The 72,089-nt window shown below is 46.9% G+C and overlaps 2 protein-coding genes across 4 annotated transcripts; one reads left to right on the top strand and one right to left on the bottom strand.

The window, feature by feature from the left end:
* The first annotated feature begins 29,661 nt into the window (after positions 1-29,661).
* On the top strand, positions 29,662-31,534 carry LOC125537948 (protein PYRICULARIA ORYZAE RESISTANCE 21-like). Of its 3 annotated transcripts, none has more exons than XM_048701262.1 (3): positions 29,662-29,841; positions 30,144-30,225; positions 30,398-31,534. In XM_048701262.1, exons 2-3 carry the CDS (start codon positions 30,144-30,146, stop codon positions 31,222-31,224), a joined length of 909 nt encoding a protein of 302 aa, XP_048557219.1. In that variant the 5' UTR covers positions 29,662-29,841; the 3' UTR covers positions 31,225-31,534. The 3 variants fall into 3 exon arrangements, with proteins under 3 accessions (XP_048557219.1, XP_048557220.1, XP_048557218.1); XM_048701263.1 differs by having other exon boundaries at positions 29,756-29,928; XM_048701261.1 differs by having other exon boundaries at positions 29,761-29,920.
* A 23,380-nt stretch (positions 31,535-54,914) lies between these two features.
* Positions 54,915-56,142, bottom strand: LOC125541680 (ethylene-responsive transcription factor LEP-like). The gene has a single exon (XM_048705022.1). It carries the CDS (start codon positions 56,029-56,031, stop codon positions 55,243-55,245), a length of 789 nt encoding a protein of 262 aa, XP_048560979.1. The 5' UTR covers positions 56,032-56,142; the 3' UTR covers positions 54,915-55,242.
* Between the last annotated feature and the right edge of the window lie 15,947 nt (positions 56,143-72,089).

The following is a 72,089-nucleotide window of genomic DNA, read 5'->3' as shown; positions in this document are numbered from 1 at the left end:
TTATGTGCAGTTCTATCTCCAGCATGGTGTCCTCCATAAGCTTCGGAGTGACACTTGCGTACGATTTGTTCCTGTTCATGCTCAGGTACACAACGTCTAATAACACCATCTACTCCTTCTTTATAAAGATGTGGGTCATCCCAAAAGTAATGTCTCAAATCATAGAAAAACTTTTTCTTTTGCTGGTATGTGAAACTAGGTGTTATAAATTTAGCAACAATATAATTAGCATAATCGGCATACCATGGAGCAGTACGAGAAGCATTTATGACATTTAATTGTTCATCAGGAAAGCTATCATCAATAGGTAGTGGGTCATCAAGAACATTTTCTAGCCTAGACAAGTTGTCTGCAACGGGGTTCTCAGCTCCTTTTCTATCAATAATATGCAAATCAAATTCTTGTAGCAAGAGAACCCATCTAATAAGTCTAGGTTTAGCATCTTTCTTTTCCATAAGATATTTAATAGCATCATGATCCGTGTGAATAGTTACTTTAGAATCAACAATATAAGGTATGAACTTATCACAAGCGAATACAACTGCCAAAAATTCTTTTTCAGTAGTAGCATAATTTCTCTGGGCATTGTCTAGAGTTTTACTAGCATATTGAATAACATTTAATTTCTTATCAACTCTTTACCCTAGAACAGCACCTACAGCATAATCACTAGCATCACACATAATTTCAAAGGGTAAATTCCAATCAGGTGGCTGAACAATAGGTGCAGAGATTAATGCTTTCTTAAGTATTTCAAATGCTTCTACGCAATCATCATCAAAAACAAATGGTATATATTTTTGTAATAAATTAGTCAGAGGCCAAGAAATTTTTGAGAAGTCCTTAATGAACCTCCTATAAAAACCGGCGTGACCAAGGAAACTTCTTATACCTTTGATGTCCTTGGGACATGGCATCTTTTCAATAGCATCAACCTTAGCTTTATCAACTTCAATACCTCTTTCAGAAACTTTATGCCCCAAGACAATACCTTCATTAACCATAAAGTGGCACTTCTCCCAATTCAACACAAGGTTAGTTTCTTCACATCTCTGCAAAACTCGATCAAGGTTGCTTAAGCAATCATCAAAAGAGGTTCTATAGACGGAGAAATCGTCCATGAAAACCTCACAACTCTTTTCACAAAAGTCAGAGAATATAGCCATCATGCATCTTTGGAAGGTAGCAGGTGCATTACATAAACCAAAAGGCATACGTCTATAAGCAAAAGTACCGAACGGGCAAGTAAAAGTGGTCTTAGATTGATCATCAGCTCACACAGGTATTTGAGAGAAACCAAAATAACCATATAGAAAGCAAAAATGTGTATGTTTGGATAATCTTTCTAGCATTTGAGCAATAAAAGGTAAGGGGTAATGATATTTTTTAGTAGCCTTATTTAATTTGCGGAAATCAATTACCATCCTATAACCTGTAATAATTCTTTGCGGAATCAATTCATCTTTATCATTAGGAACGACAGTAATACCTCCCTTTTTAGGGACACAATGGACAGGACTTACCCACTGACTATCAGCAACGGGATAAATTATACCTACCTCAAGGAGCTTTAGTATTTCCTTTCTTACCACTTCTTTCATCTTAGGATTCAGCCGTCATTGGGGATCACGAACTGGTTTGGCATCTTTCTCCAAATTTATTATGTTCACATAGTGTGGGACTAATGCCCTTAAGATCATCGAGAGTATATCCAATAGCAGCATGGTGCTTCTTTGGAGTTTTCAATAATCTCTCTTCTTCATGCTCTGAAAGGTTAGCACTAATAATAATAGGATATATCTTTTTCTCATCAAGATAAGCATATTTAAGAGTATCAGGTAACGGCTTGAGCTCAAACACGGGATCACCCTTGGGTGGAGGAGGATCCCCTAGGATTTCGACAGGCAAATTGTGTTTCAGGATGGGTTCCTATTTAAAGAATACTTCATCTATTTCCCTTCTTTCATTCATAAACATATCATTTTCATGGTCTAGCAAATATTGTTCTAAAGGATCACTAGGAGGCACGGCAATAGAAGCAAGACCAATAATTTCATCTTTACTAGGCAATTCCTCTTCACGGTGTTGTCTATGAAATTTAGAGAAATTAAATTCATGAGACATATCACCTAAACCAATAGTAACAACATCCTTTTCGCAATCTATCTTAGCATTAACTGTGTTCAAGAAGGGTCTACAAAATATAATGGGACAAAAGCTATCTTGTGGGGAACCAAGAACGAGAAAATCAGCAGGATATTTAGTTTTCCCACACAAGACTTCAACATATCTAACAATTCCAATGGGTGATACGGTATCTCTATTGGCAAGCTTAATGGTAACATCAATATTTTCTATCTCAGCAGGTGCAATATCATGCATAACTTCTTTGTATAAGTCACGAGGTATAGCACTAGCACTGGCACCCATATCGCATAAGACATGATAACAATGATCTCCTATTTTAACAGAAATAACAGGCATGCCTACCACGGGTCTATGTTTATCTTTAGCACAAGGTTTAGCAATTCTAGCAGTCTCATCACAGAAATGAATAACATGCCCATCAATATTATCAGACAAGAGATCTTTAACAATAGCAATATTAGGTTCAACTTTAATTTGCTCAGGAGGTGTATAGGTTCTAATATTGCTTTTACGAACCATACTTGAAGCTTTAGCATGATCTTTTATCCTAACAGGAAAAGGTGGTTTCTCAACATAAGCAGTAGGAACAATAGGATCATTATAAGTGGCAGTCTTCTCTTCAAATTTAATAGGTGCAACTACTTTTACTTCTATGGGAGGATGATATTTAAACCACTTCTACCTAGGGAGATCAACATGAGTAGCAAAAGATTCACAGAAAGAAGCTACTATTTCAGAGTCAAGTCCATATTTAGTGCTAAATTTACGGAAAACATTGGTATCCATAAAAGATTTAACACAATCAAACTTAGGTGTCATACCTGACTTCTTACCTTCGTCGAGGTCCCAATCTTCAGAGTTGCATTTAATTCTTTCCAATAAATCCCATTTGAATTCAATAGCCTTCATCATAAAAGAGCCAGCACAAGAAGTATCGAGCATGGTACGATTGTTATCAGAAAGCCGAGCATATAAATTTTGAATAATTATTTCTCTTGGAAGCTCATGATTGGGGCATGAATATAACATTGATTTAAGCCTCCCCCAAGCTTGAGCGATGCTTTCTCCTTCGCAGGGCCAAAAATTATATATATAATTGCGATCACGATGAACAAGATGCATAGGATAAAACTTCTGATGAAATTCCAATTTCAATCATTTGTAGTTCCATGATCCCATATCATCACATAGCCTATACCATGTCAATGCATCTCCCTTAAAAGATAAAGGGAAGACCTTCTTCTTAATAACATCATCGGGCACACCTGCAAGCTTAAATAATCCACAAACTTCATCCACATATATTAGGTGCTCATCAGGATGCATTGTTCCGTCTCCTGCAAAAGGATTAGCTAGCAGTTTTTCTATCATACCCGAAGGATTCTCAAAGTAGACATTTTCATTTTCAATAGGTTCAATAGGTTGAGGAGCAACTCTTTGCTCTACTGGTCGGGGTGAAGATACCCCGAACAAGCCCCTCAGAGGATTACTTTCCATAGTAACAAGTGACAGTAAATTTCAGCACACTGTATAAATTTTTCCTTACCAAATTCCACCTACCAAAGGCGCCTCACTCCCTGGCAATGGCGCCAGAAAAGAGTCTTGATGGCCCACAAGTATAGGGGGTCTATCGTAGTCCTTTCGATAAGTAAGAGTGTCGAGCCCAACGAGGAGCAGAAGGAAATGATAAGCGGTTTTCAGCAAGGTATTCTCTGCAAGGACTGAAATTATAGGTGACAGATAGTTTTGTGATAAGATAATTTGTAACGAGCAACAAGTAACAAAAGTAAATAAAGTGCAGCAAGGTGTCCCAATCCTTTTTGTAGCAAAGGACAAGCCTGGACAAATTCTTATATAGAGAAAAGCGCTCCCGAGGACACATGGGAATTATCGTCAAGCTAGTTTTCATCACGTTCATATGATTCGCGTTCGATACTTTGATAATTTGGTATGTGGGTGGACCGGTGCTTGTGTACTGCCCTTACTTGGACAAGCATCCCACTTATGATTAACCTCTACTGCAAGCATCCGCAACTACAACAAAAGTATTAAGGTAAACCTAACCATAGAATGAAACATATGGATCCAAATCAGCCCCTTACGAAGCAATGCATAAACTAGGGTTTAAGCTTCTGCACTCTAGCAACCCATCATCTACTTATTACTTCCCAATGCCTTCCTCTAGGCCCAAATAATGGTGAAGTGTCATGTAGTCGACGTTCACATAACACCACTAGAGGAGAGACAACATACATCTCATCAAAATATCGAACGAATACCAAATTCACATGAGTACTAATAGCAAGACTTCTCCCATGTCCTCAGGAACAAACGTAACTACTCACAAAGCATATTCATGTTCATAATCAGAGGAGTATTAATATGCATATAGGATCAGAACATATGATCTTCCACCAAATAAACCAACTAGCATCAACTACAAGGAGTAATCAACACTACTAGCAACCTACAGGTACCAATCCCGGACTTAGAGACAAGAACTAGATACAAGAGATGAACTAGGGTTTGAGAGGAGATGGTGCTGGTGAAGATGTTGATGGAGATTGACCCCCTCCCAATGAGAGGATTGTTGGTGATGACAATGGCGATGATTTCCCCCTCCCGGAGGGAAGTTTCCCCCGCAGAACAGCTCCGCCGAAGCCCTAGATTGATTCCGCCAAGGTTCCGCCTCATGGCGGCGGAGTCTCGTCCCGAAAGCTGGCTTATGATTTTTTTCCTCATCGAAAGACTCCATATAGCAGAAGATGGGCATCGGAGGGCCACCAGGGGGGCCACGAGGCAGGGGACGCGCCCCCCACCCTCGTGGGCAGGGTGTGGCCCCCCTTTGGAACTTCTTGCGCTCAGTATTTTTTATATATTCTGAAAATGACTTCCGTGAAGTTTCAGGACTTTTGGAGCTGTGCAGAATAGGTCTCTAATATTTGCTCCTTTTCCAGCCCAGAATCCCAGCTGCCGGCATTCTCCCTCTTTATGTAAACCTTGTAAAATAAGAGAGAATAGGCATAAGTATTGTGACATAATGTGTAATAACAGCCCATAATGCAATAAATATCGATATAAAAGCATGATGCAAAATGGACGTATCAGAAGCTCATTTAGAGCTATGGAAGAGGCTATTCTGCCTCGTACCCCGTACACAGGAGGGGTCAATATATCAAGTGGGCGGAGCCGAGATATGGCGCATCGCCGGGACCGGATACCTGTCCGGTACTCCGAAGGAGACTTTCGAAGACTGGCCTTCGGAGTGGTTTTATATGGAGGGCGTCCCCCTTCCGGACCCTATTCGGATGGGCCTTCCTGAGTTCGATAACGCCCCTTTAAAGAAACGCCGCAGCTGGCGCCCTCGGAGCCCCCAGGAGGAAGATAACAGAGAGGTCATTTATCTGATGGGCCGGATAAAAACGCTGGCCAAATCAGGATTGACAATAATCGAGGTTATGTCAATATGTATAATGCGGGGGGTGCAGCCACTTCAATATCGGGGACAACCCATGTGGCACTTTAATGGAGAAAACGATGCCACCCGCTGCGGTCGTAAGGGACCGGACTCCGTCGCTGCTCTAGCGAAAATACTGTCCGATTTATATAAAGGAGAGGAAGAGGAGTTCATCCGCATTAAGCCACGGGATGGATTCTCCATGTACAACCCCCCAAACTGGGTGAGCTGCTACTTTCTACTCCAGACCTTCCCGCATTCTTCGTCATAAGTATTTACCTTGCTATTTCATAGCAGGAACTTCGAAAAGCTGTGAGGGAGGTCCACAGCCCGTCTCCACAACCAGAGGACCCTGACCGGGCCCTCGACCCCGGACTCGAAGAGGATCCAGACACATTTGTGGAGCTCATCGACAGGATGTTCTATCAGTTAAGCTGTGATGGTGCCTTGGTGGCCATCATAGCCGATTATCCTGGACTGCTCCCTGCATCGCATGTAAGTAAAACCGGAGTCCCAACTTCCGAGAAGGATCCCTATTTTTCACAGTTCACCTACCGCACACATATGGTGTCTTACAGGGAAGGCCCTCAGGACACCATGCCGAACCCGCAGTGACTCACCAAGAAGGGGCACCGAAGCCAGGTAGGCTTAAAAGGAAGGCGGTTAGGACTGAGACGCCGTCGCAGAGGTATGAAAAAGAACCCCGCTCCGTGGTTGTCGTCTTTCAAAATATAATAACGTCCATGGTTCCTGGCAGGAAAAACGCTCGCTGGACCATATCCGAAGAGCCTGCTGGCCAAGCCTCCACCAGCCAGGCTCCAGAGCCGGACTTAGAGGCAGATGCTAACGTGGGGCCAACACCGGATGTTCCTCCTACAGAGGATGCGGATAGGTTGTCCTCTACGAATTCCGAAGTGGAGAGTGCCATGAATCACAGGCTTCGCAGGGCCATACTCCGCGACGCTTGTTTCTCTCAAGAGGCGTTCGGTGCCTTCAACTCAGGAGACGCGTACATCCGGGCTGCTCAAAAAGGTCTTGCCCGATCCACGGACCAGTATGTGAAGGATATACTGGTAAGAAAATCTAATAATTATGTATATCAGTAGCCCCTGAGACATGAAACAGTTGGGACAACTGATTTAAGGATCATTGTTTGCGTAGGTTCTTACGGAGAAGAATACCCAGTTGTCTCAAGAGCTGGAGGAGTGCAAAGCCCAGCTACGGGCCGCAGTTGCCGCAATGAAGGAGTCCGAGAAGGCCCCATCTGGTAACACTTGTTTCTATCTAAAAGAATGACATGTACCAGTTAGTATTCGGCATGCATGCAAATCTAACAATAGATTCTGCAGATGATCCCGGAGTGAATCCGGAGGTCGTGCGAGGGGATGAGCAACATGCTCAACGACAGTTAAAGGCTGGCGAGCGCGTGCTTACGCAGGTTAGGCGGGAGAAAAACGATCTCCAAGATGCCAATACCCGGCTGGGCGTTGAACTGAAAGATGTTTGGGCCCAGCTTGCTGACTCCGTAAAGGAGAATAAGAGGCTTCGACACGGCATTTTTAGTAAGTGCTTCAACGAACTTTTATAGTGTTCGGCGAAGAAACCGGCTAACAGAGTTATATCTATAGGTATGCTGTCGGGTCGTCCCGCAGAGGAGATGCCCGGGTCTGCGGGTGATCTTCTGCCAGAGCTCTCACAACTGCACGAACAAGTTCGGGAGGTGATGCAGGGCATTGCCCAAGCCTTGTGGCCATCCGCCTCCCTGCCAGGAGGCATAGGGGAGCTTGTAGAGATGCTCAAGGGAGCGCGGAGGCGCTTCCGATTATGGAAGATATCAGCCTGCCGACAAGGTGCAAGGGAAGCCTGGGCCATGGTGAAGACGCGATATACCAAGGCTGACCTGAACCACATGGTCAAGGTCGGACCTGTGGGGTCTGATGGGAAAGAGATCCCCGTCAGTTTGGTGTATGACCAGGTGAAATTAGCCGCAAAGTATTCCCAGCGGGATTGTAGGCTAGACAGCCTGTTGGATGGTATAGAAGAAGAATTTAGTCAGTCTAAGTGACCGTGTACTTCAAGTGACATATATTGTCCCTAGCCGGATTGTAAATCATTTGTCATGGCGGACCTTTTCGCTTCAACCTCCGGACCCAACAGTCCAGAGTGTATTCGAATACCTGCTCAGTTATGTAAAAACCGGGGTACGCGTGGAAACCAGGCGTAGGGGTCATAAGTGCTTGAACAGACAAGTACCCAACTAGCTATGTTATATTACATGGATAGTAAGAAACATCTTCCAGGGAGAATAGTTCCGTTAAGGGTTCCTTTCCTTGGGTACGCATGCATTAATGTGCATGTCCGAACTGCGAGAAGAGACGCGGGATATGAACATCTGGAGGCATGTACTACAATAAATAAAAGTCATTTTTTGTTCACCGACCGAATATTCCCTTAAGAACGCTAGCTTTCGGCTTCACCCAGTCTGAGGTACACATCCGGCTGACCCGGCGGTAACAATCGCAGAAGTTCTCCCCTTATGCCCTAGCCTAATTAACGGGAACGTAGGGCATAAAAACAAGAGCCAGGCAACCCAGCTTAGCCAAAACTTAAGTCATATAAATGCATATAATGGCGAAGAAAAGGTACATGTGGAAAAATAACACATGTGCGGGGGGCATAGAGCCCGGAACATAGTTATATTAAGCTTCTGTATAAGAAGCCCCCAGGTATAATGAGCACGCCAAGCGTGTCAAGATTGTGTAGTCAAGACACATTTTAACCTTTTAAGGCCATGAGGAAAAAGGGAAGAAAGAAAGAAAAGACAGATAATGGATATATAAAAAATTGACGGAGGTAAGGAGACGAACACAGAGTCCGGCACTAGGCGTAGAACCTTCGGAGTCTGGCTGTGTTCCACGGGTTTGGCTCGAGTCGATTGTCCGATGCATCCCGCAGACGGTACGCTCCATCGGTCAGTACTTTGTCAATAACGAAGGGACCTTCCCATTTGGGCTTGAGCTTGTCCTTTTTATTCTCCGATAGGGGTAGAACAAGTTCGCCAACGTTATAAGTTTTGGCCCATACTTCTCTGCTTTGATACCGCCGAGCCTGTTGCTGATAGAATGTGGAGCGGGCTTTTGCCACGTCACGCTCCTCCTCCAGGGCGTCCAAACTGTCCTGTCGATCAAGCTCGGCTTCTTTCTCTTCGTACATGCGCACTCGAGGTGAGTCATGAATGATGTCACAGGGCAGTACCGCCTTTGCGGTACACCATAAAGAATGGTGTGTATCCGGTAGTGCGATTCGGCGTGGTCCGCAACCCCCATAGTACGGAGTCAAGCTCCTCCACCCAGTGTGTATCTGATTCCTTCAAGGATCGCACTAATTTGGGTTTAATGCCGCTCATGATAAGACCATTTGCTTGCTCGACTTGACTGTTAGTTTGCGGGTGATAGACAGAGGCATAATCGAGCTTAATGCCCATGTTGCTGCACCAAGTTTTTACATCGTCGGCTGTAAAGTTCGAGCCGTTATTGGTGATGATGCTGTGAGGGACGCCGTAACGGTGTACAACCCCGGATATGAAGTCTATCACTGGTCCGGACTCGGCCGTTTTAACTGGTTTGGCTTCTATCCATTTGGTGAATTTATCCACCATGACCAATAGGTATTTTTTTCTTATGGCTTCCCCCTTTAAGGGGTCCAACCATGTCAAGCCCCCAGACCGCAAAGGGCCAAGTAATGGGGATTGTTTGGAGAGCGGTAGGTGGCATATGGCTTTGGTTTGCAAAAAGCTGGCAACCGACGCAACGTTGAACGAGGTCCTGTGCGTCTGCTCGGGCCGTCGGCCAATAAAAACCTGTATGGAAGGCCTTGCTTACAAGGGCCCGAGCTGCGGCGTGGTGGCCGCCAAGTCCAACATGAATTTCTGCCAAAAGTTGTCGTCCTTCCTCTTCATAGATGCACCTTTGAAGTACTCCGGTAGCGATTTTCTTATAAAGCTCTCCCTCGTGGACCTTGTAGGCTTTAGACCGCCTCACAATGCAACGTGCCTCGTTTGGGTCATCAGGGAGTTCTTGCCTACTTAGGTAAGCCAAGAAGGGTTCTGTCCACGGGGCGATGATAACCATAATCACGTGGGTCGAAGATGTTATTTTGGTGGCAGAGCCTCCGATTACGTCAGAGTGTTCGGGGTCTGGCCTTGTGCCCGGATCCGGACTGTTTTTGGCGGTCTCCCCTTCCCACACCACGGATGGCTTAAACAGCCTTTCCAAGAAGATATTAGGTGGGACAGGGTCACGCTTAGCACCGATGCGGGCGAGGATATCCGCCGCTTGATTGTTTTCTCGGACCACATGGTGGAATTCGAGGCCCTCAAACCGAGCTGACATTTTGAGGACGGCGTTGCGGTAAGCCGCCATTTTTGGGTCCTTGGCGTCAAAGTCCCCATTTATTTGTGATATTGCGAGGTTCGAATCCCCCCGCACCTCTAGGCGTTGAATGCCCATGGAGACTGCCATCCGGAGACCATGCAACAGGGCCTCATATTCTGCTGCATTGTTGGAGTCTGTGTATAATATTTGGAGTATGTATTGGACTGAATCTCTGGTGGGGGATGTCGGGACGACGCCTGCCCCCAGACCAGCTAGCATCTTAGAGCCATCAAAGTGCATGATCCAATTGGAGTACGCATTGTACTCTTTAGGGAGTTCGGCTTCTGTCCATTCGGCGACGAAATCAGCCAGTACTTGCGACTTAATGGCTCGCCGTGGTTTATATGTTATGTCGAACGGGAGGAGCTCGATAGCTCATTTAGCAATCCGGCCCATGGCATCGCGGTTATTTATTATGTCGTTGAGTGGTACTTCGGAGGCCACCGTAATTGAACACTCTTGAAAGTAGTGTCGTAGTTTCCGGGATGCCATGAAGACCGTGTATGCTATCTTTTGATAATGTGCGTACCATGATTTACATGGAGTGAGGACGCTGGATACATAGTATACCGGCTTTTGAAGCGGGAACTTATGTCCGTCCGTCTCTCATTCGATGATGAGCACTGCGCTTAGAACTTGGTGTGTTGCCGCTATATATAACAGCATTGGTTCGCCGACATTTGGCGTGGCCAAGATTGGGTTGGTGGCCAATACGGCCTTTATTTCTTCCAATCCGGCCGTGGCCGCATCCGTCCACTTGAAGTGTTCGGTGCGTCGAAGAAGGCGATAAAGAGGTAGTGCCTTTTCTCCTAATCGGGAGATAAAGCGGCTTAAGGCATCCACGCATCCAGTTAACTTCTGGATTTGCTTGAGGTCTGTTGGGATAGCCAACTGTGACAAAGCTCGGATTTTAGCCGGATTTGCTTCAATTCCTCTATTGGAGATGATGAAGCCCAAGAGCTTTCCAGCGGGCACGCCGAAAACACATTTTTCTGGATTGAGCTTGATGTCATATTTTCGGAGATTGTCAAACATGAGCCTCAAGTCGTCTATTAAGGATTCGACGTGTCTTGTTTTAATGACCACATCGTCTACGTATGCCTCCACTGTTTTGCCGATTTGTGCTTACACGCATGTCTGAATCATGCGTTGATAGGTTGCACCGGCGTTTTTGAGCCCGAAAGGCATGGTGTTAAAACAAAAGGGGCCGTATGGAGTGATGAATGTCGTTGCAGCTTGATCGGGCTTCGCCATCTTAATTTGATGGTATCTAGGGTATGCGTCGAGGAAGCACAATGAGTCGTGTCCTGCTGTAGCGTCGATAATTTGATCGATGCAGTGGAGGGGGGAGGGATCCTGGGGCAAGCCTTGTTAAGGTCCTTGAAATCGACACATAGGCGCCAGGATTTGTCCTTCTTTGGTACCATCACCAGGTTTGCTAGCCAGTCCGGATGTTTTATTTCTCTAATGAATCCGCCTCGAGTAACTTGGCTAGCTCTTCTCCCATGGCTCGTCGCTTAGGCTCAGAGAAACGCCGAAGAGTCTGCTTGACCGGCTTGAACCCCTTTAGAATGTTAAGGCTATGCTCGGCCAGCCTATGTGGGATTCCTGGCATGTCTGAAGGATGCCAGGCGAAGATGTCCCAATTCTCGCGCAAGAACTCCCGCAGTGCGGCGTCTGTTGTGGGGTTCAGCTGTGCCCCGATGGATGATTTTTTTGTAGGGTCCGTTGGGTGGACCTGGAATTTGACTATTTCGTTCGCTGGTTTAAAAGAGGTGGACTTGGGTCTTTTGTCGAGTATCACGTCGTCCCTGTCCACCGTGGAGTGCAGCGCAGTTAGTTCTTCGTCCACAAGGGCTTCGAATAACGCCTCGAGGGCTAGTGCGGCGGTTTTATTTTTGGCGCGGGGTGCTATGTCCGGATCACTAGCCAGAGTGATGATTCCATTGGGCCTGGGCATTTTGAGCTTCATGTACCCGTAATGGGGTATAGCTTAGGAGATCATGAATGCCTCCCGCCCTAAAAGGGCGTGGTATCCGCTACTGAACGGGGCCACTTGGAATGTGAATTCTTCGGACCTATAATTCTCCGGCGTGCTGAATACCACATCTAGTGTGATTTTTCCCGCACATCGTGCCTCCCGACTAGGGATGATTCCTCTGAAGGTCGTGCTGCTTTGCTCAATGCGGCTCTTGTCTATTTTCATTTTGCTAAGAGTTTCCTCATAGATGAGGTTTAATCCGCTGCCACCATCCATGAGCACTTTAGTAAGCCGGAAGTTGTCCACAATTGGACTAAGGACCAAAGCGGCTGGTGCTCGGGCTGTTCGGAATTGAGGTTCGTCACTGGCATTGAAGGTTATGGCTGTGTCGTTCCATGGATTTATTGCTGCAATGTGGCAGACTTCGGCAAGGATGCAGAGTGTTCGTTTGCGCCTATTATTTGAGGCGAAGGTCTCGAAGACTGTCAATATTGTATTGTTATTTTCCGCGGGATGGTACTCTGTTGTATTGTTGATGAGGATATCCTCGCCGCTCTTGGCCACCTGCCGGAGTATCCAACATGCTCTAAGGTTGTGTGTTGGCATGGTATCCACTGTACTGTGAATTTTGCATGGCCCATTGAGCCATCCCTCCAATATAGTTCTATGCCCTGTAGTGGGCTTTTGTTTCTTTGTGATTGGATCGGGTGACTTACGAGAGTACACCCTTTTAGTTCGGACGTGGGGTTTAGTGAGAGCCGGAGGGTCCCGGAATTTGGTTTGGGTTTTCCAGGCGCTTTCCATCGCACAGTACTTCTGTACTATGGCCTCTAAGTCAGCAAAGTGTGCTATGTCACGGTGACTTATGGCGTTGAGGATTCCCTTGTCCGTGCAATTTTTGCAAAAGAATGAAATTGCGTCTTCCTCGCGACAGTCCTTGACCTTGCTCATTACAAGGTAGAATCTGGCCCAATAGTGATGTACTGTCTCTTGGGCTCTTGTCTAATTTGGGAAAGATCACTTGAATCTGGGTGGGTGGGTAGATTTAGGTCCAAACCCTGACCCGATCTGAGACCCAGGGGCGGAGGAGTTTCTGAGCTTGGCAGTTTGGACTCCGGGATGTTGCCCAATAGTTCTGGCCCGCTGTCTAATTCTAGGTTCGAAGCTTGGGCCATGTCCTCCCGTGGACGGGTATCCGGCTCGGAGAGCTCGGGGATCCGGACATAGTTTATCCTCAAAATAGAGGAAGAATTGCTACATTGCTCCTCCACCACCGCTATCTGATGGGTGACCGGTGGAGAGTTAATCTCCCTTTGGTCGGGGTTAAGCCCGATCCGATCATAGTCCGTTGCGACTCCCAGGGCGGCGATGCGATCCAAGAGCTCGTTCAGAGAAGAGAGCTCTATTGGATCCATCTGCTCGGCGAATCCCGAGCCGATGTGGAGGCTGTTTTTGATGACCCGAGAAGTCATCGTCGGCGCGACGGCCGAACGGGCGGTCATGATGAAGCCGCCTAGTCGAAGAGTTTGGCCTACAGCCAGGGCTCCCCCCGAGGTAATGTTGTCCTTAACAACAAGACGAGCCATCAAGCCTTATCGTGGCGGCACAGTGGAACTCTCAATGAAAGCACCAATGTCGGTGTCAAAACCGGCGGATCTTGGGTAGGGGGTCCCGAACTGTGCGTCTAAGGCAGATGGTAACAGGAGGCAGGGACACAATGTTTACCCGGGTTCGGACCCTCTCGATGGAGGTAATACCCTGCTTCCTGCTTGATTGATCTTGATGATATGAGTATTACAAGAGTTGATCTACCACGAGATCGTAGAGGCTAAACCCTAGAAGCTAGCCTATGATTATGATTGTTGTTGTCCTGCGGACTAAACCCTCCGGTTTATATAGACACCGGAGGGGGCTAGGGTTACACAGAGTCGGTTACAAGGGAGGAGATCTACATATCCAACTTACCAAGCTTGCCTTCCACGCAACGGAGAGTCCCACCCGGACACGGGACGAAGTCCTCAATCTTGTATCTTCATAACCCAACAGTCCGGCCGAAGGATATAGTCCGGCTGTCTGAGGACCCCCTAATCCAGGATCCCCTCACTCGTAGTACAAACACACCAACGAAATAGGCCCCTCCGAGGCCAAAAACAGCACCGGCAAGCTCCGGCGCAATAGACACAAACGCCGAAGCAATGGCGATAACGCCGATGACACTACAATTCATGCCGGATTCAGTGGCTCCAAGTCCGGCCAGCGAAAGAAGCCCTATAAAAGGAGTAGCGGAGGACCATCCAGCTTAGACCGCATACTCGATCGTCCTTGCTAGATACATGGCACCCCAGACAAATCGGCCAACCATACTAACAAAGATTGCCGGGTCTTTAAACAAGCCAGCATGGTCAACAGCAGAAACAAGGAAGGAGAATCACAGAGCGAGGACGATGACAAGGAGCCCCGGCAGCCGAACACTGGGGAGCAAAAGAAATTTTCCCCTCAAGTCAAAACAGTGAACATGATATACGCTACACACATCCCCAAAAGGGAGCGCAAGTGCGCACTTAGGGACGTCTATGCGTTAGAGCTAGTCGCCCTGAAATTCAATCCGTGGTTGTCATTTCTGATCACCTTTGACCGCTGAGATCATCCAACCAGCATCCGCCACGGCGGTTCAGCCACACTGGTCCTTGACCCAATCATCGACGGATTTCACCTGACATGAGTCCTAATGGACGGTGGTAGCAGCCTCAACCTGCTCTATCAGGATACAGTAAGTAAAATGAGCATCAACCCCTCATGGGTCAAGCCCACGAAGACTACCTTTAAAGGAGTCATACCAGGCGTAGAGGCCCGTTGTATGGGCTCAATAACGCTGGAGGTAGTATTTGGTTCTCCGGATAACTTCCAAAGCAAAGAACTAATCTTCGATATCGTCCCATTTCGCAGCGGCTATCACGCCCTGCTCGGATGAACCGCATTCGCTAGATTCAATGCGGTGCCACATTACGCTTATCTCAAGCTCAAGATGCCCGACCCACATGGCATCATTACAATAAATGGAAACACGGAACAGTCCCTTCGTACAGAGGAGCACACTACCGCCCTAGCAGCAAAAGTACAGAGTGGCCTTCTCAAGCAGCATTATAATCCGGCTGCCGAGCCCCTGGACATCATCAACACGGTCCAGAGCACACTGCAGCAGGACAGCTCGGCTCATCAAGAGCCGAATTAGCAATTTGACCTCCGTCCTAGCCCCTATGAGGCAATGGCACTAATACCGCGCATACATAAACTACGCACTCAAAACCCCATGGGAATTAACGGAGGCATAACTCGTTCGCGATCCACTGTACGGCTCGACCGACCCTGGGATTCGCACGCTTTTACTTTTTCTTTTTTGCGGGTTTTCTTCCCTTTTGGAGGTCTATACGGACAACCCGCTTGCAGAACACACCAAGGAGGAAAGGAGCTCTGGATTACAAGGGAATCCCCGGGTGGTCTCTACTAAATGATTGCCATACTTGCTTTTCATACCCGCACGTAGCTCGCCCTTGGTTGCAGCATAGCCCCACTTGCTTATCGCATTACTTGTACAAAGTACGCCTTGACATACTAGTTACATCACAATGGTGAATACACGGTAGCGTCAGCTTATTATTTCATTTTTCCCGTTTACTCACCTCGGTATCAATTACTCACTTCACACATACACCATGGTACGTATTACTACGCCAGGGGCTTCATTACACCCAACACTACGGCAATAAAAAGTCTGAACACTTTTATAGTATAGTTCGGCACCCCGAACTTATAGCATTATATGCATCGGCTCCGAATCATGTCTCTGGTCAATAGTTGGGTTGCCAGGCTCCTGTGCTTGCTACCTTATGTTCCGCTATATCGGCTAGGGTAGTAAAGGAAGAATTACTATGATTGTGTCCCGGTTCTTCCGGACGAGCACCTCAGTAGAGAAAGCCGAAAACTGACTATCATGATGCGGTGAGATCCGTTCAGCTGTTCGAGGGGTTCCAAATGGTTAGAGATTCTTTTCCGCTTCTTGCGAAGAATCGGTTCCCCCGATTAGGCGTGCATAGGGCCCCTAGTTCGGTCTTCCGAATACCAGGGGCTTTGCCAACTTTTTTGTCAAACTCATATGGCTAAGTCAGGGCGGTAAAGGCCGCATAGTCTGATTGCCTTGTTCGTTGCGCTAAACACCTCCTTTAAGGACCAGAATGTGGAGTAAAGAGTGTTTAGATTTATCCCGAACACTCCCGTACTATCTACGTGGGGGCAGAAGCCGACGACTGGTCAACCCTCAGAGTTAATAAACGGCCGCACAGGAGGTAAATTTAAATCATAAGCATTATACTACATAACACCATTGTTCCATATTACAGGGCAAGGTAATACACATGTTCTCATGGGAATATGATATCCTTCGAACATTGCTCCGCCACAAGGCGGGACCCCTCCAGGACACCATCAAAATGGTGCTCGGGCCGACGGTGCTCCTTGCCCTCCGGCGGCCCCTCGGTCATTAGATTCTTGGCATCCAGCTTCGCCCAATGCGTCCTAACGCGGGCAAAGGCCATATGCGCACCTTCAATACAAACCGACCGCTTCACGGCTTCGAGCCACGGACAGGCACTCACAAGCCGCTGCACAAGCCCGAAGTAGATGCTAGGTATACGATCGGCAGGCCACAGCCGGACTATCAGGTCCTTCATGGCTAGCTCTGCCAACCTATGCAGCTCGACCAACTGCTTTAGCTGGTCGCTGAAGGGCACCGGATGTTCGGATCCCAGATATTGGGACTAGAATAGCTTCTCCGTAGCCATCCCTTCTTCGGCTCTATAATGCTCGGCAGCATTTGACACACTATGCGGCAGATCTATAAACGCCCCTGGAAAATTCAAATTCAGGATATGTACAAGGAACGTTCCTTCTACACACTTGCTATGAATGGTGAAAGATTTACCCGTCGTAATCTTCTTGGCTGCCTGAATTTCCTGGAGGGCGCTCTGGGCTTCGGCTCGTGCATCCTGCACGCTCTGGCGGGCCTTCGCCAATTCAGACTCTTGCACCTTATAATCGCGCTCCAAGGACTCAAACCTCTCTATCACGCGCTGGAGCTGTTGCTGCGCCTCGCCAACCCAGGCCTCGTGCTTCTCGCGGGAGGCGCGCTCCTTGGCCGCTTTGTCCTCGGCCTCGGCTAGCGCCTTCTTAAGGGCCGCCACCTCGAGCGTGGACCCTAATAAAGTTCATGACACTTCAGTCTAGTCAGACTATCTCATTTTTTCGAAATATACCAACAGGTTACTGCATACCTTGGCTATCCTCCAGATGCTTCTTCACGAGGCCGAGCTCCTCCTCGGCCCGCTCCAGTTTCTGCTTCAGTCCGGAGACCTCCGCAGCATGAGCAGTGACAGCCTGTAGCGATACCTGCTTACTAACATAGACAACCCATGTTAGACTCCTGCGATATTCATTCTTGATCCTCTGCCTGGCTTTTCCTCCCGAACACCAAACAGGGCATCAGGGGCTACTATCTATGATGTGATATTTTTTCTACAATCACATTACTTACCTCAAAGCCTGTTAGAAGGCTAGTGCAGGCTTCGGTCAGTCCACTTTTGGCAAACTGAACCTTCTCTATCACCGTGTCCATAAGGACACGATGCTCATCCATGGTAGAGGCGCCTCATAGCGCCTCCAACAGATTATCCAGTGCCTCTGGATGGACAAAGGTCACCGGTGGAACAGGCATGTTACCCCCTTGGGGGGAATGCCGATCGCTGGACCCCAGAGCCGTGTAAATCTCCGGAGTAGTATCCGGCCGAGGCCCGAAGGGAACTCGGGCCCCATCACCAGTCCCTAGGGGAACTTTCTCCCCCGTGTGTCCGGCGGCCGAGGAGTCATCATGGGACGTCACCCCCATGATCTTCGGAATCTCCCCCCGGCCTGGGAAAGTCTTTTCGGATGCCACCTTGTCATCGCCCTTGGGTGAGACGGAATGAGCAAGTGGCGGAGACATGCTAGCCATCTCCTCCGTGGCCAGTGAATCCTTTGTCGAGGATCGCGGGGACCCATAGCGCGCCGGACTACAGTGACAAGGTTTAAGATATGTCAATATTATAAACCAGGAAGGCCAGACGTTTGCAGATCCTAGTACTTACGAAGCGGCCCGAGGCTTGGTTCGGCAAGGTCGCTCCGGGCTACTATCAACATCCCACGTGGAGTTATCCGCGAGGGAGCCTCTCCCCCTCTTGGGCGCCTCCGCCTCCAAACTCATGGAGGCCTCCCTTTTCTTCCTTCCTCCCGCAGGAGGGGAGTCACCTCCCTCCTCGTCACCATCGTCGGGGGCTGAGGGGTCTGTCTCATTGTCAGACAAGATGACCAAGGTGCTCTTTCAGCGAAGCCCACTCCTGGTCCCCTTGGCCGTGGTTTTGACCTTCTTCTCCGGCACATCGTAAGGCGCCGGAAATAGCATCTCCGTAAGGAGCGGGGTTTCTTTGTCTTCGGGCAGTGGAGCCGGACTATTAATCCGTCCCGCTAGGTCGGCCCAGGCCTGAAAAAGAAATTGATAAGAGGGCTTAGTATCCTTCCTTGAAGTGTGTCCTTAAAGAATATACCTTGATGGCTTACCGAATTGGCCTGACGCTTAAAGTTGAGCCCGCGATCTTTGGTCGAGGGTGGCGGTGTCTCGCTGCCCTTGAAGAGCACCTTCCAGATATCTTTGTGCGTTGTGCCGAAAAGCTTTAGCAGCGTCTGGTGCTTGGCCGAATCGAACTCCCACAAATAACAGGTCCGACACAGACATGGAAGGACCCGGCGTACAAGCATGACCTGGATCACATCAACGAGCTTGATCTTCCGGGTTATCATATTCTAGAGGCACGTTTGGAGCCCCATGATCTCTTCCAAAGATCCCCAGGTCAGGCCCTTCTCTTCCCAGGAGGTAAGCCACATCGGGGCTCCAGATCGGAATTCGGGAGCCACCGTCCAGTTGGTGTCGCGCGGCTTGGTGATATAGAACCACCCCAATTGCCATCCCTTCACCGTCTCTACAAAGGAGCCTTCGAGCCAGGTGATATTTGGCATCCAGTCCACCATGGCACCTCCGCACTCGGCCTATTGGCCGCGTACCACCTTTGGTTTTACACTAAAAGTCTTCAGCCATAGGCCAAAGTGAGGTGGGATGCAGAGAAAGGCTTCGCACACAACTATGAATGCGAAGATATTGAGGATAAAGTTGGGGGCCAGATCGTGGAAGTCCAACCCATAGTAAAACATCAATCCACGGACAAATGGATGAAGAGGGAATCCCAGCCCACGGACGAAGTGTGTGAGAAACACAACCCTCTCATGGGGCTCGGGGGTAGGGACAATTTTCCCTTTTGCCGGAAGTCGGTGAGCAATCTCCTTGGCTAAATAGCCGGCCTCCCGGAGCTCCGCGATGTCCTTCTTCTTAACGGAGGAGGCCATCCACTTGCCTCCAGCTCCGGATCCGGACATGATTGGAGTGCCTTCTCGAACGAGGAAAAGCTAAAGCTTGGGCGCTAGAGCTCGAGGACAGAAGGACTGAAGGCGAAGAAGGGTGTGGGTAAAGGGAGAGTGTCCTTATCCCCTTATAAAGGCCGTGAATATCAAGCGCCTCCCCACTCATCCTAAAAACTCGCCTATTCCCAAGGGTTGTATAAGCGGCACGGTTGGGTTACCCATGCCCGCATTGATGAGAATCCCGCGATAAGGGGACACGATCTTTGCTTTGACAAGACGTGCCAATGGCAACCGCGTCCCAAAATGTGGGGCGGCAGACGAAAAGCGGTTCGAAATTATGACCGGACAAAATGCCGTGTTGTAAAAAGATGTCAGCGGGTAGAACTTGTGTGAAAATATATATTCTCTCTGTGGTTGTGTGTGGTATGTGACAGGTCCGGATACTATCGTCGCATCCGAAGACTATCTTGGAGTTCGGAGAAAGGGGAACCTGCCTTGCAATGCCGAAGACAATCTGCACGCTGGACTCCTCGTCATTGAAAGCCAGGTTCAGGGGCTACTGAGGGAGTCCTAGACTAAGGGGTCCTCGGGCGTCCGTCCTACTATCCATGGGCCAGACTGATGGGCTGTCAAGATCGAAGACTATACTCGTGTCCAGATTGGACTCTACTTGGCGTGGAAGGCAAGCTTGGCGACCGAAGATCCCGTCTTATGTAACTGACTCCATGTAAACCCTAAGATCCCTTCGATGTCTATATAAACTGAGGGGGATAGTCTGGAAAGGACACCACATATACTCATTACCATATCCACATAGGCTAGACTTCTAGGGTTTAGCCCTTATGATCTCGTGGTAGATCAACTCTTGTAATACTCATATTCATCAAGATCAATCAAGCAGGAAGTAGGGTATTAGCTCCATAGAGAGGGACCGAACTTGGGTAAACATCGTGTCCCCCGTCTCTTGTTACCATCGATCCTAGATGCACAGTTCGGGACCCCCTACCCAAGATCCGCCGGTTTTGACACCGACAGTGGCCACATCGGACCTCCTTCTCTTTCCCGTCTGATCGTAAGAGTAGCGGGGACCCGTCCGTCCGTTCCCATTTTTACTCTTAGGTTTTGTTTCTCCGGTGACGTCGACTGGGTGTGGCGGCGATGTCATATTGAAATAAGGTACCTTCGGTCTCTGTCAATGTTCTGGGAACGGGGGTCCTCAGACCTGCCTGCCTGCGGCCCACGGCGTGGTTGAGCCAGCAGGCTATACGGCCCACCTTCACCAACAAGGCACCCAAGACCCTCGCGAGGGGCCAAGCCTCGCGAGGCGGATGACGCAAGACCTCCTCTGGAGTGGCCTAGCTAGGCAGGCTCACGAGGAGCGGAGATATCAAGGCGGGGCAAACCTCACGAGGCTCTCGTGACGTAAGCCATGACGATCGACACCAGGCGGGTGCCAGCGCGTGCAGCGTCCTTGTTTCCCCTTTGGTGCAAAGGAGGCAAGCGCAGCCGCGGAGTACCGAGGCTTCAGGCAAAGGTTGCCATTTCGGTGCAACAAGACCAAGACCAGGCGGACGGCAAGGCGGAGCCCAAGACGGCGTCACCCCAGAGCCTTTCACATGCGCAGACTACGTTTTGTCAGGATAGCTTGTACTAGCTGTCCCCCTTCAAATTAGCCCGCCATTGTTGGCTCCCTTCCCGCTCAATATTTGGGAAGAGGACCAGGGCCTATATAAGTAGAGCTAGCCACCATAGTAGAGAGAGAGGGGATCAGACCCAGAGACACACACAAGTCCGAAAGCACAAGAACACCTCAACCTCGGGAGGATGTTCTTCCCTTGTACTGTTCGTCGTCAGCCCGTGAGGCAATCCACCACCACCACACTGGAGTAGGGTATTACACCACAACGGTGGCCCAGACCAGTATAAACCCCGTGTCTTTCCGTGTTGCGAGCTCGTCGAGTTTGTCCGCAAGATCTTAGCGAGGTAGAGCGTAGATCGGTAGGAGGGAAAGACTTCGCGCGCACCCCGGTGTTCGAACCTTAAGGGTTAGCTGGAACCCCACATCCGACATTTGGCGCGCCAGGTAGGGGTGTGCCGTAGTTTCCCTTCTATTGGTCCGTTGCTCCGCCGCTCCGTCGTCTCCATGGCGGACGCTCGCCGTGCCCGAGCTGAGCGTCGGGCTGCCCTCGCCGCCCGCGTCACTTAGACGGCTCCCGTCGGCGGGCCACCTTGTCGCTCTCCGTCCCCCGTCGCCATCGCTACCACCGGCCCGGTGGGGAACGAGCAGCAGGCGTCCTCGCTGCATCCTTCAGTGCGACAGGCATCCTCGCTCCATCACTCACCCCTGCTGGTTCTTCGTCCCACTCGCACCGCGCTCTCATGGAGGCATGGGCCGCGCTCATCGCGGCGAACGAGCTCCTGCGTTACCGCCCCGTCGATGACCTCTATGAGGAGTGGCTCGACCGCGTCGCCGAGCTCGTCCGTGCCGCAGGGGGCTTTCTGATGCCGTCCCACTCTCTGCCTCCCCCTCAACCAGCCGCGGGCGAAGGGGCTCATGGCGTGCCTCCACCGCCTCGACCCCAAGACGGTGCCTTGGCACCAAGGAGCGCGCCTCCGCGGCGTGATCCACCGCGCCCGGCGCCCGCGCGTGAAGAAAGAAGCTACCAAGAAATCCAGCGGCCGCGAGAAGCTGCACCAGCGCTCCCCGCGCCACCCCGTCAAGACCGTGTGCCGCCTGCAGTGGCGCAGCACGGACCTCGCCAAGACCAAGCTCTGCCTCAGAAGTGGGCCCCGGCTGGCTGTCGAGCCTTCACCCCCGAACTGCGTAGCGTTGCCTGGCCAGGCAAGTTCAAGCCAGATCTACCTCCTCGGTACAACGGCACCGCCGACCCCACGGAGTTCCTGCAGCTCTATGAGCTGAGCATCGAAGCGGCTAGCGGCGACGAAAAAGTCATGACGAGCTGGTTTCCCATGGCTCTCAAGGATGGGGCCCGCTCCTGGCTCCTGAACCTATAGCACGGCTCGATCACCTCCTAGGACGAGATGCGCGACCGCTTCGTCGCCAACTTCCAGGGCACTCGCGACCGCCCCCCGGCCGCGGGCGATCTACGCCGCATCAAGCAACAGCCAGGAGAGACCCTCCAGAAGTACATCCAGTGCTTCAACAACACCTGCCTCAAGATCCCCAAGGTCACGGACGAAGCCATCATCTCCGCGTTCTCAGACGGCGTCCCTGAGGTCAAAATGAAGGAAGAGCTGGCTATCCACGAGGAGCTTTGCACATCTCAGGAGCTGTTCAACCTGGCGACCAAGTGCACAAGAGCTGAGGAGGGGCGCCTCTCTCTCCTTGAGCTGCCAGCTGCAGGAGTGGAGGAGAAGAAGGCCAAGGCCAAGGACGTGAAGCGCAAAGAGGCAGTGGTGCTCGCAGCGGAGCCTGACACCAAGCGAGGCAGAGATCAGCCCGAGTCATCCAAGAACGGCCGTCCGTTCTGCGCCTTCCACAACTTGAACACCCACAACACCAGCGATTGTCAAGAGCTCAGAGCCATACGGGAAGGACGCTTCAGTCGACGCCTCGAGCGCAACGACCGGGGCTACGGCCGCGGAGGAGGACGCGGAGGCGGATGCTGGGACGACCGTGCCCCACACCAGGAGTGGCGCAACCGACCTCGTGAGGACCGCTGGCAGGACCAACCTCGCGAGGGCGCCTGAAGGGACCGGCCTCGTGAGGATCGTCCCGAGGGCAACGCCGGTCTTCCCCTGTTGCCTCCACCAAGAAGGAATGACGACCACCACCAGGACGAGGGGGCTGGGGGCTTCTAGGAGCCGCGTGCGATCGCTTGCATCTTGGGCGTTGCTCAGGCCCGAGCCTCTCAGCACATCTTCAAACAGTTCGCTCGCGAGGTGAACGCGGCGCTCCCCAAGCTCGAGGCCACGCGCCCGCTCAGGTGGTCCCAATGCGCCATCACCTTCGACTTGGCCGACCAGCTCAAGTGTGCAGCCACCGCTGGCGCACTCCCTATGTTGTGCTCCCCAGTCATCAGCAATGTGCAAGTCACCAAGACTCTCATCAACGGTGGCGCTGGGCTCAACGTCCTATCCGTCGACACGTTCGACAACCTCCAAGTGCCCTATGAGCAGCTCCAGCCAACCAAGCCTTTCTCAGGAGTGACTGACGGTTCCACCACACCGATAGGGCAAGTCCTCCAGCCTGTCACCTTCGGGGAGCGCAAGAACTACCGCACCGAGCTCATCGACTTCGACGTCGCGCACATCCGCCTGCCGTATAATTCCATCCTCGGGTATCCAGCCCTGGCCAAGTTCATGGCAGTCACTCACCATGGCTACAACGTCCACAAGATGCCAGAAAGCGGGGGAATCATCACGGTCCCATGTGAAGAAAGGGATGCGATATGCTCCCTTGAGCGCGCTTTCCAAGCCGCAGCAATCGACAACCCTGACAGCAGAAGTGAAGGCCCTCCGGAGACCATCCCCAAGAAGAAGATGTCGCGCCGCGCAGGACCCCAAGAAGATGGCATCGCGTTAGGAGCCTCGTCAGGATCAGTGCCTGCTCCAGGGGCGCCTCCCTCCACCACATAGGAAAGCGCGCTCGGTGCCCTCCTCGGGCAGGGCTCGGGGGCTCTCTTCTGGAGGGCCTCAGACCTTGTCAACCTCACGGGGGAGGCGCTTGGGCACCACTTGGAAGCGTGCTTCATGGCACTCTTTCCTCAGGAGAGCACATGGCAAGGAGTGCCCACCACCCAGGAGTTCATCACCAAGACCACCCAAGAGCTACAAGACGCGAGAGCCATGCGCGGCGAGAGCCGCTCACCGAGCGCGGCTCACCATCCAGGCGAGGGTGCTGAACTGCGCGTCTGCATCGACATCCCAGGGCTCAACAGGGCTGCATCTCAGGAACGATTCTGGCCATCATGTGCGGGCCGTTGTGAGGGTCCACCACACAGCTACGTTCGCATGCCTTTCGGCTTGCCGGGCGTGGCGTCGGCCTATCAGCACAACGTGCGGCAAGTCCTGGCAGCTCAGGAGGCCAGATTCCACGCCGTTCTGGGGGGAGATGGGGACGGTCTTCAGGGAACCTCCCGAGCCCCCAGAGCCTCCCGAGGCTCGGGGTCCCGGTGGCTCATGAGGAGCCATTCCTTCAACGTGTGGCTTCAGCTGCACCAACTCTACTTCGTCTACAGAACCAGGTGACATCTTCCAAGTTCATTTAAGCTGGGAGCACCCCTCGGGATGCATTATTCCTAGGCCACACGGGTCCGTCCCTGTGGCATGTATCTCTTTTGCTTAAGTCTTTAGCTTACCTTGCTGGGGGCGCCCCTCAGGCTGCATCATCCCTAAGCCGCTCGGGCCAGACCCAGTGGCATGTATCTTCCTGCATTTATCCAAGTCGATCTGCTCTTCATGCTTAACCTGCCAACTGCTATCACCTGCTCGATCATCGCCTCCCTCGGGGCCTCTACACAGGCATGGCGCTGGTGCATGGGTCCGTGCCTACCACGACCGACAAATCTGAGTGGTCGAGCTCTGGCTCGCGGCACGCGCCGTGCACGTCACCTCACCAGGCCCTCAATGCCTTCACTTCATCCGGACCAACCAGCAGCAGGCAGGCGGCAGTAATGACAAACCATGTTTCTTCTTGTGCCTATCCACAGGGACCCCGCGGGAAGGATAGCAGGCGGCACCGCGAGTCTCCTTTTCTTTCGTGCAATTCGCTTGTGCGTTAAAAGGGCGGCTCCTGAGCATCGCGACTCAGGAGCTCTTACTGGCTCTCCAGCCCTCACCCCCTGGCCTTGACCACGGCATCGCGACCTGGCATACCAGTGGCGGCTGAGCTCGCTTGAGGGCCGGGACCTGAGGACGTAGAGCACTAAGAAGAGCCCGGGAGAAGGAAAACTCATACGGACCGGCCTAGCTATGTCGCGTAAGTTGGCGCGCAGCCCTAGCGCAACATCAGGAATCACCGCAGAGTCGGCAAGATAAGTCTCGCCCTCGGATCGACTAAATATTTGGGCCTAGTAGTCGCTCACACCATGCCACAACCCCGTTGCGGCCAAGTCATATTCCTTTCTTTCCTTACCATGGCCGCTTGGGCGCTAAGGGGGACCTCCTGAGCATCGCGTCTCAGGGCTCTTACTGGACCTTGGGCCACGCACCTCATGGCCTTGACCACGGCATCGCGACCTGGCATACCAGCGACGGCTGTAGCCACCTTGGGACCGGGACCTGTCAGCGTAGAGCAACAAGCTATCGCGAGGACAGAAAGGGGGGACCGAGCCTTAACGGGACACGCGTTCATGAAATCTTCATAACAAGGAAGATAAGTACAAAGGCATTGCAGATCCTTACATGCCCCCACGGGGTGATTCATGATTCTTCGCAGGAAACAAAAGCTGATGCTAAGGGGGGGTCCTATCTACATCCTTCTGTGGCGGACGCCATCATCAACAGTGGGCCACGGGAGGCCGGCGCCAACCCCATCCAGATCAGCGGCGGCGGCGGCCGGATGGCGTAGCCCTTCTCCGAGCGCGGCGAGAGCTCGGGGACACGTAGCTATCGTCGCTCGTCTCCGGAGTCTCGTAGAGCTCAGGAGAGCTGCTGGACTCCCAAGGGCTGCTGCTGCTGGAGTGGTCGCGAGCGGAGCGCGCATCAGCCTCGCGCTCTTCTCCGGAGCAGCACTCCAGGCAACGGCCCTCGGCGTCAAAGACCATGAAGAAGAGCGTGGAGGCGCCGTCGTACTCAAAGTGGATCGCGAGGGCGCCCCTCGCACGACAGACTCGAGCGATCTCCCCCCAGCCGCGGGTCATGAAGATCTTGCCAGTGGGGACCGCTTCGATCTCCGCTCCGGTCGCCGGAGCGCTGTAGTCGGCGTGTTGCAGCCAGAGCTCGAGAGGCCCCCTCGGCGGCATCACGTCAGAGAAGAACCGCGGGAAGCGGATCCAGGAGCTCGGAGGCATCGGCGCCCACAGCACCAACTTGCGCGAGGAGTCCGCGGCGTGGACGGCACGCGTCGTCGTGGCACGGCGACCCCGGATGCAGCGTGGGCGGCGCTACTCGTCACTTCGTCCTCCTAAGCCCTCGGCTTGGGCGTACAGGGGTAGCGGGTACCCCAGTGGAGGCCGCTCGCACCAAGGCCTCGTCACCACTTGCATAGGCGCTTCGTCACGGCGATGGATCGACCTCTTCTTTGGCGGGAGTGGCTCCGGGACATCCCGGGGGGCTTCCCCCTTCTCTTCGATGGAGAACCTTCTGATAGGCGCCATTGGAGCAAGCAGTAGAGCAAGGAGGAGGAAGCAAGCAAGCGAGGAAGAGATGGGCGACGGGGGCTCCGCCCCCCTCTCCATTTATAACGGAAGAAGGCCAACCGGCACCTCCCACAATCTCAGGTAATGATGGTTTTCCTTGCATGTCGCAGGGACTTGTCAAGTCATGCAGTTGACGAGGCAGCGTGGGAAAGCGGAGACGCCCACGTCCAATCAACCGCCACGCGTCGACCGAGGCCGCGGGCTTTTGGGGCTCGCGGTGCTCCGAACTTGACCCTTGGCTTCGCTGCGAAGCCAAGCCCGAGCGCACCTTGGGCCCGGGGGCTACTGTCGATGTTCTGGGAACGGGGGTCCCCAGACCTGCCTGCCTGTGGCCCACGGCGTGGCTGAGCCAGCAGGTTGTACGGCCCACCTTCACTAACAAGGCACCCAAGACCCTCGCGAGAGGCCAAGCTTCGCGAGGCGGACGACGCAAGACCTCCTCTGGAGTGGTCTGGCCAGGCAGGCTCACGAGGAGCGGAGATATCAAGGCGGGGCAAACCTCGCGAGGCTCTCGTGACGTAAGCCATGACGATCGACACCAGGCGGGCGCCAGGCGGGCGCCAGCGCGCGCAGCGTCCTTCTTTCCCCTTTAGTGCAAAGGAGGCAAGCGCAGCCGCGGAGTACCGAGGCTTCAGGCAAAGGTTGCCATTTCGGTGCAACAAGACCAAGACCAGGCGGACGGCAAGGCGGAGCCCAAGACGGCGTCACCCCAGAGCCTTTCACAGGCGCAGACTACCTTTTGTCAGGATAGCTTGTACTAGTTGCCCCCCTTCAAATTAGCCCGCCATTGTTGGCTCCCTTCCCGCTCAATATTTGGGAAGAGGATCAGGGCCTATATAAGTAGAGCTAGCCACCATAGTAGAGAGAGAGGGGATCAGACCCAGAGACACACACAAGTCCGAAAGCACAAGAACACCTCAACCTCAGGAGGCTGTTCTTCCCTTGTACTGTTCGTCATCAGCCTGTGAGGCAATCCACCACCACCACACTGGAGTAGGGTATTACACCACAACGGTGGCCCGAACCAGTATAAACCCCGTGTCTTTCCGTGTTGCGAGTTCGTCGAGTTCGTCCGCAAGATCTTAGCGAGTTAGAGCGTAGATCGGTAGGAGGGAAAGACTTCGCGCACACCCCAGTGTTCGAATCTTAAGGGTTAGCCGGAGCCCCACATCCGACAGTCTCTCTCTACCTTGCCATCCGGCTTCGTCGATAGGCCTGTGAGAGTTGGTGTCCCAGATCTATTTGTTCTCTTCACATCTTGACAGTTGGTGTGTCCTTCAGTGAAAGCAATTGGCTAGCCATTGTGCAAAGATTTTGATATCTTCTACCGGTGGTGATGGAATGCAAGTTGCTCTGCGTGGGATGATGCTTCAACGAATGCTTCTTCAATGATTAATAGATCTCGTCTCAAAAGGCAAGTGGCTATTGCAGTCTTTAATTCTGGTATGGCCAAGATGTTTGTAGGTGTCCTTTTTCTTCAATGTTGGTTCATTGTAATTTTCAATCTCTGACGAGCAGCATACGATCATATCAAAGAAGAAAGCTAATACATTTTGCAATGTAATTCTATTTTGTACTCCCTGTGTCCCAAAATAAGTGTATCAACCTTAATATAACTTTGTACTAAAATTAGTACAAAGTTAAACACTTAGTTTGGAACGGAGGGAGTAGCAGTCTCTGTACGTCCAATTGTCCTTTTATTATACTGGCCGTTGTTTATCTTGATAAATTTCAGATATAAGATATTTTCTTCTTTTTTTGATAAAACTTCCAATCTACTTATCTTCAATCATGGCAATACAACGAACACCAGAAATAATAAAGATTACATCCAGGTCCATAGACTACTTAGCGATAACTACAAGCACTGAAGCGAGCCGAAGGCGCGCCGCTGTCATTGTCCCTCCCTTGTCGGAGCAGGGCAAAACTTGTTATAGTAGACATTCGAAAAGTCGTCGTACTAAGACTCCATAGGACCAGCGCAACAGAAGAGCAACCGCCACCGATAAAGAGTAGCGTAGATCGGAAGGATCCAACCTCCACACGTCCATCGATGATGCTAGACACATCACTGGAACAGGGGCTAGGCGGGAAAGACCTTATTCCATCTTCAGGTAGCCGTCGTTGTCTCGTCTTTCTAAGCAGGACTTAAACCCTAACAAAATTTTAAAAAACATCTAAAAACGGAGCCCTCCCGCCGGCAAAGACCGAGATCCACCGCGCCGTCATGGCTCTAAGGCCACCGGAGACGAGGCGGATCGGTGGTGGCGCCGCCGGAAGGCAAAGAAATCCTAAGTTTTTTTTAGAGACGAGGCTAACGTGTAGATATAAGACCTTTTCTGATGTCTCTTTAAAAAAACAAGACTCGGCAGCTCGTGGCGCTAAAGCCCGAGTGCACCAGCAAGAAGAAGAAAAAGGATCAGAACGAATCAGTCCAAGGCCACAATGTTTTGAACCCAAGCTTCGAAAATTGTTCTACAGATCGAGCACGAGCAGCGCGAGCGCCATGGAAGGACGCGGCGATTATGTTGCGGGTGGCAGCCGCACGGAGGAGCAGGTGATCAAGGATTTTCACTTGGATACTAGTCAAATTTTGCTTTGTGTTTTCTGAGTTCTCTCCCATTGGGTGGGAGGACTAGATTTAGACACGAGTCAGGATTACTGTTGCCTTGCCGTGTACCCTCATAACCGAAGGGAGAGCAAGAAAACAACCACACTGAAGAGGGATCGGCAAGATCTTAATCCCTTCTTCGTAAGCCAAAAGGAACTTCTGAACCGAGCAGAAAAGCAAGAAAACGAGAGGAACTATCTGAAAACGACCAAATCGTCCTTTCCACTGGAGGCGCGATCGGACGGACCAGACGGGACATCACCATTTTTTGGCAGCCTTCGGCGTACCCCCAACATAAAGGAACGCATGGTTCACCTCTCCCTGCTCATCCTCCTCCGTTTCTCCACTCGCCCATGGGCACTGCAACCTTCATGCTCCAGAGCTGAGAGGTGAGCTTTATCGACCCCACCACCACCACTAGACGTTTTTCCTTTAGTTGCTGCAGAGCTATTCGTGCTAATCCACGAGGTAAGCATGTAAGCAATGTTGACACTTACTAGTTTTTCTTATTTTCAAAAGCATTCGATATGTTGCTGAGCAGAGCAGCTAGAAATTTCAGAAATGATGGACACATGCTAGGATTGCAGGTTTTCGGTCGGTGCGATATAACGATCAAATGAAAATACAATTTATATTAAAAAAAACTATGATTGCTTTGCCGGGCTGTTTTCATCTGTGTGACTTTTTGCAGATGAGTATACTGGTGATTACGGTAGACCTGCAATGCTGCCGCTGCAAGAAGAAGATCAAGAATGTCCTCGAGTGTCTCAAAGGTAAAACCAGGGCCCATTCTTGCACTGGGAATGGTATCTTCAAAACAAGGAAATTGTTCCAGATTTGCTATTTGTAGTGCTTTTCGATGAAACTGCACATAACAGTTCTTCTTACGTAAGATTGATCATAAGAGGATTCATGCAATTAACAAGTCGTGTTTGCGTGTAACAGAGGATTACTGCATCGAGAAGATTGAGTACGAGGACAAGGACAACAGGGTGATCGTCCGTGGGAAATTCGACGCGGACAAGCTCTGCAAAAAGATCTGGTGCAAGGCCTGCAAGGCCGTCAAGGAGATCGAGATCGTAAAACAATGGCCGCCACCGCCGCCGCCGCCGCCCCCATGCCCAGACAAGCCAAAGAAACCACCATGCGCATGCACATGCCCGCCTCCGCCTGACCCGCCAAAACCATGCACATGCACATGCCCGCCTCCGCCCGAGCCGCCAAAACCATGTCCATGTCACCCGAAGCCATGCCCGCCGGCTCCTGAGCACAAACCATGCAAACCTGAGCCCAAACCATGCCCGTCTGAGCCCAAACCATGCAAACCTGAGGCCAAACCATGCCCGGCTGAGCACAAACCATGCAAACCTGAGGCCAAACCATGCCCTGAGCCGGAAAAGAAAACAACGCCGCCGCCGCCGCCGCCGGCGGCCAAACCAACATACAAGTTCGTGCCATACCCGTACCCGGTGCCGTACCCTATGCAGTGCCAGAGCTCGCCGTGGAACTGCCCTCCGCAGCAGTGTCACTGCTGCCCTGCCGAAAAGCCACCGGCCCCGCCGCCACCGCCTCCCCCACCGCCGCCGGACCCCCCCAAGCCGGAGCCCTGTAAGTGCTCGCAGTCGCAACACCCCTCTCACGGTGGCTGTGGCTGCGGCAAGCCGCCTGCTAATTGCTGGCCGCCGCCCACCTGGCCGCCGCAGCAACCCTGCTTCATGCCGCCACCATGGTTCACGGAGGAGAACCCATCGGATGCCTGCTCCATCATGTGATGATTGATCTTGGATTACTACGATGAACAACCCATGGACTGCACTGATGTGGTGCTGCCACGTTATCTGCACCGCCTAATTTTTTTTACCATGCATCGAAAATCCGAATAATGCGAGCCTTAATAAACTAGTCCAGTGTTACTTCTGTACGTCTACGAGTTCAGCTGTTCAATATACGTTCGAGGAGGAAGATGTGTCATGTAATCATTTTTATTTGTGGATGTAATTTAATTGATATGTTGTACATGTAAATCCTGTTTTATTTGTGAACGTGATTTTTCTTTTGAGAATATTTGTGAAGGTGATTTAATTTATCCTTTTTTAGCGAAAGTAATTTATTGATCTGTTGTACTATTGATAGTCCACAATGATGGAGGGTGTTTACCAAGCGGTCAAAAAACTTGCAATGATGGAGGGTGCTTGTACGTCCTATAGCGCGGGTCCTTCTTCACCGGCACATATCATTCTGCTTCCCACCAAAACACTATTTCTGAGTCGTGTACCGATTTTCTTTCTTCGCTTTTGGGCATGTGATGTACCATTGCCTTGGATCTTGGTAGAACTCCTTTCATTTTCTTAGCACTTGGATAATTTGTTGTACTGCTATGGTCGATGCTTTATAATAAAGGGAGGTTTTATTTAGCGAATAAAGAGAGGTTGTCATAGACCTTTTTTTTAGTTTCCTTGCACTTGAATAATTTGTTGTTTGGCAGTGGTCGGTCCTTATATATAAAGTGGAGTGAAAGTCTATTTTCATGAAACACTGTTTCTCACAACATAATGATGATGGATGGTTCAACTCGTGTACAAAATAATGATTTTTTTCATTTTTGTTTGACTAATTTTTACATTTCTTTTTTAATTTGGAACATTTTTAAAATCCAGTATGTTTAAAAATATTAGTGAACATATTTTGATTCAGCGAAGTTTTTCAAATAAGTTGTTTTTCTCAAGCTAGAATTGAAGCGAGCAGGAAAAAAACTAAGTAAGCGGAGCAGGGATCCGAGCCGAGCGGGCAAGAGCTTCATGGACCGAACAATGTGAGCGTTATAGCAGCAGTTCCATGGTCTAAGCATGGAATAGGAACTCCCAAGGAGCTACACGATCACCACTGGCTGACACTGAACCTGAAACATGCAAGGACACCACAGGTCCACAAGCATGCATCAAGTAACTCTACTGTCTTCTTAGAACAAATACCAACTCTAAAAACAGCCCAACATGGTATACGAATAAAAAAACGCCGCCATGACATAATTATGACCCAAGCCAACACAAATAAAATTATAACGAAAAAACTGACTACAATAACCTGCTAGAGAAAAAAGAGTTAATTCCATTCCCACGAGTGAAAAACAGTGCAACGAAGCGCGCGTTAGCCTCTAGTGGGATTTAAAGTTGGGTGGGCTGGTCTACCATAATAAATCCATATATATTGGGATATATTTTATATAAATCAAAAAAAGTTATTGTACATGTGTAGCCACGTGCAAACACACGATATGATACCATCCAATTTGACACCCAACTAAACTCGGTCCAGACCCCTCTTATCACGAGTCAACATCAATGGCATACAATTCTGATCTAAGATGGATAGACAGATTGTGCAGGTCAGTGGCCAACAACACACGAAGGCACAATAGCCCCATAACACAAACATGAGGTCGAGCTGAGCAGATAGGTAGGTATAGGGTGGTATTCAGGATTAAGGACAGTCATTTACTTGCATTTTCTCATCTAGCTACAAAACATACATATGTATCCAAGTATTATATAACATCAGACCATCAGTCATGGGTACTAGTTCACTAGTGTAGTAGGAAAGACTAGAAAAAAGTCCGTATCATCACAGGGTTTAACACTCATATAATGACAAGTAATGCAGTGGGAAAGACTATTGCACATGCACATAAGTTTATAATTTTCGTGAGATCATGCATATAAATTTGTAATTTATAGTAAATCACCCCTTCTACATTCTGAAGCTCATCCAGGACAGGGAAGACTATGGATCCCCGCAGGGGCTAGGCACCTGAGCGCTGTCATGTTGAGAGAGTAATCCTATTTTTTGACGGCGTCGTACTTGTATGATGGGCTATGTTGTGGAGCCGATGTAATGGACTATAAACTCTTTCTTTCTTAATTAATTAGTGAGACAAATCTTTGTCTCGGTTAAAAAAAATACAGTTGCAGATAGACATACATCTACTAACAATACTTTGTCTTGTAAGTATATGTAAAGATATACTCCTTCCGTTCCTAAATGTAAGTCTTTGTAGAGATTTCCAGGGGCGGAGCTCTGTTAGGACTAAACAGGGCCATGGCCCGCCCAGGAATTTCACCAAATTCTTTTACCTATGTGTTGTTCCTAGTTCCTAGCCCAGTCCACGCAACACACAGCACGCCCATCCCCTCTCGTCTCATACTCGCACCGTACACAGACGCACAACGTCTCCAATTCCCCATCCTCTCAGATCTCTGTATGTGCTTATGATTCAGAATCTGCTGACTTCATCTTGTAAGATTCAGAATTAGAAAAAAAAAACACCCTTTGGCCCGCCCAAAATTTTCTTTCAAGCTCCGCCACTGGAGATTTCACTATGAACCACATACAGATGTATGTAGATGCATTTTAAAAACAGATGCATTCATTTTGTTCCGTATGTAGTCTATAGTGGAATCTCTACATAAACTTATATTTAGGAACGAAGTGAGTAGTTACAAACAATCCACGTGGAATAATGAAGGGCCAACTTTTTTGCATGTCCTTTCCCTCCCAAATCGTACTTTCCACGGGAAACAATGAAGGACCAGGACTTTTGCAATTTGGATTTGTGCACTTGTTCCTTGTTTGATGTCCAGTGTCCACGGACCAGCGCGTCCTAGCTGCTATGGGATCCCTGTCTAGCGCGACGGACCAGGGCGTCCTAGACATTTGTTTCGTTTTCCCTTGGGGCTTCAATCGGATTTGGACTCCCTACCAACTCCACCGAGCTAAATTGACACTCTTGTCTTTATACATACGTCGTTTTTTCTTTTGCGGGGAATATACATACGTCGTTTTTTCTTTTGCGGGGAATATACATACGTCGTTGACAGTATCGTACGAGCTTATATCGCAGGTCTCCCTATCTATCTAGGTAGAATTTAACAGAAAAAACTACCACAATTCGGGCAAAGTGACCCTCATAACTACTCCTACCACGCTACAAAAAGTCCTATGAAACTACTACCATTTTTTGTATTTTTGTTTTTGCTCAAAACTATCACTTTTGATAAGGTACCGATTCAGGCATTTTAAGCCGGATTATGACAGCCCAGGGGTGGCCCATCTGTCAAGTCTGACACGGCATTGAGTAGTTTGACCGTCAAGTTGTATGTGGGCCCCACCCATCAGAGTCAACCATTATCTCTATGACATTTTAATAAATTTGTGGGCACCCCAGTACATGTGGTCACGGCGAGTGGCAGTGTAAGCTTGACGGAGGGAGGAGCTGACGGCCACTACAGCCGGCCGCAAGGAGGCCGCCGCCGGGATTCAAAGGCCCACCTGACTGTCTTCACCAAGATGAAAGACGCCGACAGGCATGGATCACAGACGGTGCCTTCAAACACTTTGTGCTTCGGCTCCAGTGGCAGCTGCAGAACGGACGCATCCACGTGGTCGTTCTCCCCTCACCGCTGAAGTTGCATCCGCTATGGCAACCGTAACTACTGGAGGTGACGGACACGGAACGACGTGCTCCCCGCAAACCCGTCGTCCCGTCTGGAGCCCGACTCAATTGGCTCGATGCTAAGGGACATCTGTGACCTCATCCGCACTAGCAGAGCCCTCGCCACTTCACACACTTCCCGTGTCCAGCAACAAGTGGTTGGCATCAACGTGGTGTCGTTCATTTCCTCTCGGAGAGGGGCTCATTAGCTACATCAATATGGAACCGTTCATGTGGGCCACCTCCCCGGTAGCTGCTAAGCCGGAGATGGTGGTCGTGGACTGGCTTGGCAAGGCTCTGCACTTGCCGGAGAGCCTCTTTTTCGTCGATGGCGGCAGGGGCACTCTTTTGGGCACCTCGTGCGAGGCCATCACCTCGAGGAACATTGGGCATCGGGGCTGGATCGGGGCATCGAGGCTCAATTGATGCTGGGTGACTAAACTAGTGGATTTTTTTATTAAGACAACCATGTGGGTCCCACATGTCATAACGCTCAACTTAACGGTCAACCAAACAAAGTTGACCTTGTGGCGCCACGTAGAACTGACCGGTGGGCAAATGTTGTCACATCGGGTTTAATTTTAGCCCGATTAGTAATTAACTCGTGGTGGTAGTTTTTAGCAAAAAAGTAGAGATAACATGGTGATTTTGCAGGACATTTTGTAGAGCCTGAGAGACACCTACCTGAACTGTGATAGTGTGTTTTTTAAATACGTTCTAGTCCTCACTATTTTTCATTTTTTTTCATTCGTCGGCGCGTCCTTTTGTCCGTCACCTCTCTTCGGTTTGTCAATTCCTATTTGCCGCTCAAGGCGCTATTTATAAGCAATTCTGTACATCGCGCACACCTACAAAGGAATGGCCGACCCATATAGGTTGCGTTCTTTTACATAAACATCAACCATCCGGTTTTGTGAAAGCTTCTAAATGCTTCCAAGCGGTTTTGTGAATCTTCTACGAGCTTCCGACCGCGGTTTGTTTTCTGATTTTATTTCTTTTCTTTGTGTTTTTTCCTTTTTTTGTTTTTGCAAACTTTTTAACTGTGTTTTTCTAAACTTCATGAACTTTTTCCATGTTTGTGAACTCTTCTCAGATTTGTGAACTTTTTCTAAAATTCATCAAAAAAAATGAAAATTCATTGTTAAAAACAAGTCATGATTTTTTTCAAAATCGTGAACGTTTTTCAAATATTCAGGTTTTCTTAGAAAACAGGTGCCTCTTCACGACTTTGCAAAATTCACATTTGGTTTTTAGAAAAAACTTATGTTTTATCAGAACCAACCACTATTGTTTTTTCTTCTGGAATGGGAGCAACGAATGAGGATTTTTTAGGGCAAGTCATGTTTTCTGCTTTTTTTAGGGAAGGTAGTGGACGGGCAAGCGCAGGCGAGAAACTATCCTAAGCGGCCGGCCCAAGTGTTGCTGAAGCGAGCGCCAGTTCCAAACCAGCGCTGAAGGCGCTAATTACAAGCACTCGTGAGGATCCTATTTCCATAACTGACACATATCGCTTACAGCAACGCGTAAGACAGCGATTGCATACTGAGGGTGCTCCTGTAGGACGACTCCTTACCACATGCGAAGGGATCAGTCGAGACATGAGAGTGTTTTTCGTCCGGTTTTTGAAACTTCAATCTGCTTCTAGGAGATTCCATATGTTTTTTTTTCTTTTTCCTACATTTTTTTGTAATGGTTTTCTTTCTGGGTTATTATTTTCTTCATGTCTCTTTTGTTTCCTTCTTCTTTCTCTATGTCTCATTTTTTTCGGTTTTTTTCTTCTTTTTCTTCCATGTTTTTTCCTTTCTTTTATTTTTTTGCAAAATTTCAACTAAATCAAAAAAATTGATCTTTTAAAAAAATCATGTTTCAAAATTTTGTTCATTATTTTAAAAACATGCTTGAAATTTCAGAAATTGTTAGTTTCAAAAATATTGTGCTTTTTCAAAATAAATCTGAATTTCATAAATTGTTCACATTTTTTAAAATGTCATGATTTAAAAAATCCAAACAGGTTTTGTATTCATGGATAGTTTTCAAAATTTGAGAATTGGTTTGGAATTCATGAAAAAAATTGAACTCATGAAGATTTATTATATACACATGAACATTTTTGGAATCCGAGTTTTTTTCCATTCACAATTTTCTTAAAATTCATGATCGTTTTTGAATTTATGATTTTTTTATTGCACGAGCATTTTTTGTATTTGCATGAACATGTTTTGAGATTGCAAAAATCATCCAACATTTTTTAAATTCGTAATTTTTTTTAAGATGTGAACATTATTCAAATTCTTGAATATTTTATAATGCATTAACATTTTTTCAAATTCATGAAATTTTTTGAACTCGTAAACTTTACTTGAATTTGTTAATATTTTTCTATTCACTAACATTTTTGCATATGCATGAACATTTTTTGATTCATGAACTTTTGTTTTCAGATTTTCCAAACATTTTGAATTTGGAACTTCGTTTCAAATCGATGAACCAATTTTTCAAATTAGTTATGATTTTAAAAATTCGTAACAAGGAAAACAAAAGGTGAAACGAAAGAGGCAAACCAGTACGTGAGGGATGTTGGAAATATGCCCTAGAGGCAATAATAAAATGGTTATTATTATATTTCTTTGTTCATGATAATTGTCTATTGTTCATGCTATAATTGTGTTATCCGGAAATCGTAACGCATGTGTGAATACATAGACCACAACACGTCCCTAGTGAGCCTCTAGTTAACTAGCTCGTTGATCAAAGGATAGTCATGGTTTCCTGACTATGGACATTGGATGTCATTGATAACCGGATCACATCATTAGGAGAATGATGTGATGGACAAGACCCAATCCTAAGCATAGCTCAAATATCATGTAGTTCGTTTGCTGTAGCTTTTCCGAATGTCAAGTATCATTTCCTTAGACCATGAGATTGTGCAACTCCCGGATACCGTAGGAGTGCCTTGGGTGTGCCAAACGTCACAACGTAACTGGGTGACTATAAAGGTACATTACAGGTATCTCCGAAAGTGTCTGTTGGGTTGGCACGAATCGAGACTGGGATTTGTCACTCCGTATGACGGAGAGGTATCTCTGGGCCCACTCGGTAATGCATCATCATAATGAGCTCAATGTGACCAAGTGGTTGATCACGGGATCATGCATTACGGCACGAGTAAAGTGACTTGCCGGTAACGAGATTGAACGAGGTATTGGGATACCGACGATCGAGTCTCGGGCAAGTAACGTACCGATTGACAAAGGGAATTGTATATGGATTGATTGAATCCTCGACATCGTGGTTCATACGATGAGATCATCATGGAGCATGTGGGAGCCAACATGGGTATCCAGATCCCGATGTTGGTTATTGACCGGAGAAGCGTCTCGGTCATGTCTGCATGTCTCCCGAACCCGTAGGGTCTACACACTTAAGGTTCGGTGACGCTAGGGTTGTAGAGATATAAGCATATGGTAACCCTGAAAGTTGTTCGGAGTCCCAGATGAGATCCTGGACGTCACGAGGAGTTCCGGAATGGTCCGGAGGTGAAGATTTATATATAGGAAGTAAAGTTTCGGCCATCGGGAAAGTTTCAGGGGTAATCGGTATTGTACCGGGACCACCGGAAGGGTCCCGGGGGTCCACCGGGTGGGGCCACCTATCCCGGAGGGCCCCATGGGCTGAAGTGGGAGGGGAACCAGTCCCTAGTGGGCTGGTGCGCCCCCCTTGGGCTTCCCCCTGTGCCTAGGGTTGGAAACCCTAGGGGTGGGGGGCGCCACCCTTGCCTTGGGGGGCAAGGCACCCCCTTGGCCGCCGCCCCCCTAGGAGATTGGATCTCCTAGGACCGGCGCCCCCCTAGGCACCCTATATATAGTGGGGGAGGGAGGGCAGCCTCACCCAAGCCCCTGTCCTCTCCCTCTCCCTCCCGTGACACTCCTCCGTCTCCCTGCGCTTGGCGAAGCCCTGCCGAGATCACCGTTGCTTCCACCACCACGCCATCGTGCTGCTAAATCTTCATCAACCTCTCCTTTCCCCTTGTTGGATCAAGTTGGAGGAGACGTCTTCCCAACCGTACGTGTGTTGAACGCGGAGGTGTCGTCCGTTCGGCACTAGGTCATCGGTGATTTGGATCACGTCGAGTATGACTCCATCAACCCCGTTCTCTTGAACGCTTCTGCACGCGATCTACAAGGTTATGTAGATGCACTCCTCTCTCCCTCGTTACTAGATGACTCCATAGATTGATCTTGTTGATGCGTAGAAAATTTTAAAATTCTGCTACGTTCCCCAATAGTGGCGTCATGAGCTAGGTCTATGCGTAGTTACTATGCACGAGTAGAACACAAAGCAGTTGTGGGCGTCGATATTGTCAATTTGCTTGCCGTTACTAGTCTTATCTTGATTCAGCGGCATCGTGGGATGAAGCGGTCCGGACCGACCTTACACGTACGCTTACGTGAGACTGGTTCCATCGACTGACATGCACTAGTTGCATAAGGTGGCTGGCGGGTGTCTGTCTCTCCCACTTTAGTCGGATCGGATTCGATGAACAAGGTCCTTATGAAGGGTAAATAAAAATTGGCAATTCATGTTGTGGTTTTGGCGTAGGTAAGAAACGTTCTTGCTAGAAACCTATAGCAGCCACGTAAAAACTTGCAACAACAATTAGAGGACGTCTAACTTGTTTTTGCAGCAAGTGTTTTGTGATGTGATATGGCCAAAGGATGTGATGAATGACATATGTGATGTATGAGATGATCATGTTCTTGTAATAGGAATCACGACTTGCATGTCGATGAGTATGACAACCGGCAGGAGCCATAGGAGTTGTCTTTATTTATTTATGACCTGTGTGTCAACATAAACGTCATGTAATTTCTTTACTTTATTGCTAAAGCATTAGCCATAGTAGTAGAAGTAATAGATGACGAGACAACTTCAAGAAGACACGATGATGGAGATCATGATGTCATGCCGGTGACAACGATGATCATGGAGCCCCGAAGATGGAGATCAAAAGGAGCAAATGATATTGGCCATATCATGTCACTATGTGATTGCATGTGATGTTTATCATGTTTTACATCTTATTTGCTTAGAACGACGGTAGCTTAAATAAGATGATCCCTCGTAATAATTTCAAGAAAGTGTTCCCCCTAACTGTGCACCGTTGCGAAGGTTCGTTGTTTCGAAGCACCACGTGATGATCGGGTGTGATAGATTCTAACGTTCGAATACAACGGGTGTAAGCCAGATTTACACACGCAATACACTTAGGTTGACTTGACGAGCCTAGCATGTACAGACATGGCCTCGGAACACGGAAGACCGAAAGGTCGAGCATGAGTCGTATAAGAGATACGATCAACATGAAGATGTTCACCGATGTTGGCTAGTCCGTCTCACGTGATGATCGGACACGGCCTAGTTAACTCGGATCATGTTTCACTTAGATGACTGGAGGGATGTCTATCTGAGTGGGAGTTCATTGAGTAATTTGATTAGATGAACTTAATTATCATGAACTTAGTCTAAAATCTTTACAATATGTCTTGTAGATCAAATGGCCCACGTTGTCCTCAACTTCAACGCGTTCCTAGAGAAAATCAAGCTGAAAGATGATGGCAGCAACTATACAGACTGGGTCCGGAACCTGAGGATCATCCTCATAGCTGCCAAGAAAGATTATGTCCTAGAAGCACCGCTAGGTGACGCACCTGTCCCAGAGAACCAAGACGTTATGAACGCTTGGCAGTCACGTGCTAATGATTACTCCCTCGTTCAGTGCGGCATGCTTTACAACTTAGAACCGGGGCTCCAAAAGCGTTTTGAGAGACAAGGAGCATATGAGATGTTCGAAGAGCTGAAAATGGTTTTTCAATCTCATGCCCAGGTCGAGAGATATGAAGTCTCCGACAAGTTCTTCAGCTGTAAGATGGAGGAAAATAGTTTTGTCAGTGAGCACATACTCAGAATGTCTGGGTTGCATAACCGCTTGACTCATCTAGGAGTTAATCTCCCGGATGACGCGGTCATTGACAGAATCCTTCAGTCGCTTCTACCAAGTTACAAGAGCTTTGTGATGAACTTCAATATGCAGGGGATGGAAAAGACCATTCCTGAGGTGTATTCAATGCTGAAATCAGCAGAGGTGGAAATCAAAAAGGGACATCAAGTGTTGATGGTGAATAAAACCACTAAGTTCAAGAAAGGCAAGGGTAAGAAGAACTTAAAGAAGGACGGCAAGGGAGTTGCCACGCCCGGTAAGCAAGCTGCCGGGAAGAAGCCAAAGAATGGACCCAAGCCCGAGACTGAGTGTTTTTATTGCAAGGAAAGTGGTCACTGGAAGCGGAACTGCCCCAAATACTTAGCGGACAAGAAGGCCGGCAACACTAAAGGTATATGTGATATACATGTAATTGATGTGTACCTTACGAGTACTCGTAGTAGCTCCTGGGTATTTGATACCGGTGTGGTTACTCACATTTGTAACTCAAAGCAGGAGCTGCGAAATAAGCGGAGACTGGCGAAGGACGAGGTGACGATGCGCGTCAGGAATGGTTCCAAGGTCGATGTGATCGTCGTCGGCACGTTGCCTCTACATTTACCTACGGGATTAGTTTTAAACCTCAATAATTGTTATTTAGTGCCAGCTTTGAGCATGAACATTGTATCAGGACCTCGTTTAATTCGAGATGACTACTCATTTAAATCCGAGAATAATGGTTATTCTATTTATATGAGAGATATGTTTTATGGTCATGCTCCGATGGTGAATGGTTTATTCTTAATGAATCTCGAGCGTAATGCTACATATATTCATAGTGTGAATACCAAAAGATGTAAGGTTGATAATGATAGTCCCACATACTTGTGGCACTGTCGCCTTGGTCACATAGGTGTCAAACGCATGAAGAAGCTCCATGCAAATGGACTTTTAGAGTCTCTTGATTACGAATCATTTGACATGTGCGAACCATGCCTCATGGGTAAAATGACCAAGACTCCGTTCTCAGGAATAATGGAGCGAGCAACCAACTTATTGGAAATCATATATACTGATGTGTGCGGTCCAATGAGTGTTGAGGCTCGCGGTGGCTATCGTTATGTTCTCACCCTCACTAATGACTTGAGTAGATATGGGTATGTCTACTTAATGAAACACAAGTCTGAGACCTTTGAAAAGTTCAAGAAATTTCAGAGTGAGGTTGAGAATCAACGTGACAAGAAAATCAAGTTCTTGCGATCAGATCGTGGGAGAGAATACTTGAGTCACGAATTTGGCACACACTTAAGAAAATGTGGAATAGTTTCACAACTCACGCCGCCTGGCACACCTCAGCGTAATGGTGTGTCCGAACATCGTAATCGCACTCTATTGGATATGGTGCGATCTATGATGTCTCTTACCGATTTAGCGCTGTCATTTTGGGGCTATACTTTAGAGACTGCCGCATTCACTTTAAATAGGGCTTCGTCGAAATCCGTTGAGACGACACCGTATGAATTATGGTTTGGGAAGAAACCTAAGCTGTCGTTTCTAAAAGTTTGGAGATGCGATGCTTATGTCAAGAAACTTCAACCTGAAAAGCTCGAACCCAAGTCGGAAAAATGCGTCTTCATAGGATATCCTAAAGAAACTGTTGGGTATACCTTCTACCTCATATCCGAAGGCAAGATCTTTGTTGCCAAGAATGGGTCCTTTCTAGAGAAAGAGTTTCTCTCGAAAAAAATAAGTGGGAGGAAAGTAGAACTTGACGAAGTATTACCTCTTGAACCGGTAAGTGACACAGCTCAAGAAAATGTTCCTGAGGTGCCTGCACCGACTAGAGAGGAAGTTAATGATGATGATCATGAAACTTCAGATCAAGTTTCTACTGAACTTCGTAGGTCCACAAGGACACGTTCCGCACTAGAGTGGTACGGCAACCCTGTCTTGGAAATCATGTTGTTAGACAATGGTGAACCTTCGAACTATGAAGAAGCAATGGCGGGCCCGGATTCCGACAAATGGCTGGAAGCCATGAAATCCGATATAGGATCCATGTATGAGAACGAAGTATGGACTTTGACTGACTTGCCCGATGATCGGCGAGTCATAGAAAATAAATGGATCTTTAAGAAGAAGACAGACGCGGATGGTAACGTAACCATCTATAAAGCTCGGCTTGTCGCTAAGGGTTATCGACAAGTTCAAGGGGTTGACTACGATGAGACTTTCTCACCCGTAGCGAAGCTGAAGTCCGTCCGAATCATGTTAGCAATTGCCGCATTCTATGACTATGAGATATGGCAAATGGACGTCAAAACGGCATTCCTTAATGGTTTCTTAAGGAAGAATTGTATATGATGCAGCTGGAAGGTTTTGTCGATCCTAAGAATGCTGACAAGGTGTGCAAGCTCTAACGCTCGATTTATGGGATGGTGCAAGCATCTCGGAGTTGGAACATTCGTTTTGATGAGATGATCAAAGCGTTTGGGTTTACGCAGACTTATGGAGAAGTCTGCATTTACAAGAAAGTGAGTGGGAGATCTGTAGTATTTCTCATATTGTATGTGGATGACATACTATTGATGGGAAATGATATAGAATTCTTGGAAAGCATAAAGGCCTACTTGAACAAGTGTTTTTCAATGAAGGACCCTGGAGAAGCTGCTTATATAATAGGCATCAAGATCTATAGAGATAGATCGAGACGCCTCATTGGTCTTTCACAAAGTACGTACCTTGACAAGATATTGAAGAAGTTCAAAATGAATCAGTCAAAGAAGGGGTTCTTGCCTGTATTGCAAGGAACGAGATTGAGCACGGCTCAATGCCCGACCACGGCAGAAGATAGAGAAAAGATGAGTGTCGTCCCCTATGCCTCGGCCATAGGGTATATCATGTATGCTATGTTGTGTACCAGACCTGATGTAAACCTTGCCGTAAGTTTGGTAGGAAGGTACCAAAGTAATCCCGGCATGGAACACTGGACAGCGGTCAAGAATATCCTGAAGTACCTGAAAAGGACTAAGGACATGTTTCTTGTGTATGGAGGTGACGAAGAGCTCATCGTAAAGGGTTACGTCGATGCTAGCTTCGACACAGATCTGGATGACTCTAAGTCACGAACCGAATACGTGTATATTTTGAATGGTGGGGCAGTAAGCTAGTGCAGTTGCAAGCAAATCGTTGTGGCGGGATCTACATGTGAAGCGGAGTACATGGCAGCCTCGGAGGCAGCACAAGAAGCAGTCTGGGTGAAGGAGTTCATTACCGACCTAGGAGTCATACCCAATGCGTCGGGCCCGATGACTCTCTTCTGTGACAACACTGGAGCTATTGCCCTTGCCAAGGAGCCCAGGTTTCACAGGAAGACCAGGCATATCAAGCGTCGCTTCAACTCCATTCGTGAAAGTGTTCAAAATGGAGACATAGAGATTTGTAAAGTACATACGGACCTGAATGTGGCAGATCCGTTGACTAAACCTCTCCCTAGAGCAAAACATGATCAACGCCAGAACTGCATGGGTGTTCGATTCATCACAATGTAACTAGACTATTGACTCTAGTGCAAGTGGGAGACTGTTGGAAATATGCTCTAGAGGCAATAATAAAATGGTTATTATTATATTTCTTTGTTCATGATAATTCTCTATTGTTCATGCTATACTTGTGTTATCCGAAAATCGTAATACATGTGTGAATACATAGACCACAACACGTCCCTAGTGAGTCTCTAGTTGACTAGCTCGTTGATCAAAGGATAGTCATGGTTTCCTGACTATGGACATTGGATGTCATTGATAACCGGATCACATCATTAGGAGAATGATGTGATGGACAAGACCCAATCCTAAGCATAGATCAAAGATCGTGTAGTTCGTTTGCTGTAGTTTTTCCGAATGTCAAGTATCATTTCCTTAGACCATGAGATTGTGCAACTCTCGGATACCGTAGGAGTGCCTTGGGTGTGCCAAACGTCACAACATAACCGGGTGACTATAAAGGTACATTACAGGTATCTCCGAAAGTGTCTGTTGGGTTGGCACGAATCGGGACTGGGATTTGTCACTCCGTATGACGGAGAGGTATCTCTGGGCCCATTCAGTAATGCATCATCATAATGAGCTCAATGTGACCAAGTGGTTGATCACGGGATCATGCATTACGGCACGAGTAAAGTGACTTGCCGGTAACGAGATTGAACGAGGTATTGGGATACCGACGATCGAGTCTTGGGCAAGTAACGTACCGATTGACAAAGGGAATTGTATACGGATTGATTGAATCCTCGACATCGTGGTTCATCCAATGAGATCATCGTGGAGCATGTAGGAGCCAACATGGGTATCCAGATCCCGCTGTTGGTTATTGACCGGAGAAGCGTCTCGGTCATGTCTGCATGTCTCCCGAACCCGTAGGGTCTACACACTTAAGGTTCGGTGATGATAGGGTTGTAGAGATATAAGCATACGGTAACCCGAAAGTTGTTTGGAGTCCTAGATGAGATCCCGGACGTCACGAGGAGTTCCGGAATGGTCCGTAGGTGAAGATTTATATATAGGAAGTCAAGTTTCGGCCATCAGAAAAGTTTCGGGGGTAATCGGTATTGTACCGGGACCACCGGAAGAGTCCCGGGGGTCCACCGAATGGGGCCACCTATCCCGGAGGGCCCCATGGGCTGAAGTGGGAGGGGAACCAACCCCTAGTGGGATGGTGCGCCCCCCTTGGGCCTCCCCTGCGCCTAGGGTTGGAAACCCTAGGGGTGGGGGCGCCACCCTTGCCTTGGGGGGCAAGGCACCCCCTTGGCCGCCGCCCCCCCTAGGCACCCTATATATAATGGGGGAGGGAGGGCAGCCGCACCCAAGCACCTGGCCTCTCCCTCTCCCTCCCGTGACACTCCTCCGTCTCCCTGCGCTTGGCGAAGCCCTGCCGAGATCATCGTTGCTTCCACCACCACGCCGTCGTGTTGCTGAATCTTCATCAACCTCTCCTTCCCCCTTACTGGATCAAGTTGGAGGAGACATCTTCCCAACCGTACGTGTGTTGAACGCGGAGGTGCCGTTCGTTCGGCACTAGGTCATCGGTAATTTGGATCACGTCGAGTACCACTCCATCAATCTCGTTCTCTTGAACGCTTCCGCACGCGATCTACAAGGGTATGTAGATGCACTCCTCTCTCCCTCGTTGCTAGATGACTTCACAGATTGATCTTGATGATGCGTAGAAAATTTTAAAATTCTGCTACGTTTCCCAACAAGAGAGGGGGTGAGATCCTGTACATTTTCTCTTATTGAGAGGAAAGCAAACCTATTCGTGAGCGATCTGAACGAATGTTGCTAACTATTGTGTGTCATAGCTCGGAGCGATTGCCAATAAGAGGATTGCTATAGGCGATCGGTATAACGGGATCTACTATACGCCGCTCACTAAGGCAAATAGTTGGCCACCGCTCAAGGAGTGCCCCAACTGGGGCGGACCAATATATAGCACAAAAAATCACAAAAATAAAAAACAGTGCGGTTGCGAGCAATCAAACTCACGACGTTTTAATGTGGAATTTTGTTTCAAATTCATGAACCAAATTTGAAATTAGTTAAGATTTTAAATATTCATAAAAGGGAAACAAAAGGTGAAAAAAGGCAAACCCGTACGTGAGGGAGGTGAGAAAACATGTACTTATTTTCTGTTCTAGAGGAAAGCAAAACCTATTGTTGTCGTAATACGCTTCTTCCCGTGAATCAATAATCAATAAATCAGCAAAAAAAATGAGCATGTTGGAATTCGAATTCTATGCCTTGTCCACAAGCAATTTATACCTTCCTAACCATCGGGCCACATAACACACATGACAACAATAGGGCCACATGCCCGTCATTGGCCTCGGCCTGCGTTCTAGCAGCTGGGCCAGCTCCATCAGCCCGCTATCATCAAAGAACAAAAATCATGGATATTTGATGTTGAATAGTCCCACCTTGGTGCACAAAACTAATTGTCACCAATTTATATACGTTCTGCTTCGTTGTCTGCCATGAGCTAATTAGATGGGATCCCTAAAAAAAATAGGTGAGAGAGGCTTTGCACCCTGCGAAAAAAGTGCATAATTAAAGAAGAATGATTGTGGGCTGGAGTAACTTGAAAAATGATTTGTTGGCTTGAAAAAAAATGCATAACTAAAAGAACTATTGTGTGGGCTGGAAAAAGGTGCATAATTAAAGACAGTATTGTGAGCTGGAGTAAAGTGGAGATCACCAGAAACTGATTACTCCTTCTCGAGTTGGCTGAACGGGATTTGTGTGGGCTGATTAAAAGGTGTATAATTAAAGCGAAAATCAAACTGATGATATTCCTTCTCGACTTGCCGGTGTGGGCGTGTTGGTCGTTTTGGTGGCACAACATGCATTTTTCACCGAATTTGCTATTGGGTGTTGTACATTCAGTATAATTTTATCTTTCGTTGCAAGGATAAGCATATGTGCTTAATGCCAGGCTGATATGCATTTTTTTCTAGCTTTGGTGTGCGCATCCCTGCCACAAGGTGGCACTATCCGGATGTTGCATTATTGGTCATTTTGGTGGACGGGACAACTAGAATTTTCATCGTAACAAATTCCCTACAAGACCTTGGGCTTGCACATAACCGGTAATTTTCTCTCCGATTGCAACGTATGGGCATATGTGCTAGTATATCTCAAAAAATAGTGAGAAGTTGTTAGAGGAACGACACACAATCGAAACGATGAAGAACGAAATCAAACGCAGGGACACAAGGATTTGACATGAAAAACCCCTTCAATACGAAGAGAAAAAACCATGGACTTCATCCAGCAAATCTTCACTATATCAGAAGAGGTTACAAAACGTCGAGGATTTACAACTGATCAACTTACCCCGTGCAGGGTGACCTATTGATCCACTTCAGCTCAAGTTTACCGGCGATGGGCCTCGCTTCGCTTTCAGAAATTAGTCTTCATCTTTCTACTTGAATTTGGATCACAACATAACAAAAAGCAATGTGTTTGTGAGCGATCGAAACTGCGATGTCACAATTATCTACGCTTACTACTAGCCACTAGAATTTATGGCTGCTGGTGAGAAATGACAGCACAAATGAGTTTTAAGAACTCACTCCAGCGGGATATTAACTATAGCATTCATTACTATAGCGTATAGATTTTTCAATTTTTTGAACACATTTGTGCAAACATGAATAATTTGTTGGAAATATATGAATAAAATATATAATTCAAAAATAAACTTATAATTACACCCAAAAAAATCAGTAATTCAAACTTTTTTGAAAAATTGTGAGCATTTTTCGAAAGGGAAACTCTTACCATCACCCGGTGGATCGCAGCGGCGCGTCCGCCACCTCCCATGTGTTACACGTGTTCAAGTGAGACCCCGCACTCGAACGCGCTTTTGCAACAGGAGCAATGTTTTTGAAACATGTGTAGTGTTGCAATGGTCTACAACGAATCTACGTTTTGTAACAAAACTTCTCTTACAAATTTTTTCTGCAACAAGACCTTGATTGCAGAAAACATTAAACTCAGTTGCAAAAAATGCAACAAAACAACTGTTGCAAAAGAAATTTGCAACAAGACCTATGTTGCAGAAATAATTCCGCAACAAGACATATGTTGCAGAAATAATTCTGCAAGAAGACCTGCGTTGCAATGGTGGGGCGCACCCGGCCGCTTGATGCGGCATCTAACGGCTCGCGACCCGGTTGATCTATTAAAAAGATCAGCCGGCGGACGCGTAGCACGTCCCTTTTCGAAAAGCAGGAAAAAAAAATTATAAACGTTAATTTTCTTAAATATTCTTTACATTATTTAATAAATTTTGGAAATCTGAATATGTTTTGAAAAAGGTAAAAAATTTTTGAAATCCTGACTATTTACTAAAAGCATGAACAAATATTTGAAATCCAGACAGACTTTTCTGCTTATCTTTTTGTAGAGGCCCTTTTTTTTGTTCTTATCGAATTTCTCGTTTTTTATTTACGGACCAAAACTGGAATGAGATATCTTCGTGTACAACTGAAAATGGGCTGGGCCAATTCGCTTGATTTGACCAAAGCCTATGCGTTTTGGCAACACACTTTGCCGAGCGTCCCGGAAATAGGAAACTTCATGAAATCATTAATTGAGGTGTACTCCTTCAAAAGAACACTTCCAACTTCTCAAATTGCGACAAATGGCATGCTGTATGAGTTTTCCTCTCTTTTTTCACAGATTCCTTTATTCAAAATGTTTTACTTTTAAACTATTTTTGCTGTTGGGTCCCTCACGTTGAGATTTTCAAAATTAGATCCAGTGGTGATAGGTTTCGACGAACTTTTTTTCTTCACGGAGAAAACCGAATGAAAAACACTGAATCAGCGCACATTTTCTTTCATTTCCGATGAGGCATACATTTTGTACCCTTTTCGAGAGGCACAATCATTCCTCTCGTGGAAGCAAATTCACGCCTCCACGAGAAGTAAATATGTACCTCTCATGGAACGAAAGAAAAAACATGTTTTTTTCCTTTCCTCAGAGGCATGCCTGTGCCTCTCGCGGAAGCAAGTCCGTGCCTCCATGAAAAATAATTTTGTGTCTCTCACGGAACAAAAAAACTTGTTTTTTCCTTCTCGAGAGGTATGTCTGTGCCTCTCGTGGAAGCAAATCCAGGTCTCTCGTGGAACAAAAAAACACGTTTTCCCCTTTCAACACGTGGCGTGACACTTGGCGGCGGCTGAGAGCGTGCCAAGTGGAGTGCTCCCAGCCCACCCCAGGTGACCTTGGGGGGGGGGGGGGGGGGGGGGGGAGGGGGGCTCGCCATGGAGTACTCCTCAATTAGTTGCTCTGAAAAAAATCCTGGTGTCCTCCTATTCCTCGCGTTGGCCTGGTAGGAGTACTCCTCAATTAGTTGCTCTGAAAAAATCCCGGTGTCCCCCTATTCCTCGCGCTGGCCTGGGTATAACGACCAAACACGTATCCCGTTCACAGTAATGGCCAACCCGTTAGTCTATTTCTGCGCGGGTTTTCTGTCTATTCGTTTTTCTAATTTTTCGTTTTCCTTTCTCTTTTTCACATTATTTTTTCTTTCCTTTTTTCCATTTATGAATTCATGATTTGTGAACAATTTTCAAGTTGATGAATTTTTTTGTATATCACAAACAATTTTCAAATTCATAAATTTTTTTGAAAACCCAGAATTTTTTTCAAAAATTGTGTATTTTTAAACTATGTGCGAACATTTTTAAAACTCATGAATATTTTGCACATTCGTAAATATAATTAAATTTGCAAACATTTTTTTGAAATTCATTACTTTTTTCAAACCCATGAATATTTTCTGAAATTTGTGAAAATTTTGAACTTGAGTTTTATAAAGAAAATTTATGAATATTTTTCAAACTCACGAACATTTTTTAATTCAAAAAATGTTTTTGAACTTGCAAATATTTTATTGAATTCGTGTAGTTTTATTGTACTCGTGACATTTTTTGAAATTTGTGAACATTTTTTTAACTCGTGAGCACTTTTTATATTCATGAGAATTTTTTGAATTCATGATTTTTTTGGAATTCGCAGACAAATGAAAACACGGTCGAACATAGACTTGACAGTGTCCAGCTGTCGGTTAGACCACGTGAGTCGGGCCCCCACTTCATGAAGCTCATGGAGGGCTGCATTGTTTATAAAATCATTAAAAGCAGAGGCCCTAGACCACGAGAAGTTGACATTGTTCTAATTCCATGTGCCCGAAGGAGGTTAAAATCGCACTCAATAAGAAGCGGGAGATTGAAAGTAGAAACCTTAAGTGCAAGCTCATCTAAGAAAATTTGAAACAGTGAGTGATCGGTCTGGCCATAAAAAACAACAACTTCCCAGAACTTATAATGAATGGATGCAAAAAAAACCATGCTAGCAAAGAAATCCCCACAATCAAAAGAAACAAAATAAAAAGCATCAGTCTTTGCCCAATTAGGATACCACTGGAGTGAACGGTTGTACGCAACCATTTCCACACAAAGTGACCAGCACCCGCGATAAAGGACAACTCATTTACAGAAAAAAATGATAGTTTTCTGGAGACAAATAAGATCAATGCGCGCATCACAGACATAATCCTTTAATTGCTTCCAGCGCCCCTCGCGCTAAAACTCCGTATATTCCAGAAAAGAGCCCTCATCTGAAGGAGTGTTTTTTTTACGAAAACCGGCCCTGCTAGAGGCCACACAACTTTTAGCTTTTCTCCCTCAAGTGCGGATGGCAGGGGCGGGTGTAGGCCAGCCACTACTAGCTCGGACCCCATTGACTAGAGGGATATCAGAAGAAGGCGAGGTAGTAGTCACAACTGTTGCTCAGGCTTTGCCCAAAGACACCTGAGCTAACTCACTGGCCCGAATCACATAAAGATATTTAGATGGGGACCCGGAAGAAGAATCAAAGACTAAAGTGGAATCAAGAGCAACCTTAGTGAAATGCAAGTTTAGATGATCTGGAAGAATAACGCCTTTGGGGGAAGAAGATGAAGAAGTACATGTAGGGCGCGATCATTCTCTGCAGCGCACCGTTCTACGCGCATAGTCACCATTCACCATTATCAAGAGGGGGATGACTCTCGTGTGCCATGGAGACAAGAGTCTTGACGGGGACAGAGCACCCTAATGGCGAAGAGGAAAATATCTCAGGCAATTCATCACCAGCGACCTTGACAAGATCATGACCGAGCTTGCGGTACAACCCCGCCAATACCTGCTTGGAAGCACAAGAGATACGACTGCAGGGTGAAACTTTCCTGACAATGGTTTTCTTCTTCGGGATTGGCCCAGAAACCTCAACATCTTTGGATGGGTGTTCTGGAGAATCAACAATTCCAAAAAGAGAAGGGGGAGCTGGGCAGGCCGGTTAGTTGGAGCACACAACAGACATAGGGTTAGGGCGGTTCCCCAGCACGACATTGGCACCCACCATCGAAATGGCTGACGCATCACAGGTCTCTTGGAGCAGCAGAACCACCATCCCTAGGAGCACGACTACAATAAAGTTGTTCCAGAGTGGGTCCAATGGCTTCCACTCCTACTGGGAGAATGGTGGTTCAGAATCATCCCCACTCATACTGTGATTGTTGGTATTATCATCATGCGATGTAGGTGATGGAGGAGGAGGGGGATTTTGATAGTAGGTTGTCCCTCCACGCGAACATTGATACAATATGTGAAGGTGAGACGAAAGAATTCCACAAATACACGCACACACGCCGAGTCAAGGCTCAACACCAATTGGTTTCCCGGTCAACTCACATAATGCCATCAGGGAGGCAGAATTGCAAATCATAGCAGGAACATCATCCAACAGGACCCACGATTCCACCAAGGACCCTAAAGACTTATCACAATAACATGCTCTTTTAACAGAGATCACTAATTAGTCTAGCGGAAGAGTAAAACTGGTACTGGTAGAAACCATACAGAGAAATTCTTTAGATGGGAACACCACTCCAAATTCAGAGGGCGAGAGCTGCTGGATTTGCAGGTCCTAGCCTTCCAACCCCACTCTCGCAACTCATGAGAAATCATCTGCAAGGTGACCTCCTTAGATTGCATAGAAATCACCGCCATGTTATGGATGGTGGGTGCATCCCCGACTACATACAAATCACCCTTGACGCTAAAGAAACCACATCAAGGCAAACCTTTTTAATAGTGCTTGAGCACATGCAGACTAGAACGGTTATTGTAGTCCATAATTAGTTGGTTGTCAGCGTGATAGATCAAACAAAAGGGGAGGGAGTGTTGCATTACAACTGGAAGTGCCCAAGATGTGACATGCAAAACAAGTAAGGGCAGACGAACTAGATGAAGAGCCTAATCCTATAGGAGGAGCACCAGGACCCGAAAGAGGTGGAGGGGGATGATCACATTGCCTGAACTTTTGGTTTTTGTTGGGATACCCGTTGTTGTTGTAGCCAGAGTTGTAGCTGTGGCTCTCATTGCGCCGGTTGGGCAAAGTTGTCAGTAGGGGTAGAGCTGCCACCATCGATGGGGGGAGAGCACGAGATCTCGAGGCAAGAAAATGAGAGGCACCAGATTTGCCCGCCTATGAGATCGAGGCAGATGATTCCCCAAACTAGTAGCCGAAGAGGGGACGGTTGGCGCCTTTCGTTCCACCACTGAGCTTCCTCCTCTTCCTTGTGTTACTCGTCCTCCATAGACCACGTGGAAGGTGTACCCTATGCCTCCTGCTCCTTGGCCACACACTCTCGCGCAGCTTGCTCTACCTCCAACTTGGAGCGCAGCTCCGCCTCATAGGCGAGAGAGTCAGTTGCCACCTCACTAGAGCCCTCCAAATGTCGCTTGTTGTTAGAGTTGTGGTGTTTGGACGACCCACATGAACGGTCCATGGCTATGACAACCACAAACGATTGTGAGAGAGGTGATGGAGGGGGAATATGGACCGGGCAACGGGGATGGAGTTTAGATCTACTAACTTCAGTGGCAGTGGTTGGAAACCCTAGACAGGGGTCAAGACACCCTTTCGGCACCCATAAATACCCACGGGGGAATGACGGGACTAGGCCAGGGTCACCAAGCATAACCACACAACAAAAACCGAACCGGTATCAACACATCGCACTAGAGGGAGGAAGGGGTCCAAGGAAATGCAGTCCTAAGAGTTATAGTGCCCAACAAGCAACCCAACAGGTGGCCCCAGGTTCATCCCAGGCGGCCGACTAACCACCACCAAGCCAGCACCAGCCCCCACTAGGATTAGCAATGAAGATCGAAGAGGAGGCGGATCCGCCACCCTCAGATACAAGTTGCTGCCGGTGACAGGAGACGAAATCGGCGAGGGAGAGGGTGAAGCAGGAGTGGACAACGACGAGGAGGAAGACATGAACCAAGGATCCCCGAGCAAGAGGAAAACTTATTGAACGGATGAGAACGGGTGGAGACGATGAGCACCCAACCCTGGTCCACACCTAGTCGACGAGGCACCACAACCAGGAAGGTGGCTGCCGAGGGTGAACTTGCGGCGATGGGCGTCACCGCGGGCCAGCATCGCCACCCCAACAACCCTGCCGCCATCAACCATGACACCACCCGCTGAGGACTGCTCATCCTCTGAATCCCCATCCTTGGAGCCAAGCGCCCAGAAGCGGTTAGCAGCGTGGCCAAGCGCCTGGGAGACGGCAGGCCGTCAGAACCGAGGCCGGAAAGAAAGAAGGAAATGAGGGAACCACCACGCCAGCGGAGAAAAGGGCGGACGAAGGGGTCGAGGAAGGGGAAGTAACTGTATTCTTACTATGAATGAACGAACGAGCTCTCTTTATCGAAAGTGTTGTTCTGATCCCGAGCTCATGTGAGCTCAGCTGAACAGTAAAATAAAAAAAATTAATATAATCTGAATTTATTTTGTGCCAATCATTGACAAATGTTTTAATTGGTTGCAAAGTTTCATCAGCGGATGACATTCATGAAAAAATTGGCTAAAAAATAACATTGATGTTCCAAAATGCTTTTGAAAATGTTATTTCCAAAATGGATGACATTCGTGAAAAACGCGGCAAAAAAATTGATGTTCCAAAATGCTTTTGAAGATAACATTTTGAAGGATTTTTTTTGCCATGTTTTTCATGAATGTCAGCTGGTGATGAAAATTTATAATAAATCAAAATACTTATCAATGTTTGGCACAATTTTTTTTCAGATTTTTTATTTTTTTGGTTATACTGTTCACCGGAGTTCACATGAGTCGGGAACATAACAAAGGTGTTCTTAGAAATAGGGTGTGCAGGTGAGCGTGTGTGTCCATAATATGAGTGTATGTGTGTGTGCACGTACTATGTTTTGAAAAACAATGTATTAATTTGTTGCATATGAGACTTATACGCGGTAAGGGCGTTACCGGCACATTGGCAGAACATCTGGCAGTGAAAGAAAAAGTAAAATAGGCAGGAGTACATAACAACGAACAGGTAAATCATCATAACATGGATAATATATTACACTGAAGCGCCAGCAACACACAGGTGTATGCCGACTGATCATATCTGCACATACGAATGAGGCCTAAAACGAAAAAAGAGAAGGAAAAAAAAAGGAAAAGGAAACAGCCCAGAACAAAAGGCTCATGGATCTCCAAAAGAGAAGATACAGGCCCATGATATGAAAAAGGACGCAAAAACGATAAAAGACGCATTATTACCACGAGACTTATCAAAGTAAGTAAATTAACTGCTAAGCACACCCAGCAACTCACCACGCCGCAGCACAACGGCGGGCGCAGAGGCGGTCGACACGGCACCGACGCGCACGTGATCATATCAGTAGTAGTAGGAAGACGACGAGCCCCCGAGCTGGAACCCGTCGGCACCGGCGTCATCGGCGGCCGGCATCGGCGAGAAGAGCGGGCTGTGCACGTACCCTTCCTCGAAGTACACCCCGTGGCCGCCACCCGGCGTGGAGGAGTATGCTCCCAGCTCGGACGCGTCGCACCACCCGCCGCCGCCTGCGGCATTGGCGCCGTTGCCGCCGACGCCATACATGGAGAAGTCCATGTCGCCGCCGCCGTCGATCATGGGCAGGTCATCGGGCATGGCGATGTCGTCCATCAGCGAAGACATGTCAGGGGCACCGCCGTAGAGGTACTCACTGCCGATGTCCTGGCCGCCGCCACCAGCCGCGGGCTGATGCGTCGGCAGGGGCGGGACGGGGTCGGCGTAGAAAGGCTGAAGGAGCTGCACGGCGTTGTCGTCGGAGGTGAGGTCGGGGGAGAGGTAGGGGGTGATGGACGAGCCCGGGGGAAGATCGGGATAGGCGAAGTTGGTGCGGGCGCGGACGCCGCGGAGGGAGCGCGCGGCGCGGTCGTAGGCGACGGCGGCCTCCTCCGCCGTGTCAAAGGTGCCGAGCCAGTGGCGGTCCTTGGTGGCCGGGTCGCGGATCTCCGCCGCGTACCGGCCCCACGGCCGCCGACGCACCCCGAGGTACCGCGTCGGGTTGGAGTCCGGCTGCTGCTGCGCCGCCTGCTGCCGGCGCTTGGAAGATGACGACTTCTTGTCCGACGAGGAGGAGGACGAGGAGGATGAGGAGAAGAAGTAGGACGAGAAATTCATCTTCCTACTAGCTCGTGATCAAAACAGAGCAAGCAATAGAGACTGTGTGTGACTATGCGTTGGTCGTTGACAAGTGGAGATGAGAGAGATGGGAGGTCAGAGGTGGTTGAAATGGTAGTTGGATGGATGCTGCATGGGACGGTGTTGCATGGGAGTATATATAAGCGCGGGAAAGTGAAAAGGGTTAGTTAAGTGGGGTGGAGGTTGGCCATGACAAGTTCATTAACAGGATTAGTTAACAAGGTGATCCGTCGTTATGTGCTAGTACCGCTAGCCCCTTTTTTTAATCAATCATTCGATCTTAGGAAATAATTAGTTGGAATATATATGTGGGTACACATATCATGCATGTAGATGGGGCGGCGAGGTGAGCTCGCCATAGTGATCGATCACAGGCATGCAGGGCAGAGGTCGCTTTGGGTTTGATTCTTTGTGGGGACGACCAAAGGTGGTCAACCCAATGATTTGGACTGGTGGGTGCAAGTAGGGCACATGGTTTTATATAGGAGTAACAGCATCTTCAATTATAGATGTGGCAAGTTAAATCTTGAGAACAATATTAATTCGTCCTCTCATGCGCCTCCACTTATTACTTACCTTTGGTTATTTTTCTTAACATGGTATAAACACAGATGCTTACATACTTGCACATACACTCATCCCTATGAACACACGCATCTTATCCTCATGAGCATCTTTGAGATACTAAGCTAGCAAAACATTTTATGATTGACACGGACACCTTCGTAATCAATGGGGACATCTTCTCTCACTAAAACATCAGTCCACTGTAAGAAGGCTAACAATCAGAGCTATGCTCATTTCGTACTACCTTTGGTTAATTTGGTTTGGTTTTATTGCATTTTACAAAACGTAAAAGGAGTGAAGGATCACCTATTCTCAAGTTATCTGCATGTGTTTCTCGAAGGTCAGTCAATCTATTTCGGGCGTTAGATGTACATTGGACAACTACATGTTAGAGCTTTTTTACGGTACCGGGTAATGAATACGGGCCCTCCATTCTGGAAGATCCAACGGTCCAAAGAGATATATACTGCTGGAATTGGTTTAGCAGTATAAAGACTGCACTGCTCGATCAACGTAAGCGGTATATGTGATTTGAGGGCAACTCGGGAAGATTTTTAAGTTTCAGCTCGTCAGATTGAGGCGCCCCACGCATTCTCCCTCGGCGAGCCGATCTCTCGTCCCTTCCTCGACCAGCTTGTGCTCGTGGATCAGGCGCTCGGCGGCATGGCGCAGGTCTCGGCAGTCGGCACCCGACGTCTCCTGCCTACACCGGATGTGAGGGCAGAATGGCGCAGCTTCTCTTCTTCGGCAGGCCGGATGTGAGGTACCCTCATCCCACAGGTGACAGGCGCTGACGGATAATTTAGTGTTCACCTTTGTAGAGAGTTGGCCATGTCCAATGCAAATTCAGGTTTTAAGCTGCACCACTTGGTTCAGGCTGTTGGCAATTTCATGATGGGTTTGTTAGTTCCTAGCAGCGGCAGCTAGCCCCTTGGAAGAAAGTTTTTGACATCCTCAGTTTCTACGATGCAGCCAAGTATGGATAACTGAACTTCTAATCCATAACAAGGCGGCGGACGTTCGAGGCATGTTGGAAGGTTACGGATTTGTGAGGCTACAAAAGGAGCATGCAGATAGCTAGATATGGATGGAGTGAACTAGCACGGCGGCGGTGAGGGGGAGTTAGATGGCCGGGGCGTGCAATATGGGAGACTGCGCGTCTGGATTGAGTCGGCGGCATTTTCTCTCGACAGTCGACAACCATGACAGATTCCAGATACAAACTAATAACAGTTTGGTTTTCTTTTAATGTGAAAATTAGAGGTCTAAAATACCCTCAAGAATTGAACGGTGAGATTAGGTATATACTGCTTCCGTATAGGGTACCATAAAAAAGCTCACATGTTAACCATATGCAATGGTTGTTTTCGAACCACGCCGCACATAGAGAACCCAAAACTATGAAAAGGTAGAAATATAAAACGCTATAGAACAAGTGGATGACCCGAGGGGAAATATACCTTTCCCAGTACCGTAGTACCCCTGATGGCCGGCCGGCCGGCCAAATGCGGCATACCGTCGTGCATGTGGCTCGGCGGGAAGCTGCAGCCCACGACGTCCCGGTCCCGTCCCGTCCCCAGGCGCGCCCGCCACACAGCGCCAACGCGCTACACCGACCAGACACGCCGCGCATGCATGCGGCGCTTTTCCGGAGTCTCCCAGTCTGAACGCGTGCATGGCCGGCCGGCCATACGGCGTACGTATCACCAGTCCCGCCGGGCCTCGAATCGGGGATCTCCTCCTGGCCGGCCGCCCGCCCGCTCGATCTCCGCGGGTCCATCGGACCATCGCCCTCGTCTCCCTGTCCAGCCACACGTCAACCGACTTCACCCCACAAAGATCCGCGATGCACGACGTCGAAGCGACAATATGTGCAGCACGGCTGCTGAAAGGTGAAACCCCTTCTCAAGTTTGACCGAATGCAGCGCATGTGCATGCATGCACACGCGCCACCGATCTATACACAAAATGCCGTGCCAGGCATCGGATGCCGCAACACTTGGCCGGCCGGCCGGTCGTACGTCTCAAGCGTCTCGGCTTGTCATCTGGTACGTGTTACAAAAATTTGTACGTTGGCATCTGGTCGAAAACCGGCCAAGTGCGCCTGGGTCAGGGCTCAGGAGGGAGAGACGAAGGGGGGCCTGCGTTTCTTGTGGGGGTCCAACGGCTCACTGGTCAGTGCATGCAACCGCCACATTCAATTCTCGTTACATGGTGCATGTTTTTCTGTTGGAAATCAACGCTGTAGGATCCATATATCGTTTTTCGGTACACACATGGATGGAAGCGCCTTAAATTTCTAGTTGCATCTGCCGGCAGGTTACATGATCAACCGCCATGCATGCCGGCCAGTGGCTCGTCGGTCGATGGACCTTGTGCTTGTGCCTGTGGGCGCCACACTGCATATTGTACGATGCCATGTTGTCTTGTCACTCGGAGATTATGCGTTTCTCTGCTCGATCTCGATTTTGATTTCTGTTTCTGTTTTTATTTTGCTCTTGCCATCCGACATATGCAACCGCCATAACTGTTCTCAGATCTTCTGGTGGTCGATTGAAACGTCGGTCCTTGTCAGAAAATAATACTAGTACACTACCTCTAATATAAATCTGTACAAACAATACTAATACAAAGTTGGTGCTGGATAATTAATTATTTTCTTTGCCGTGTTTATTTTAATATAGTACAGACAAATACGTCCATACACACGCACATACATTCACATCTATAAATGCATGCACACGCACCTTATGAGCACATTCAAGAGACCGATCGACACATCATCTTAAGAATGACAAAGTTACCATAACGTCTATGTAGTCAACGGGAAAGTTTATTTCATTGAACGAACATTACCGGGATGCCTGAAATAAATCTAGAAAAATAAGAGCACTAGTGCCAAGTTTGAGACTGAAATTCAGATGGACTGGTTCCATCACAAAGAATCGGTTCTCTTTGTCGTGTTTATGATTGAACTAAAAATGAAGATGAAAGGGACTTTTTCCCCTTTTTACTAGTTCCTATATTAAATACTAAATTATGCTTCTGTCCGATATTAGTTGTCGCTGAAATGGTTGTATCTAGATTTAAGTGCAACAACTAATTTGAGACGGAGTACAACTTAATTACGTTGAATCACTATTATTCGTTTTAGTTAATTCATTCATTCACTCTGATGAGATAGAGTATATTTATTGTGCGCTCCGGACACCAGAGGCACATAACGTGGGACGTCGTACGCACAACGAGCCCCAGACCGACCAACTCGTGGTCCTCCCATGCATATGTTGATACTGATCTCAACCAATTGCCACTTGCTCTCCCGGTCAAGGTCAAATGGTGTGGTGCTGCTACTTCTTACACTGTCGCTGCTGGTTCACATGCCATCTTAATTGCAACAACTTTTGGATCAGTGATCTATATACAATTAACAATTCGTAGTGGTGCGCTTCGGGGCCAAATGGATCTCGCAGTAGGACATGCTGATATTGTTGACCACGATGTATCCGGAATCCGGATCATGAGTTTTAATTCCTCTATCAGTACGTATGTAAAAAGTAGGCCATATACCTCTCCGATGTGCTTCCATTGATTCTCTAAATTCTAAAATGTGTTGGTTTGAATATGTGCGATCCTCTAAGGATGAGTGGAGGGCATCTGACAAAACGAGTAAATAGCAAGAGACTATCACATTAGGCCTTTTACAATGGAAGATGCTTAGAGAGATGCTTAGAAAAATAAATCGGGTTTTTCTGAAGCACCGGTGCCTATTTCTACAGGAGAAACGCTTAGTTAAGCGTCTATCCTATACAAATAAGCACCGGTGCTTTAGAAAAGCCTGATTTATTTCTCTAAGCACCCCCTAAGCACCTCCCATTGTACAAGGCCTTACAGGCTAGGACAACAAAAAACTATCATTTTTTTATGTTTTAAAAAGCTACCACTTTTTTGGTTACCTGTTCCAAAAAACCCAAGTTGATGAACGGTTATGTTTTAACCGCGCTTATGACAGGTAGGGCCCGCCCGTCAGGATTCTGTCGGCTAGGGGCTGACGGTCGTTAGGGCGCGCGTATTTCGGCCAGGGTCAAAGAGCCCGAGCCGGCTCACTCTCTCTCTCTCTCTCTCTCTCTCTCTCTCTCTCTCTCTCGCTCCCACTCTCTCCCCCTCGCTCTGTTCTCCCCTTCCCGAGCTCACCATCCTCACCGACCACCTCGCTTCCTCGTCGTCGGCAAGGATGCCTTCTTGGAATAATGGGGATGAGAGCTCCGACGACGACAGCATGGGGGGCAACCTGATGGATATGGAGTACTTTGTAAGGCTCACCCTCCTCCCTCTGCCATTATTTAGGGTTAGGGTTAGGGTTCAATCGAATTGGGAATTAGGGTTGATAATCTGCATATTTGTATGGATGGATTCCTTTGGTTAAGTGTTAGGTTTAGCCAGTGCTTGATGGATATGCAACTATTTGATGCATTGGTTGTCTGATCTACCTTGTACTGCATGTAGGACACACCTGACACCATTCCTGAGCCACTGTGGTGTGGTGCTTCCATGGAGGAAGTTGCCAAGTGCACTCTATACCAGATAATGCCTAGGAAGTGTGTTGCTTTTGAAGGTGCTAACACTGGGAGGAGGTTCTATGGATGCCATGTTCAGGTGAGTAATGTAGTAAAACAGTAGCTCATTGTTATCTGAAGTTAGTGTTCATATTTGCATAGAGTGGTTTTCTACTTGATATATGAAGTCAGTGATTCATTTATGCTTTGTGGTTATCAGTTATGCCTACTGGATTCAGTTATGTTGGATGGATTCAATTATTGTGTAGTGTTTTGAAGTTTGCAGAAAGTCAGTGATTCAGTTATGCTAAGTGTTGGTTTCTGTTTGCATAGATTAACTGTATTGAATGGATATATGAAGTCAGTTATGCTGGATGGATACATGATGTCAGTGCTCTCTAGCTGTACTCTGTATATCTCCTCTGTATATAAACTGTATTGAATTGCAGATTTATGAATTTGTACATCTCCTCCTTGTATATTAACTTTGTTTTAACTGAATTTAGTACTGAATTTATGCATTTTATTAAGTATGTGTTATCTGATCAAACTTAAATTATTTCTGAAATTATTACTGTTGTTTGATTGAACAGGAAGGTGTGAACTGTGGTGTAGTTCAGTGGGTTGATCATGTCTGGCCTGATGTACTTAAGAACTGCCTCATCAAGCTGTGGGAAATGTTCCCTGAGCAAAACCTTGGCAGGATTCAAGACAAGCATGCATATGAGGATGAGGTTGCCAAGTTGAAGAAGGAGTATGATCATCTCTGCACTGAGTATCATAAAATGGTTGATAATTTTAGCAAGATGTTTGACTGGCAGGATGGTGTTGGCAAGATTGACTACCAGAAAGCAATGGATGCTGAGAAATATGAGAAGAAGAAGAAGAAGAAGAAGAAGGAAGAGCTAGAGCTGGAGATGAAGATGGAGAAGCTAAGGCTAGCAAAAGAACATAAGTGTATCCTTCAGGCCCAGGCAGACATAATTCACAACACCAGGAAGGCTATGAAAGAGATCAAGGTGGACAGGGATCTTCTTGCACAAGAGAAGAAAGAGCTTGAGAAAGTAGTTGCTGATCTGCTGAATGCTAGCCGTGGGAGAAAGGAAAAGCTTGAGCAAATCAAGGCCATACTAGAGGCTTGAAGATTTGCACAATGGGGGTTAAGTAAGAAAGGTGGCCTGCACATATAACAGTGAAGGAAATATGCCCTAGAGGAAATAATAAAGTTGTTATTTATATTTCCTTATATCATGATAAATGTTTATTATTCATGCTAGAATTGTATTAACCGGAAACTTAGTACATGTGTGAATACATAGACAAACAAAGTGTCCCTAGTATGCCTCTACTTGACTAGCTCGTTAATCAAAGATGGTCAAGTTTCCTAGCCATAGACATGTGTTGTCATTTGATGAACGAGATCACATCATTAGAGAATGATGTGATGGACAAGACCCATCCGTTAGCTTAGCACTATGATCGTTTAGTTTATTGCTATTGCTTTCTTCATGACTTATACATGTTCCTATGACTATGAGATTATGCAACTCCCGAATACCGGAGGAACACCTTGTGTGCTATCAAACGTCATAACGTAACTGGGTGATTATAAAGATGCTCTACAGGTGTCGCCAATGGTGTTTGAGTTGGCATAGATCGAGATTAGGATTTGTCACTCCGTGTTTCGGAGAGGTATCTCTGGGCCCTCTCGGTAATGCTCATCACTATAATCCTTGCAAGCAAAGTGACTAATGAGTTAGTTGAAGGATAATGCATTATCGAACGAGTAAAGAGACTTGCCGGTAACGAGATTGAACTAGGTATGATGATACCGACGATCGAATCTCGGGCAAGTAACATATCGATGACAAAGGGAACAACGTATGTTGTTATGCGGTTTGACCGATAAAGATCTTCGTAGAATATGTAGGAACCAATAGCATCCAAGTTCTGCTATTGGTTATTGACCGAAGATGTGTCTCGGTCATGTCTACATAGTTCCCGAACCCGTAGGGTCCACACGCTTAATGTTCGATGACGATTTATATTATGAGTTATGTGATTTGATGTACCGAAGGTTGTTCGGAGTCCCGAATGAGATCACGGACATGAAAAGGAGTCTCGAAATGGCCGAGACATAAATATTGATATATTGGACCGTGTTATTTCGACACCGGAAGTGTTCCGGATGTTTTTGGGTAAAACCGGAGTGCCGGAGGGGTTACCGGAACCCCCGGGGGAATTAATGGGCCACCATGGGCTTTAATGGAGAGAGATAAGGGCAGCCAGGGCAGGCCGCCCCCCCTTGCAGTCCAAAGTGGACAAAGGAAGGGGGAGCGGCGCCCCCCTTTCCTTCTCCCTCTCTCCCTCTCCTCCCCCCTCTCTCCTTCTTGGTGGAATCATACTAGGACTAGGAGTCATAGTAGGACTCCCCTCCTTGGGCGCGCCCCCTAGGGCCGGTCGGCCTCCTCCTCCCCTCATTTATATACGGGGGAAGGGGGCACCCCATAGATACACAAGTTGATCTTTAGCCGTGTGTTGTTCCCCCTCCATAGTTTTACATCTCGGTCATATTGTCGTACTGCTTAGGCGAAGCTCTGCGTCGGTAACTTCATCATCACCATCACCACGCCGTCGTGCTGACGAAACTCTTCCTCAGCCTCAACTGGATCAAGAGTTCGAGGGACGTCACCGAGCTGAACGTGTGCAGATTGCGGAGGTGTCGTACGTTCGGTACTTGGATCAGTTGGATCACGAAGACGTTCGACTATATCAACCACGTTACGAAACGCTTCCGCTTTCGGTCTACGAGGGTACGTAGACACACTCTCCCCCTCTTGTTGCTATGCATCTCCTAGATAGATCTTGCGTGATCGTAGGTAATTTTTTTGAAATACTGCGTTCCCCAATAGTGGCATCTGAGCCAGGTCTATGCGTAGATGTTATATGTGTGAGTAGAACACAAATAGTTGTGGGCGATAATAGTCATACTGCTTACCAGCAATGTCTTACTTTGATTCGGTGGTATTGTTGGATGGAGCGGCCCAGACCGACATTACATGACCGCGTTCATGAGACTGGTTCTACCGACGTGCTTCGCACACAGGTGGCTAGTGGGTGTCTATTTCTCCAGCTTTAGTTGAATCGAGTTTGACTATGCTACCTCTTGAGCATCTGCGTTGGTTTTCCCTTGAAGAGGAAAGGGTGATGCAGCAAAGCAGCGTAAGTATTTCCCTCAGTTTTTGAGAACCAAGGTATCAATCCAGTAGGAGACCACGCGCGAGTCACCTCGTACCTACACAAACAAATAAGAACCTCACAACCAACGCGATAAAGGGGTTGTCAATCCCTTCACGGCCACTTGCAAGAGTGAGATCTGATAGAGATAATAATAATAAGATAAATATTTTTGGTATTTTTATGATATAAATTTAAAGTAAAGATTGCAAAATAAAATAGATTGGAAACTTGTATGATGGAAAATAGACCCGGGGGCCATAGGTTTCACTAGTGGCTTCTCTCAAGATAGCATAAGTATTACGGTGGGTGAACAAATTACTATCGAGCAATTGAAAGAATTGAGCATTGTTATGAGAATATCTAGGTAGGATCATGTATATAGGCATCACGTCCATGACAAGTAGACCGACTCCTGCCTGCATCTACTACTATTACTCCACACATCGACCGCTATCCAGCATGCATCTAGAGTATTAAGTTCATAAGAACAGAGTAAAGCTTTAAGCAAGATGACATGATGTAGAGGGATAAACTCATGCAATATGATATAAACCCCATCCATTTATCCTCGATGGCAACAATACAATACGTGTCGTTTCCCCTACTGTCACTGGGATCGAGCACCGCAAGATTAAACCCAAAGCTAAGCGCTTCTCCCATTGCAAGAAAGATCAATCAAGTAGGCCAAACCAAACTAATAATTCGAAGAGACTTGCAAAGATAACCAATCATACATAAAAGAATTCAGAGAAGATTCAAATATTCTTCATAGATAAACTTGATCATAAACCCACAATTCATCGGATCTTGACAAACACACCGCAAAAAGAGTTACATCGAATAGATCTCCAAGAGAATCGAGGAGAACTTTGTATTGAGATCCAAAGAGAGAGACGAAGCCATCTAGCTAATAACTATGGACCCGAAGGTCTGAGGTAAACTACTCACACATCATCGCAGGGCCATGGAGTTGATGTAGAGGCCCTCCGTGATCAATGCCCCCTCCGGCGGAGATCTGGAAAAGGCCCCAAGATGGGATCTCTTGGGTACAGAAGGTTGCGGTGGTGTAAATAGGGTTTCATGGTGCTCCTGGATGTTTTTGGGGTATATGGATATATATAGGAGGAAGAAGTAGGTCGGTGGAGCAATGAGGGACCCACCAGGGTGGAGGGCACGCCCAGGGGGGGTAGGCGCGCCCCCTGCCTCGTGGCCTCCTTGATTGTTTCTTGACGTCCACTCCAAGTACCCTGGATCACGTTTGTTCCAAAAATCACGCTCCCGAAGGTTTCATTCCGTTTGGACTTCGTTTGATATTCCTTTTCTGTGAAACACTGAAATAGGCAAAAAAAACAACAATTTGGGCTGGGCCTCCGGTTAATAGGTTAGTCCCAAAAATAATATAAAAGTGTATAAATAAGCCCATTAAACATCCAAAACAGAATATATAATAGCATGGAACAATCAAAAATTATAGATACGTTGGAGACGTATCAAGCATCCCCAAGCTTAATTCCTGCTCGTCCTTGAGTAGGTAAATGATAAAAACAGAATTTTTGATGTGGAATGCTTCCTAACATATTTCTCAATGTAATTTTTCTTTATTGTGGCATGAATGTTCAGATCCGAAAGATTCAAGATAAAAGTTTAATATTGACATAAAAATAATAATACTTCAAGCATACTAACTAAGCAATCATGTCTTCTCAAAATAACATGGACAAAGAAAGTTATCCCTACAAAATCATATAGTCTGGCTATGCTCTATCTTCATCACACAAAATATTAAATCATGCACAACCCCGACGACAAGCCAAGCAATTGTTTCATACTTTTGATGTTTTCAAACTTTTTCAATTTTCATGCAATACATGAGCGTGAGCCATGGACATAACACTATAGGTGGAATAGAATGGTGGTTGTGGAGAAGACAAAAAGGAGAAGATAGTCTCACATCAACTAGGCATATCAACGGGCTATGGAGATGCTCATCAATAGATATCAATGTGAGTGAGTAGGCATTGCCATGCAACGGATGCACTAGAGCTATAAGTGTATGAAAGCTCAACAATAGAAACTAAGTGGGTGTGCATCCAACTTGCTTGCTCACGAGGACCTAGGGCAATTTGAGGAAGCCCATCATTGGAATATACAAGCCAAGTTCTATAATGTAAAATTCCCACTAGTTTATGAAAGTGACAACATAGGAGACTCTCTATCATGAAGATCATGGTGCTACTTTGAAGCACAAATGTGGAAAAATGATAGTAACATTGTCCCTTCTCTCTTTTTCTCTAATTTTTTTATTTTTTATTTGGGCCTTCTTTCTTTTTTGGCCTCTTTTCTCTTTTTTTCGTCCAGAGTCTCATCCCAACTTGTGGGGGAATCATAGTCTCCATCATCCTTTCCTCACTGGGACAATGCTCTAATAATGATGATCATCACACTTCTTTTTACTTACAACTCAAGAATTACAACTCAATACTTAGAACAAAATATTACTCTATGTGAATGCCTCCGGCGGTTGATACATCTCCAACGTATCTATAATTTTTTATTGTTCCATGCTATTATATTATCAACCTTGGATGTTTTATATGCATTTATATGCTATTTTATATGATTTTTGGGACTAACCTATTAACCTAGAGCCCGGTGCCAGTTTCTGTTTTTCCTTATTTTAGAGTATCGCAGAAAAGGAAAATCAAACAGAGTCCAATTGACCTGAAACTTCACAGAGCTTATTTTTGGACCAGAAAAAGCCCACAGAGTATCAGAGTTGGACCAGGAGAGTCCCGGGCTGCCCACGAGGGTGGGGGCGTGCCCACCCCCCTAGGCGCGCCCCCTGCCTCGTGGACAGCCCGGAGGTCCACCGACGTACTTCTTCCTCCCATATATACCCATATACCCTAAAAACTTCAGGGAGCAGAATAGATCGGGAGTTCCGTCGCCACCGAAAACCAATCTAGACCCGTTCCGGCACCCTGCCGGAGGGGGCAATCCCTCTCCGGTGGCCATCTTCATCATACCGATGCTCTCCATGATGAGGAGGGAGTAGTTCTCCCTCGGGGCTGAGGGTATGTACCAGTAGCTATGTGTTTGATCTCTCTCTCTCATGTTCTTGAGGTGTTACGATCTTAATGTATCGCGAGCTTTGCTATTATTGTTGGATCTTATGATGTTTCTCCCCCCTCTACTCTCTTGTAATGGATCGAGTTTTCCCTTTGAAGTTATCTTATCGGATTGAGTCTTTAAGGATTTGAGAACACTTGATGTATGTCTTGCGTGGGATACCCGTGGTGACAATGGGGTATTCTATTGATCCACTTGACGTATGTTTTGGTGATCAACTTGCGGGTTCCGCCCATGAACCTATGCATAGGGGTTGGCACACGTTTTCGTCTTGACTCTCCGGTAGAATCTTTGGGGCATTCTTTGAAGTACTTCTGTGTTGGTTGAATAGATGAATCTGAGATTGTGTGATGCATATCGTACAATCATACCCATGGATACTTGAGGTGACATTGGAGTATCTAGGTGACATTAGGGTTTTGGTTGATTTGTGTCTTAAGGTGTTATTCTAGTACGGACTCTTGAATAGATCTATCCGAAAGAACAACTTTGAGGTGGTTTCGTACCCTACCATAATCTCTTCGTTTGTTCTCTGCTATTAGTGACTTTGGAGTGACTCTTTGTTGCATGTTGAGGGAAAGTTATATGATCTAATTATGTTATTATTGTTGAGGGAACTCGAACTAGTGAAAGTATGAACCCTAGGCCTTGTTTCAACGCATTGCAATACTGTTTGTGCTCACTTTTATCATTAGTTACCTTTCTGTTTTTATATTTTCATATTACAAAAACCATTATCTACTATCCATATTGCACTTGTATCACCATCTCTTCGCCGAACTAATGCACCTATACAATTTACCATTGTATTGGGTGTGTTGGGGACACAAGAGACTCTTTGTTATTTGGTTGCAGGGTTGCTTGACGGAGACCATCTTCATCCTACGCCTCCCACGGATTGATAAACCTTAGGTCATCCACTTGAGGGAAATTTGCTACTGTCTTACAAACCTCTGCACTTGGAGGCCCAACAACGTCTACAAGAAGAAGGTTGTGTAGTAGACATCAAGCTCTTTTCTAGCGTCGTTGCCAGGGAGGTGAGTGCTTGAAGGTATATCTTTAGATCTTGCAATCGAATCTTTTAGTTTCTTGTTTTAGCACTAGTTTAGATTATAAAAGAAAATTACAAAAAAATGGAATTGAGTTTGCCTCATACGGTTCATCTTTTTAATATCTTTCGTGAGAATGATGGAAAGGAAAATTGTGCTCAAGTTCTAGAAGAAGAAGTCTATAAAATGTTTGGCACTAAATCTTTGAATGATGAGCATGATTGCAATGTTGTTAGTATGAACTCCTTGAATATCCATAGTACTAATGATGATTGCACTAGTTATGATGAAAATATCTCTTATAAGCATGTCAATTTTTGTGGAGTGCATTGGGTTTGCAAGAACACACCAAATAGGGAAGATAGATATTGCAAGAGGCATAAGCATTTAGAAACTAAATTGTTGCAAGAAAGGCTAGATGTTTGTGCTGAAAATTTAAATTTTCTTAGTCGTACTTGTGAACTTTGCAATGAACATGGTCATTTCAGTACCCAATGCAAATTGTTTCATGATCATATCGTGTCCAAAAATTGTGATGACTTGATTTCCCTTGCACATCATAATGAACTTAGTTTGCTCTTGTGTTATGAAGAAATGAAACGTATAACTAAGGTTATTCCAGAATTTGCCCTTGATAGAGTCCTTCATTTTGATCTAGAGGAAATTTATATGTATTGCGCGGTGAATTGCATTGAAATTCCTTATATTGCCAACTACATAAAGAAAAGAAAACAATTAGAGGATGAAGATAATACTAACGAAAGGGAAGAGACTTCCCAATATCCTCCTATTATTTCTTATGATGAATCAGGTAACGAGGAGGAGCCTCCTATTCAACCAATCTCATTAATAAGGAGCTCCAAAAAGAGGATTGAACCCACACATGATGTGAAGAAGAAGATAAGAAAAAGGAAGAGAGGTAAAAAGATATCTTCCCCAAATAATGTTGCTCCTATTATTGTTGTGCCTCATGAAAATGAATAAAAAATAATTGTGGAAGATGATGCACTTGATGATGATCTCGTTATGCCTATTGCTTGTTATGATGATTATGATTGGGAAGATAATGATACTTCTTATGATCTTGAAAATCTTTTTGGCACTTGCTTGGAAGAATATGATGATAATTGCTATACTATTGGTTCTATCCATACTATTAATGGTGAGAGTGATTATGCTTATGATATGAAAAGGCCCAAGCTTGGGGAAGCTATGTTTGATGAGGATGACATATTTGAGAATATATTTGCTGCAATTAATGTTTGTCCCAAGCTTGGGGATGCTACGTTTAATGAAGATGATATTTTTAGTCTCCCAAGTTTTGATATGCAAATTTATAATGATGATAGCATGCCTCCTACTTATGATGATTATATTGATAAAAGTGGGTTTGGAAGAGTGTCAACTTTAGGAAGTAATGACCCCACTATTTTGGAGGATGTTGAATCTTATTGTGATAATTATGAAAGTGGATTTGGAGAGGTCATGACTTTATTTAGTAATGATTCCACTATCTTGGAAGATGTTTCAATTGATTATGATGAGAACAGAGTTGCTACCTATGATGATTATTGTGATGATACTTATGCTATAAAAAGTAGTGATGATTATATTTATAAAACTTGTCATGATTATGATTACCCTTTTTCTTAACATTACTCTTTTAATGTGGAAACAATTTATAGTATTCGAGTCTCTTATGATACTCCCACTATTCCGATTGAGAAGAATTTTGCTTATGTAGAGAGTAGTAAATTTTGTATGCTTGTAGATCATGAAAAGAATGCTTTAGGTTCTGGTTATATTGTTGAATTCATTCATGATTCTACTGAAAATTATTATGAGGGAGGAATATATGCTTGTAGGAATTGCAATAATATCAAGTTTCCTCTCTATGTGCTTAAGGTTTTGAAGTTATGCTTGTTTTGCCTTCCTATGCTAGTTGATTATTGTTCCTATAAGTTGTTTGCTCACAAAATCCCTATGCATAGGAAGTGGGCTAGACTTAAATGTGCTAGTCATATTCTTCATGATGCTCTCTTTATGTTTCAATTTTTATCCTTTATGTGAGCATCATTGAAATCATCATGCCTAGCTAGGGGTGTTAAACGATAGCGCTTGTTGGGAGGCAACCCAATTTTATTTCCGTTCCTTGATTTTTGCTCCTGTTTAGTAATAAATAATTTATCTAGCCTCTGTTTTGGTTGTGTTTTTTGTGTTTAATTAGTGTTTGTGCCAAGTAGAACCGTTGGGAAGACTTGGGGAAAGTCTTTTTGATCTTGCTGTAAAAAACAGAAGCTTTAGCGCTCACGAGAATTGCCGCCATTTGTATTTGGAAAGTGCTATTTAGTTAATTCTTTTTGAAGATGATTAATAGATAAATTCCTCACGTCCAGCAGTTTATTTTAGAATTTTTGGGGTTCCAGAAGTTTGCGTTAGCTACAGATTACTACAGACTGTACTGTTTTTGACAGATTCTGTTTTTCGTGTGTTGTTTGCTTATTTTGATGAATCTATGGCTAGTAAAATAGTTCATAAACCATAGAGAAGTTGGAATACAGTATATATTACACCAATATGAATTTAGAATGAGTTCACAACAGTACCTAAGTGGTGATTTATTTTCTTATACTAACGGAGCTCACGAGATTTTCTGTTGAAGTTTTGTGTTGTGAAGTTTTCAAGTTTTGGGTAAAGATTCGATGGAGTATGGAACAAGGAGGGGCAAGAGCCTAATCTTGGGGATGCCCATGGCACTCCAAGATAATCTAAGGACACCAAAAAGACAAAGCTTGGGGATGCCCCGGAAGGCATCCCCTCTTTCGTCCTCATTCATCGGTAACTTTACTTGGAGCTATATTTTTATTCACCACATGATATGTGTTTTTCTTGGAGCGTTATTTTATTTTCTTTTGTTTTGCTTGATGTTTGAATAAAATACCAAGATCTGAAATGATTAAATTTTAGAGAGTCTTGACACAGTTTCATAATTATTCGAGTACTCATTGATCTTCACTTATATCTTTTGGAGTAGTTTGTCATTGGCTCAAGTGCTTCACTTATACCTTTTTAGAGCACGACGGTGGTTTTATTTTGAAGAAATAGATGAACTCTCATGCTTCACTTATATCATTTTGAGAGTCTCTTAACAGCATGGTAATTTGCTTTGGCTATGAATTTAGTCCTAATATGATGGGCATCCAAGAGGGATATACTAAAAACTTTCATATAAAGTGCATTGAATACTATGAGAAGTTTCATACTTGATGATTGTTTTTAGATATGAAGATGGTGATATTAGAGTCATGCTAGTTGAGTAGTTGTGAATTTGAGAAATACTTGTGTTGAAGTTTGTGATTCCTGTAGCATGCACGTATGGTGAACCGTTATGTGATGAAGTCGGAGCATGATTTATTTATTGATTGTCTTCCTTATGAGTGGCGGTCGGGGACGAGTGATGGTCTTTTCCTACCAATCTATCCCCCTAGGAGCATGC

Source organism: Triticum urartu, chromosome 2 (assembly GCF_003073215.2).
Source record: "Triticum urartu cultivar G1812 chromosome 2, Tu2.1, whole genome shotgun sequence".
NCBI lineage: Eukaryota > Viridiplantae > Streptophyta > Magnoliopsida > Poales > Poaceae > Triticum > Triticum urartu.
The sequence above is the reverse complement of the archived record's forward strand: the minus strand, read 5'-3'. Positions and strand labels throughout refer to the sequence as shown.

Bases quoted from the DNA above. Each gene is read 5' to 3' on its own strand.
- LOC125537948 (XM_048701262.1), top strand. From the start codon at position 30,144: ATGAGTATACTGGTGATTACGGTAGACCTGCAATGCTGCCGCTGCAAG. The intron at 30,226-30,397 runs GTAAAACCAGGG...TGCGTGTAACAG, and splicing joins TGTCCTCGAGTGTCTCAAAG to AGGATTACTGCATCGAGAAG.
- LOC125541680 (XM_048705022.1), bottom strand. From the start codon at position 56,031: ATGAATTTCTCGTCCTACTTCTTCTCCTCATCCTCCTCGTCCTCCTCC.